We start from the raw sequence: 72,089 nt of genomic DNA on the forward strand, positions 1-72,089 counted from the left end.
CAAGTGAATTGTCCTTTTCCTTTTCATGGAGATAACATTTTGTGTCTTTCTTAATTTTATTTCTTTCTTTTTGCTGGTTGCAATTCATGTAGGATATTTATATTGACACTTGAAAGCCAAATGTTGTCAGCTTCTCTTTTTTCTTCCCCTGTGTATAACAGCCAAAATAATTTGAATTCAATTCAGTGGATGCTACATTTCCCTTTTTTTTAGCCATTTCAGCCTATATTAGAGTTTAAAAGACCTTCAGTAACTCCCCCAGCCTCCATCCAAGGGAAAAAAAATCAATTTTTCAGAATTTCTATAGCTCTTTTTTGGTTTCCATAGCAGTCAAGGGCAAGCTGAGAAGAAGAAGAAAAAAAAAAGATTTATTTCCCACTCTAGTGAAAGCTGAGTCCCAAGATAAAAGAAAAAGCCAAGCATAATGAGAGAAAGGGAAAGCGAAAGAAAGCAAACTCCTATAAGTCTGTACTGAATATGACCTTTGTTCTGAAAATTCAAAGAGCAATAAATTATAAGAGAACATAGGACATCATCTGTGTCATTGAAGCTTTACCTATGGCTTGACTAGGGAGCTGAATGATAATACGCAGATGGAGGGCAATGAATTTATGAAATCATGTGCCAGCTCCCAGGATAGGGCTTGAAATGTGCACTTGCTGTTGGCACTAGGATTGGGGTTTGTTTGCTCTAATGCCAGAACGGTATGCTCACACTCTGCTTTTTGTGCCAAAGTTAGATGTTCAGATTTGAAAGCTAAAATTTATCAAGTTTTAACACTGCTTCTCCAAATCCAAATGATAATGGTATAAAAAGGTCCATTTTTTTACTTCAATTTAAAAGTAGAACTGCCACGTTAAAATAAATTTACTCTCCTCAAAAAATTCAGCAATGATACATTTCCCTGTCAATGAGCACATCTAAAAGATGCTAGAAGCTTTTTCTGTCTACTTCTGTATTTCATTGACTAGTATGGCCTTGTGCCAATTTCCTCTGGCTTTTAGATTTAGATATATATTGCTTTTCTTCATCCTAGACATTAGTGATATCCCTTGATCTTAAGAACTGCTTTAACAAAAATAATAATTGTTTCAAAGAAATTAAGGTGACCACTTTTAGTGAAACAGTCTTTAGCCAATTTTTTAAAAATGTGGTTCCATTATAAGCCACAACCTCACTATTCCATTTTGTCTTGGGAGCACAAAATGATTTTCATTTTATAATACTGAAGCTGTCACACAACCTCTTCTGGATACACCATGTTCATAATACAAAAGGCTATAGAAACTTCCAATATTCTCTATGATGAGAAATGCTTATTAAGTGCTCACGTTACACTCCTGAAGTCCTAAACTCTGTATCAGCAGTTCTCGTTCCCTTGTTGCACCAGAGAATCATCTAAGAAACAATATAAAAAGTACCTTTGCCCTGGCCCCACCCCAGCCAATCAAATCAGAATCTCTGAAAGTAGAGCTTGGACATCAATGATTTTTAAAGCTCCCCAGTTGATTCTAAAGTGCAGTCAGAGTTGGGAACACTCTTCTTTATAAAGGGCTATTCTATGTCTTTGTGGAAGCAAAGCAAGGCTGTGTTGGATAAGGACAACCAAGTAAGAATAATCCTAAATCCATGATCCTAAACGAAAAGAACATACATTATCTTTCTGGTCACTTGCCAATTTTTAGCAAGATGAAAATTAAGGATGTTATAAAGAATCATCAGATTTTTTTGTTTTTACTTCACTTTACATTTCCTCTATGCATATTTTTTTCATAAGAACATTAACATATCAAGAATATGAGTATAGGAGTTCATTGTATGTGGAAAGGGAATGTACGAATGTGAGTGTTGTGGTATAAACTCTGTACCCAGTACATTTGCTATTGAAAAATGGAATGTAAAATACCTTCTCTGCCTGTGGTGCTAACAAGGGCGAATAGGAAACAGCACTTACTTGAGGTCTGCTATAGAAGCATTCACAGAAGAAACTTAGAGCAATAGCAGGGGTGTGGGTCCCCAATACCCATTTGAGGGCGGCACACAGAGATCTAACATGGTCATTTCAGATTCTGAGGGAACGGCCTGATCTTGAGCTGTAGCACTGTTTAGCTGCACAATTAGGGAAATTTAGACCTCTTTTCTGGGATAATCAAAGCTATGACACAAGGGCACTATGACGTGGTAGAAACTTGGTTCTGACTCTATCCTGGCAGCCCAGTATTAGAGGTTAGGTGTAGCACCAACCCCTCCTTTGGTATAATCAGACACTAGGGTCCGATTCTGTGGTCACGATCATGTGAACTGGCAAGCCAGTGGTAGTATTTGCTATTTCAGCGTTCGTGATGGGGAGAAGACCCAGCCTCTCCTCTGATGTTACAGAGCCTGGGATCCTTGAGGTTTGGGGAAGATTGATTGTGTTAAACCCAAGGCCATTGCCAGTTTTGCCCCACGGCTTTGCTAGAGGCCACTTCTTTTCCTGGGAGGCTAACCAGTAGGAGAGCAATCTTGAACAAGCTAACACTTACCATTATTCAATCTACTCCCTCGTCTCATTCAAAGACATCATCACATCCAGTGTGTTAGCAACCCATACCATTTAGTTCCTGGGGGCTGTGAGTGTAAACATCAGCATCCCAGGAGGCACTAGAAGCTGGCTGTGCATCAACCTGAGGGTGCAGACTATACATACATGCAGCTGATAGAGAAGGGTAATTTTTAAGAAAAGCCTATAGACATGCATTGCCTAGTCTAGAAAGTATAACAATGGTGGCCTTCTAGGTGAATCAGTACCTATAACTATGCTTCAAGAGTCCTACAATTCCCAGGAGCCCTAAATCATTCTGGAGGGAAAGCCATCTTGCCCCATTTGCTCAGCCACAGGTACTAATCCAATACTTTCTACATAGTAGGCATTAGATTAAAACGCATGGACTCAATGAAATAATGTTAGTCAATATTTATTGAACACTTAAGAGGAGTCAGGAACCATTCTAAGTGTTTTCATTTAATGGCTCGTTATTCCTTAGAATACTGTGAAAGAGTTATTACTATTAACACATTTTTAGGGAATGAAATTGAGGCATGAAGAGGTAAAATCACTGGCCAAAGATTATGAGGCAGGTAAATGACCAAGCTTGATTTCAAAGTGTGTAGTGTGAATTCAGGTTCTCCACCACTCCTGTCACAGGCATGAGTGAAGTACCTTTTGTGGACAATGAATTGTTGAGGAGCACTAGTGACAGTGAGAAAACTAGTTAATATGTTATTTTGATAGTTAATGTGACTTAGACAAAGATATGTCATTGCAATAGGAAAAAAGTGGACAGATCCAAGTGCTATTTAGGAGGTTGAATCAGCAAGACTGGGTGATTGAGCGCTTGTGGTGGGTAAACAAGAAGGATCATCATTATTCTCAGTTTTCGGTCTTGTTAAATGAGATAGGGAGCACAGGAGATAAAGGAGGTGTGTGTCTGAAAGATCATGAATTTTGTTTTGGACAAGATAAATTTGAGAGGGCTATAATATTTCAACTGGAGTAATCAAGCAGGTTGCTGTGTATATTATTTACATTTCCTCTGATCATCATGATTAGAGATGTTGCTTTGGCTGGAGTTTTGAATTGGGTATTCCAGCGAAGCTATGGAGGCAAATAAATTACAGAAAAAGAAAAATAGAAAAAATGTGTTCAGAGAGTACACTATGCAACTTATCATTTAGAACCCAGGCAATGGAAGGGCGAAATACACTCATCTTGAGAAGAATGGTCTAGAGAAGTATCAAAATGACGTCTATAATTAGGGAATCTCAAATGTAAATGAAATGGAAGAAAGGCAAAATATAAATTTTAATAATACAGAAAAATAAAAAAAGAAAGAGAAACAAAAAATCTTGGTATTTGCCAGGATTATGGTTAGGCATCAATACAAGCTTCCAAGATACCTACACAATTTGTAGTCTGGATATTATAGAAAACAATACTGAAGTGATTTTGAATTTTGTAAGCTGGGAAAGGGAAGTAATTTTGAGCTAATTACTAGGAATCATTCATTTTTACTTCTTTTTTCAGAGAGAATTAATTACCATTGATGATAAGATAAATATGACAAGAAGCATGGAAATACAAATTTTAGCAGCTAAAAATATATCTATGATTTGATAATTTTTATATATTTAAAACTAGGATTAGGAAAAGAAACAGTGTATTTAAATATTTGGAAGTGTGTTAGTAATGTTGGATTACGCAAACCCTTCCACAGGAAATCAGGCATCAAGTTATCTTAACCACCAACCAAAATTAATAGGGTCAGAGTGAGTATTCTTGGATGTTTTACAAACATTGTTTTATTTTAGGAAGACACTTATCTAAATGTTTGCCTAGTCCAGCCTCAAAAAATATTCCCATGCATGCTTGAGTCACTAAATAGCTACTGATTTATTCTTCGTCAATCATTTAATGTTCAGGGTTCATATAACAGTATGTCTCCCCAAATACCATTCTACTTGTGCATTCAGATTGTTAAAATCACTATAAAATTCTCATTAAAAATAGTTACATAGTACATATTATGGGGAACATTAATCACTACAGGCATAAGATCTAGATAAATCTATACGGATATAGATATGGATATGGTATAGATACAGATATAGGATATCTATACATAATCATTGTCCAATTTTTAGTATTTAAAAGACATTGGATTGAGAATCTGAAAACATATGTTCTAATGTCTAGACTAACTTTACGTTCCTCAGTAAAAACAACTCTCTCTTTATTTTCTATTGCTGCATAAACTAAGTCCAGACTTTTTATACTTAAGGTGCTCAACAGTTTTCTCAAATACATATCCCCATGTATAAAGTACGCATCCTTATATAATGTCTTTATTCTATTTTTAATTGTATTTAAAGTTAAATAACTGAATTGGATGATCTATAGAAACTTTCTAGATCTAATTATTATTTTTTATTTCAGTGTGTGTGTCTGTGTGTGCATACACAACGGTATAAGTGTGGTGCTTGTTTTCATACCTACTGGTTTTATTTAGATGATTAGATAAATTCAATAATTATTCACTGAAGTCCCAAAATACATTCGTTTGTTTGTTATAGGAAATACTAAAAAAATAATGAAAATGTCTCCTTATTTCAATGGGATCTACCTCTTTCTTATGGAAGAAACAAGAGAATGGAATCTTGGATAGGATGAGGAAAACTGTGTCCTGCCCTCCGTACTGTGAAACATGAGTTGTATCATCATAGTAAACTCACTTAATCTTTTGGAATCTTAGTGTTCTCTGCAAAACAAAAATGGTATGCCTAGCTCAGGATATTATTAGAGGTTATTTTTCAAATGCCTAGCACAGAAGCCAGCACAAAGCAGTGGCTCAATCCTGTTCACTATCACATTTCAAATGATGGCCATACAGTGATGAATGGGGTTATGTAGATACTTAGCCAGTGCTTCAGAAACTGAAAAAGGGAAACATTTATTTCTGACTAGGATGAAGAAGGTTCTGTCTTGAATTGGTCAGAGTTAGGCAGGCAGAAAAAGGAAGACGGGCCTTTTAGGTAGAGACAGCTGTCTGGCACCATTGTATACAGAAATATGAAAGGCTAGGAAGCAGGGAGACCACGGGAGAGAGCAGGAGATGATATCAGGAAAGGAGAAGTTGTAGTGTTGATCTGTTAGGTAAGAGACACAATGCAGACTTTTAAGCAGAACAGTGACATAATCTGAATGCATTTGAAATTATTTTCACAGTGGCACTGAGACCAATTGGAAGTGTTGAAATAGAAGGCAACTGAAATAATCCAGGCTAGGGAGGATGATAAGCCACGGGGATAGCATTGAGACTAAATAAAAGGTGGTACAGGCAGACATAATTGGAACAGAGAATAAAAAGTAAAGCCTCTTCTTGATCACATTTCCAGCATAAAACTGCATGGTATCCTATTGTAACTACTCTTACCATAGCTCTCCAAGCTCCCTTCTCATCTCGTTCTTTTGCCTTGTATGTCCTACTACAATCCAACCTTAACTCAATCCAGCAATTTTTTTCCAATCCTACATGAAGAATGTAGAATACAAAGGAATATTTTGGTTCAAAGAAACAATTTGGGCTACTAATAAAAGTTTACAATACTCAATATACAGTTGGTGGTTGACTAAAAGGGGAAAAAAATTCTTTTCCAGATCTATATTTCTTCCTCAGATCTATATTTCTAATTTCTTGCCAGGAATCAATATTGACTGTCCTACAGACACTTCAGACTCAACATGCCTAAAAAGAAACTCATTATCTTTTCTCCCAATACATGCTTCTCCTTTTAATTCCTTGCCAACGACATCTCCATCCACCTAACCCAAGTTGAAAGCAATGGAGCCATCTTCAATGTATAATATTCACATGCAATTTAATGCCACCTATTAAGATGGAACCAGAGAAAAGGAAATGACTACAGTTTGCTATTTGGGGAAGTTTGAGTAAGAGGGAAAGAGAAGACAATAATTTTGTAGCTGAGTATTTAGTTCAGATGCTTCCCTGGCTCTCTATGAACAGTAACTTTGATTACTCTTCCCTATTATTACTTCTCGTCTAAAAGTTCCATTGTCCCCAGTCCCATTTAACATTAGAAATTACGCTGCGTGTACTATGTATTCTGTGTTTGTTTTTTTATGCTTTTGCTGTAAGTATAGTGAATATTATGAATTATATGTAGTGTCCTCGAAAGGGAATCACATCTCTAGACCAAACAAGAAAATTCAAGTTAACATAAATGTTTATGATTTCTGTCTAACTTAATCACATTCTCTGATATTTATTTGCTAATTTACCTTTGGGAAAAAATAGACAGGTATATTTTCTTCATTTATTAGGTTATCAAATATGCATGATTGGCTTTGGCATGAATGCAAATAGTAATTTATTTCCCTCATATTATAGGTTTACAGTCAATTAAAATTGTCTTTGAGCTACATATGTGCTAAATGTTTTGCTAGTATTTTTTCTTATCCTAGTTTATTCAGTCTACTATTTATTGAGCATATACTATAAGCCATATTTTAATTTTTTCTGATTTAAACTAGTTTGATCACAACGTAAATAACCTACAATACTTCATTTTAAAATAATTTGAAAAGGCTAGTTTGATGGAAAAAAGCTTCATACTGATAAGCTTAATAATGAAATAGACAATATAGATTCAGTATTGAAAGCCAAACTATATCAAGTTAGGTGTTTGTTTTCAATATATTTGCTTCTCCAACTAGCCAGCTTTATGAGGTTAATGTAAAATAAAGGTAATTTAGTTATATATTCTCGGTAAATGAAATGCAAAATATTTCCGAATTAAACCACATTCTTACCAAGGATAGACGCCCTCAATATAGTTACTTACTATTTTCATGGTTCCAATGAGAACATATATGAAATCTAAGAACAATTAGCTTAATATCTTATCAAATAGTTATAGCAATAATCTAGTTGAGGACTTTAAATGTGACCACATTATATTTAATGCAAGGTGACACCACTTACCATCTTCTTTTGATTTAAAATGACTTCTTTCTTGTAAGTTGCTTTTTAGTAATTAATTAATGTATTGGATTTTCAGTTCTGAGTTTGATGACATACAGATTAATATTTTCCATGTTATACTAGCACAAAACACTTTTGGAGTGAGTCCTTTAATTTCTTACTAAAGTCTTTCTTTTGAATTGATAACGTCAATAACTTAGAAATATTTGCCTTACGAAAGAATGAATAAATGGACAATTTGTAATCTAAGTTGTACTAGTGAAGAGAATTATAAAACTAAAATTTGACGTAATTTCTCTGTTCTATTAGTACTGGCTTTTAGTTCTTCTTTATATGTTCTATTTATGTGTGAACTTTAAAGTCTGTTAGTATTTTACTGTATTTTAATGAATTAAATTCATTCATGGTTAAATACTCTATTATGATTTAAAAGCATTCTGTCTTTGAATGTTTATCTTAGATTTAAAATTCTTGTGGGTAGGAGGGCAAATGATATCTTTGCAGTTCTTGCTGTGTATTTCCTAATTAAAAAAAAAAAAATCTCTACATGTATCTATATAGAAGCTTTAGCTATATAAAATAATAACAATGGCAATAATAATAGTAATAATGTAACTTTCAAATCATTCATCTCTAAAAATGGTAGACTTTAGTGACAGATAAAAATATGATGTTAGCATATTTAATCTAACTGTGTCATCTTGAACACATGCCCAACTGCTGTGATAAGGGAAAAACCCAGGCTTTATGCTATTGCTTGCAATCAGTTATAAGGGATATTCCACGCAGAGCAGGGAGGTATTATATGCACTGTCTTATTTAAAATCTTGCCATTTGGCACCTAAGCCCTGAGGCCGAATTCCAACCAAATTGTAAGTAGGAAGGATGCCAAACTAACAGATGAACAGAAAGTGCCAAAGCCAAGAGTCCATGTTCACATATCAAATGTGTTTACTCAGGGCAGGATTCCCAGTTATAAATCTTCAAAAACATTCAGAAAGACTGTGCCACCACGAAGAGGTTGCCCCGTCTTTAATTCATCTAGAACAAGGATTAACCTTGAATTTATTTTTAGAGACGCAACTTAGCCACAAAGGTCCGTTATCTTTTTAAGCCGAAGGAAGAATAGGGAGTTTTGAATTTATGCAATTAATTGCCCAATCCTTACTCTATTGTTTATCTAGTGGTTTATTATAGCTACAATAATTTAAACACCATTAATTCAAAATTTTGTATTTATTGCATTCATGCTAAACTATTGTTTATCAATGATAAATTGGCATAACATGTAGGATGGATTTTTAAAGGAGATTATTACTGATTTCCTCAATATCCCACAATATTCACCAAAAGCTATGAGTAAGGCTATAAATAATAACCTATGTTTGAACTTTACGAGATAGTAAAAATTAATATTTCACTGGGTGATTTTATCCACAGAAGACTATTGATGAAGAAGCGTGAAGGAATAAGTTGCAAATATTTTATTGCGAGTCTCAATATTACGGTTCTTAAAAGATTTTTTGAAATAAGTAACTAGGAAATGTTTTAGAGGAAACTGTTAGGGAATTACTGTGTTTGCTAAAACAGACCAATATATATTCCTAGTTGAAGTTTGATGGATGTATAATACAACATACTGAGACTGAGTCTGACCCACGAAGGTAGTCAGAACACTTAGATACGGTTGTTCTCCTCACATAATTTAGCAAATGACAGGGGCACAAAGTTCAAAGAAGGCTAAGTGTTTAAAGGCCACAGTTTATAAAGAAAATATGTCCTAAGAGAAAGATCATTCTTTCAGCTGTTTCTAATGCCAGAACACCATGAACTCGCAAAAGGCAAAAGTGCTGTAAAAATAAAGTTTCCTAATGCTTTATATTCCATACGAAAGCCCAATTCTAATCTCTAGATTATTTTACTACATTGCTTCAACATAAGCTACCATTCTTAGGAAAACCTTTATGATTTTATTAAATAAAAAAGCATGCTCTTTATAGGAGTATTAGACAATATAAATGTGCACAAAGAAAAATGGCTAATAAATCACTCCAAATCCAACATCAGGCTTAAAAACACAAATATTTAGTGTATATTTGTATATGCATGTGTGCATTAAAATGAGATCACACAAAATGTTTAGTATTGAAATCTGTTTTTGTTTTAATACTTGAAATATATTTTTAATTTGGTAAAACCATAATTCTTTTTTTTTTTTAATTTTTTGTTTATTACAGTAACATTGGTTTATAACATTGTATAAATTTCCGGTGTACATCATTATACTTCTATTTCTGCATAGATTACATTATGTTCACCACCTTAATACTAATTACAACCCATCACCACACACTTGTGCTGAATTACCCCTTTTGCCCTCCTCCCTCCCCCTTTCCCCTCTGGTAACCACCAATCCAATCTCTGTCTCTACGTGTTTGTTTATTGTTGTTATTATCTCCTACTTAATGAAGGAAATCATATGGTAGACTTTTCTGCCTTTGGAGTCATACTTAAAAAATTATCATTTTCCTTAAACTTGTGTAACATCATCCATCCTCCTTTTTATATAAATATATGTATTTAAAGCCACCTGGAATTTTTTTTCCAATAATGTGTTATGTAAATAGTTTCATTTTCTCTTAATTTCTAACCTGTTATCCTTACACTATTTATGAATTAGCCTTTCTTTCCTGAAATTGAGTTATATATTTATAACATATATTTTTAATGTATAGCAATGTTTGGCTCTATTTCTCTAGCTCTTCCTCTGTTCTATTGATATGACCATTTCTCCCCCAGTACCATGTAATTTTAATTCAGTTGACGATGCGTTTTAATATCTGATAAAGAAAAATCCTCTTTACTCTTGATTTCGTCTATATGCAGTATAAAGTATTAAATTTTTTAATAAATATTTATTTTAAATGAATTGCTCACTTTATTCTTCATTAAATATATTTTGAGTCATCTTAGCCTTTTTTTCTTCCATGTGCATTTGAGATTTATTTTGGGAAGTGTGTTTTTAATTCCCTACATGTTTTTTAAACAAATTTGAATGCTTTGGTTAGAAAATGAATGTGTTGACAGTTCTATTGTAAATCAATATAGGACAAATTTTTCAAATACAGTATATTTTATATTTAGGGTAGAAAGTTAACTCCATATCTGTTGTGCTAGTCAACCTATAGCATTACTAAGCTTCACTGTTTGGACTGTGAAGGATTTAGAATGCCATGTGGATGCCACTGCTCTCATTCTTCCATTGGTTTCCTGTGTGAGCACTACATTGTAATTAAAGACACATTGACTATGAGTTGTTTGTAAATATTAGACTTGCTGCATATCCACATGTATGTGGGTAAAATTCCAGATGCATAAGCATTTAGCTACAAATATCTAAAAATAATTTGCGTTTATCTTAAGATATTGTTTTCCAATCAAGAAAATGTATCATGAGGTAGATTTTTTTTCGCACAGCAAAAGTAATCCTAATCATAATTAATAAGCAATAAACACTTTCCAAAACTTGCTATATCAATCCCAGACTAAGAGATCTTACGAAAGAATTAAATGTCAAGCCAAACAAGTATAAGATTTGTATGGCCAATCCACGCCTTTCAGGCAAGGCTATTGTAATTGAAAGAGAAAATCACCTCCCATTCATGTCTATGTTATGTTGAATTCACATGTAAAATGCCGTCTGCAGATGAGTGGGGCATTTCAAAGAAGATATGTCAGGTTTGGAAAAGCACAGAGAACAAAAAGGAAATGATCAAAGGCAAGTGGTTGTTTTTATAGAGGATGTCACTGGAGTTGCCAGAGGTGTGTTGTGGGGAGAGCTGGACTGCCTTTCCCCATTTCTGATACAAAGGACAGTCTCTCAGTCTTACATGAGGTGTCACATTACCACATCTGCAAAATCTGTCATTTGCATTAGTCTGGATTGTCTAAGATGTAGGCATCAATGGGGAATTAGATGTGCAGGACATTTATTTGGAGAAAAGGGAAAGGAACTGGACAAGTCTGGGAGAACTTTTAGACCAGGATGGAGGTCCAACCTCTTAAGGAAGAGAGGAAAGGAAGTGTCGTGTGGTTCTAACAAAATTCTAACAAGGTTATCAGGCGGTTCTTGAGCCAATGTCACCACTCAGAGGCGTGTTTCCAGGGATGGCCCATCTTATTTCACCCGTCATGCTCAGTCGTTGCCTAGGAGCAGCTGTGGGAAACATAACTTCCATGTGAATGGGTCCTGGCTCTCACAGGGCAGCAAGGAGACTGCGGGTCAGGTATGTAGGAGATTTGATAAGAGCATTGTCATGGCAACCAAGTAATTTGACCCCCTGTGTATGTCCCTCCAACCAAGATGCTGCCACTAAATCTCTTCTCCACAGGATTTCTGATTCTTTACTGAAGGATCGATTAAAAAGCTCAGGAGTCAAGCGAGAGAATAGATACGCGATATTATATGACTGAAGTGCATCCACAGTGTGAATAACATAATATAGTTGGATAAACTTAATATAAAATGTATAAAAAAATATATTCCGAGTAAGGAGGATCTCCTCATCTTTAATGAGTTAATGTGAAACTTAAAAGTAAAAGCTCTTTATGTAATTGATTAGCCGAGTGCCACTAACCACTATGTTGCATTTTAAAGTGCTTCTTTTTAATATATTATAATATTTTGTTCTTTATTGAGGATGGAAAACTATCTCGAAAACATTTCTGGAAACTCTATGTCCAAAGTAGATGAGATGTTTTAACTTCTGATAAAAATGATGTAGTTACATTTTCTTTAAATAAGAATTCAACTTTATAGCTGATGGAAGTAGGAAGCCAAAAGCACTTCTCCTGAAGAAGAATGAATTTTTTTAAAAAAAAGCAATTTGATGGAGAAACTTTTAAGAACTAGAGAGTTGTAACCATGGTGGTCAGGGGACTCTTTAAGCTTCTGGTATAGGGAAACCTGTCTAGTTTTGTTGTCATTCTTCAGCCCTGTGGGAGAAGGGATGAAAGGACGCAGGAACTCTTGGGATACAGCTGATCCAGAGTGCCAGAAAAGACAAATTACAGCTTTGAAGAGCTGGGAAATAGTCACAGAAATGAATCACCCTTGTGAAGGTGGTTACGGCTGATTGCTGCAAGATAAGCAATTCCAGAAAGACTTTGTTGCCAAGAACCCGAAGGTTGAGGACAAAACAACAGGAAGAACTTCTGACTGACAGCTCGATTTCCAGTTGAGTCAGAAAAAACTATTCTAATAAAAGACTATAAGTACGATTAGAGTGAATTACAATTTAATCCTAAATTAAATAAGATTTAAAATTAATGTGCTATATATATATTGTTGCTTCCTTATTGAGCTTTTCTAGGGGGAATCAGTGTCTTTTTATTATTTTGAGTTCACAATTCATTAATGTATTTTAAGTAAAACACAAGGAATAGTGCGTAATACCTTATTAATAACTTAAAATATGATAAGGTCAGATATCTATCTTATTGAAAAGCAATCTCTTGAGAAGTCTCATGCTATTGGTAGGGACATGTTTGCAAACCGGAATATTGAACACATATACTTGGGCACTCAGAGGGGAGTTGCCTCAAGAAAAAGAGAATAATGGAACTTAAATTATTCAATAGAGAAGCAACGACGAGACTGTTGTAACTAACTCGTGTATGAGAACAATGCATTCCAGGGGAGACATACAGGCCAGGATAAATCACGTTACTGTTGTTTATGACCTTCTTTCAATGATTAGCGGGAAAAAAAATGAATCAAAGGGAAAAAGGAACTCATTTACCATTTGTGGTATATTTAGAGAAAAAAAAGCTATGAAAGCTTACACAAGAAAGTTCCTTCCCATTAGTGTTCATAACTGGAACTATTTTTTTAGTGTTATTCAATTTGTAAATTCCACTTCGTTGTATTATAAGAAGATGTTAACGCAAGAGAAATGTGTGAATAATCAAAATGTATAAATAGCATCAATATCATCAATATAAAGAACATTAGGTTCATATTCTTATGTAGAAAATTATAATATTAAACTAAGATAATTATATGTATTTAACTACTTGAATGTTTTTAACGTAGACTTTTATTGCATTTTTTTGGTAATTGAATGCAGTGAGATACTGTGGAAATGGCACGGGTATGGAAGTAACAGCAATGTGGAGTTAAATCTTCTCTTTACTGTGGATTTACTCTCTGGATCCTGTCAAAATTCTGTTTCTCTAACTAAGCTTCTATTTGCCTACCTATGCCTTGGGAATAATGATACCATTATCATAAAAAAGTTGGGGAAAAAATCCACATCAGTTTTTGAAGACATCAGCAGTCATGTAGTAAGTGCCCAACAATCGTTGCCCTCTATATTGCTGAATAAGATGAAGTGCCATTTTATAAGTTTATTTTAGAGTCAAACTCGAGTGAACTTAAGCTACCGACCTTCAGCTTCGTGAAAGAGGTGAAGGGCTCTCATTGCTTACTCTCACTACAAGTTCAGCAGCTTTAGGAAAGTTTGCTTCCATGGACTTTCTAGGTTCCGTACTTTCCAGTGCTGCATAGAAATTTGAAATACCATAGCAAAAAAATGACACCAAACAATAAAGATGTTGTCTCACTAATAGCCATCTAGTCGCAGCACAGCTAGATGGCAGGTCACAGTCCCCGAGTCCTACATTTTCACAATGGACTTTCATTTCATGACCATGATATGTTGACACTATTAAATTTTATCTTTCATTTGCCAAAATTGTATTTTCATGTATCAGCTGGTCCAAAAAATATTTTGAGCTATTTCATAGTGATATCATCCAGCCAACATAGATCGTATGAAGTTAACAATACTGAAAATAGAAAAGATATGAAGAAATAATTAGGTGTACTGAAAAAGCCAAATCTTTGGCCTGTCAGATGGTGTGTGCTTCCATCTTTCAGTCACTTCAAGCAGAAATAATCTTTCCAAAAAGCCAGATGTTGTATCATTTTTACAGACAGATTTAAGAAGGGCTCAGGAAATTTTCTAGATGAAGGATCTGTCTTTGTAACATCACTTTAACCCTTAAATATACAACAGGCTGCTGTTAATGTTGCTAATACTGAAAATAAAATATTTGGTAGGAAAGCATTTTATATGCTGCTGTTAATTCATTCAGCAAATATTTGTGGGATATGTCCTATGTGCTAAACACAGATCTAAGCACTCGATACACTGGTGAACATAATGGACAAGATCTCTGCCCTCATGGAGTTCACATTCTAGAAGAAGAAGACAGAAAATAAACAACACAAATATAACACACACACACACACACACACAATAATATAAGGAACTTAACATACTATGTTAAAAGAATAAATGTCAGAAAATAAAGAGATAAGCAGGGTAAAGATTGTGTTGGGAGTTGCAATTTTAATTAGAATGGTCAGGGCAAGCCTCACTGAGAAGTTGACATTTGAGCAAAGATTTGATGGAAATGAGCTTGAAAAACTCCTTTTTACTTTTCCAAAATGAAAAGATTTAGAAGTCCTTTGAGATAGTCTAAATTGCCTTCCTGTTCCTTTATCCTCACTCATTACACAAGAAGCTAAAATTCTACAAAGACTTTAAGCCGAGTACTATTCTGAATGGCTCAGGTAAGTAGTTTAGTTTTGAAAACTATTAATTCTTCCTCTCTTCTCCTTTTTCTTTTTGTCCAAATTCTAAGCTACTTCCTTATATCTTATTCTTCTGTCTGAGTTCTGAAATGTCTACCTCCAGAGGGTCCATGAATAATCATATGGATTCTTAAAGAGATCTCCTTATACAGCTAAACCCATGGCAGTCACGTGGTTTGACAATGTCAACTCGTCAATGTGCAAGGAATATCAATGATATGAAAGCCTGCATAAGACAATTAATCCATGATCAGTTTTGTATATTTGGCAAGCTAGGGATGATGTTTTAACAAAATATAAGTACTTATTTATGAAATGATGTTATACTTTCATAAGTACCTTTATGATGTGATATTATAGATAATGATTTTGCTGGCCTTGAAGATCAGAAAAATAGAATACATTTTACATAGGAAAATTGAAATTTTTTCTGTTTCTATCATTTTCTAGCAATAATATTGTTGGGAATAAAAATTTCTGGGACTCTGGTTTCTCTGGATCAAGTTAAATGAAACATGTCAGAAAAATGTATACATAAAAATCACCGATTCTTATTTTGTTTTAGTTTTTTGTTTGTTTTTCACTGTGAATACCAAAATGAAAAGTCGAGTGCTGCCTTTACCGTGTAACCAGTAAGAGGTATTATTATGAGATGAATGTTTCAACTTAAAAAGATATTCTTTTTGGGCCAGCCCCAGTGGCCTAGTGGTTAAGTTCGGCGTGCTCTGCTTCAGTGGCCTGGGTTCAGTTCCCAGGCACAGACCTACACCACTCATCAGTGGCCATGCTGTGGCAGTGGCCCACACACAAAATAGAGAAAGATTGGCTTTAGGTGTTAGCTCAGGGTGAATCTTCCTCAGCAAAAAGAGGAAGATTGGCAACAGATGTTAGCTCAGGGCTAATCTTCCTCAGCAGAAAAAAAAGATTTTGTTTTCTAACGTAAGAATCGACATTAGAAGAGATCAGTAATCAACAAGACCCCTTAATGGGTCCTTGTCTTACTCTTTGAAAACCACCTATCTAAATATAAAAACTTTACATAAGAGCTCAATTTTTCTTTGGAGCCAGACTCCACTATTTCTTCTCCTGGGCTGAGTGAGCTATGTTGGAAGGATTTGTCAGACTTGCTTGATTGACTTTGGCCAACTGTGGTATTTTCTTTATGATATCTTATTTATTTTTTTTATTGAGGTAACATTGGTTTATAACATTGTATAAATTTCAGGTGTGGCACTTTCTTCAAAACCATGAAAACTGTTGTGCATGGTGCTCTATGTGAAAATGTGAGAATGTAATTTTACATACCACAATCTCAAGCCTTATTATATAGGCTCTAGCTCATTTCTTCTTCTTTTTTTTAATTTTTTGTTTATTGCAGTAACATTGGTTTATAACATTGTATAAATTTCAGGTGTACATCATCATACTTCTATTTCTGCCTAGATTACATCATGTTCACCACCCAAATACTAATTACAACCTATTACCACACACATGTGCTGAATTATCCCTTTCGCCCTCCTTCTTCCCCCTTTCCCCTCTGGTAGCCACCAATCCAATCTCTGTTTCTATGTGTTTGTTTGTTGTTGTTACTACCTACTATTTAATGAGTGAGATCATACGGTATTTGACTTTCTCCCTCTGACTTATTTCACTTTGCATAATATCCTCAATGTCCATCCATGTTGTCACAAATGGCTGGATTTCATCATTTCTTACGGCTGAGTAGTATTCCATTGTGTATGTATACCACATCTTCTTTACCCATTAGTCCCTTGATGGGCACTTAGGTTGATCAGAATTGAGTTGAAACTATGTCCCACTATTTGTTATGTGTTAATAGTTTCTAACATTATTTCTTCCTAGCTTTGAGACAATGTATTCTGACATATCTTTTGAAAATTGGACATCTGCAATGGAGTGTTACATATGAAAGAATAACATCCATTAAATTTATAGATAAGCAGCTAAAACATTATATCTTGTAATCTTTGTGTATTCCCAATGCTTAATATACTGATGTTACATCCTTTTCATGTCTCTTTACTTACAATGAATACATAACCCAAGAACTTCTCTTCAGTAATCTTCTTTTTTATCTTTTATCTGGACATTTGAACTCTAATGCCTACTGGATCAAATGCTTTCTTTCATCAATAAGATGAAAAGATTTTCCATGTATTATTCTCAATTTAAAAAATAAACCAGTATATTCTGAAGATTAGAGGCAAAAAAGTAGAGATTCCAGAGCATTCAGTGAGCTCTGCATTTTTGTCAGGGATGTATATTGCATATGAGCTTGTATCACATTACACTAAAATTTGACCTTTTGTCTTAAAAAAGGCAGAATGGTACATAAAAACCTTATTCCCAAACTAGTACTGATTGATGTAGATGTCTAAAATTTCAGTGATAACATAGGAGTAAAAGAAATTCAAAATGACCTTTAGAAGTTATTTTTGCTCCTTATGACACCACCAAACACTTAACTTCTATTCCTTTATTTATGGCAGCATGTGTGAAATCATAGCCTGAATATATGCACATTTAAGTGCTCTTTATTGTTGATAATTACACAATAGCTAATTTCAGTGAGTAATTTTTTTAAATGTTAACAGAAATCTCCAAAACAGAATCTAGCATTAGTAGAGATCAAATATCTTCTGAAAAATAATTCTACTCATTTAAGCAAAAATATATATGGTTTCTGGACCTTATATCAGAAAAAGTAAAAGCTTCAGGGTGTGTGTAAGAGGTGAGTTTTTTTTTCGTTTTCGTTTGTTTGTTTTTTGAGATTGAAGGGCCAAGAATAATGGTTTCCATTCTGCTTCCAGAAAAAAAGAGACCCGTACAAGTATTTCAGATTATTGCTCCCTAAAAAAGCACATAAGTCTAGGCTAGCAATGTCTCCCTCTTCTGTCTCTTCCCTTAATGGTCCCACCCACTTTGTATTGTCTTATATTCCATTGTGAATTTTTACTTTTTTGAAGTTATTTTCTCAGTATGATACAAATTCCCTTATTTCTTTCACTAAACTCTGGTCACCTATGCAAAGTTTCTTTCTTGGGCTCATTTCACATCAGGGTTTTTCCTATATTTGTCACAGCAACAAATGGTCTCCCCCCACACATGCACCACCAAGCCGTCTCACTCCTAACAGCCAACATAAACTGAAAAGGAAAAGAAAAATGTTTGCCTTGCTCCCCCTAGGCAGTAAGACTTCACTAATCTCTCATTAATCGGTTTGATGGTTTTATTCCGATGTCTTCCTGCCAACCTACATTTTGCATCAGAATTTCTCTTACATAGTAATTGTCTACAAGGCAAAGAGTTGCCTACATGTTTGTCTTTGAGAGTTGCAATTAAGCAATTAATAGATGTCTTTTGTTGTTAATGAGTTTGTTGCTCCCCCTATGTGATCTCATTTCATATCCAAATATACTTGAGAGGAAGGTTAGAGGTTGGAAAATGATTGTATAATTTACTCATTGTCAACATTTATTTCTAGATCTAGACTAGATGTAGAGGGAGTCCTTCTTGTGTCATTTAACAGCAGTACGTTTTTGTTCAAGGAAACAGTTTCTAATGCATAAGTTTATTCATTATGCTTATCATTATTTTAATATTATATCTAAATTTTCCTCTCTAAAAAGACCCCCGTGTAATACAGATCTTGTAAGCAGTGTGCCCCAGCTTTCTCATTTCTAAGATGGCAAATTGTTAAAAGTAAATGTAATCACTTTTTAAAATATTCTTTCAAGGAATATACAAATGAAATATTCAAGTAATATACAAATGAAAACTGCCATTAATATCTTTTCCTGTAAGTCTGCTTTAATGTTTTTCCTATGTATTTTTCAGTTGCTTGGTTACACACTTTAATTCTCATTTGTTTGCTGAACAAATATTGACTGATATTCTACTATGTTCCAGAGACTCTTCCAATTGCTGAGAATACAGCATTGAAAAATACAGATAAAAATTTCTGTCCATTCTAGTGACAAGACTCAGAAAAATAATTAAAGAAATAAATTGAAGCATGCATATATCAGAATATGATAAGAGAAATAAAGAAAAATAAAGTGGCTATGAGGCTCAGGGAGTGATGAGGCAGTGAAAGCTTTCAATTTTTGATAAGAAGATCAGGAAAGTCCTCACTGGGAAAAGGACCTTAAAGAAAATGTCTGAAATAAGGATGATAACTATGTGACTATCTGAGGGCAAATTATACCTGGAAAATGAAAGAGCAAATGCAAATGTCCTGAGGAAACAGGGTACTTGGCATGTTCGAAGAATAGTAAGAAGACCACCTTGGCTAGAAAGGAATAAGGGAAGACTAATAGGGCATAAGGTCAGAAGGGTGATGGCAGAGTGTCATGTAGGGGCTCTGTGGGATTTGTGCTATGACTCTTTCTGTGTTATCATGGGAAGCTGTGGGAGGTTTGAGCAAGGTTCACTCTTCCTATTGTAAGATCAAGAAACCAAAGAGGAACAGAGAGGAATCAAGAAGACCAGTTAGGAAGCTATCACCCATTCGCCAGGTGAAAAGGGATAAAAGTATTGAGCAAAATGGCAGTTGTGTCAATGAAAAAGGCAAATTCTCAGTGTGTTTTTAAGATAGATATGACAGTATGTGCTGCTGGATTTAATGTTGGTGAGAAAAAAGAGAGGAACTTGAAATATCTACAAGGCTTTAGGTCTGAAAAGATGGAAGAATGGATTTGCCCTGTATCGAGCTGTGGGAGGAGCCATTTGTGTGTGTGTGATATGATGGTGGTATGTGTGTGTGTTGGGGTGGGTAGGTAGAATTTCTTTTAGCGATAAGTTAAATATAAATGTTAGATCAGATTCTATACTCCAGACTACTACCCTCCTTTACCCCATAAAAACTTAATTGTCAGGTTCTTTTACTTCCACATTTATCATCTCTCTAGAACTCATGTCTCCTTCCTGCTGTCACTGACTGACATTATTCTTCAATCCTTCTTGCCTGAGTTGTTAAAGCAGTCTCTGAATCACCTCTCTGCTGCTCATCATCACTCCATCCACTGCCTCTTAGGCACTGAAGTCTGGTTAATACTTTTGAAATGCAGTAGTGATTATGTCACTATTCATCCCAAAGATGCTCAAAGACTTCCCGCCCCTCTCCCCACCCATTTTCTATCCTGGTATTCAAGATATTCCGAAATCTGACCACAAAATTTCATCTTTTAAATTCATTTGACATCCTTGCTCATCACAAATTACTGTTCTATAAAATGAATTGTTTCTTATGACAGGCATGACCAACTTCCTCCTTACCCTTGAACCCATATTCATTTGACCAAACCCATTTTCATTCAAGATATTATTCTAATTCTCTCTGCTTAAAGACATTCTCAGTTCCCACCACCAATGGGGAGTAATCAATCTCTATTCAAACTCTCATGTTAAAAATATTTTCATACTATTTACGTCCATGAATTTGAAATTGTAATCTTCCTTATAAAGTGATTCCTCCAGAGAAGATCTAGAAAAGATAGTGTTTCCAGGTAGAGATGGGCCCTTTCAAAGTGTACCAATTGCTGTGTAACACTATAGCAGACACTCGCCCTTAAGGCCAGTAGAATCATACCAGTGCAACAGATGCCAATAAAACTCTTAAAATATTGAGTGCATTTGTCTTTTAATCAACCTTGCCTCATTTGAATTAAAGAAATGAAATTGTTCATAATATCATCAAGACAAAGAGTACCTTTAAAAATAGGAAAGATATTTTGATCCCATACACTTGTATGTGTACCCATACAATGGTAAATTTCCTATCGGTATTGTTAGGCTTGTATGTCTTGAGACAAATTCTCATGCTTATTGTACAGAGGTACCGTATAACCAATTCTGTTGGTGGCTTATTTTTCTTAGGTAATAGGCTCCACGGTCAAAGGGAAGCACAGACTTAAGTGTTTGCCAGGAATGACATTTTATTACAAGAATTATTTTAAATGTCTATTCTTATCACCAAAGTCTTAGTCTAAAAGGAGTAAAAATCAATAAACCCACTTGGGGATGGTGAAAAGACAAAGTAGATGATATAGTTGGAGCAGCTGAGGAAGATGGAAAGAGATTGTGTCAATTCTGAGAGTAAAAACATATCAAATGTCCTGCAGTTTTAAATGTTACTAGGAGCAAATTGGAACAAGTATATAACCTTTAAATAAGAATCTAAGTTAAACATTCTAACTTAAAAATAATATAGTTTTAGGAACGATTGAGACCAAATTTGTTGGACAGAAATCAAATAATCATGTTTCGAGATAAACTCAGATAATAAGAATGCCATGTAAAGGGCTTGACTAGACAAAAGCAAACCTCACCCATTGCAGACTAGAACTTGTGGATAGAAGGGCCTGTAGACGCCCACAATCCTCATTTTCTAGAGTGCACGTGGAGGTGCAAGCTGGATCCGCAGCATAACTGGAAACATTGCGAGGCTGGACACTTTGCAGGCTTCTCTTCCAGAAGAGAGAACTTTCCCATTTTTCTTTTTTTCTTTCTTTCTTTTTTTTTTTTTTTTTTGCTGAAGAAGATTTGCCCTGAGCTAAAAGCTGTTGCCAATCTTTCCTCTATTTTGTATGTGAGCTGCCATCATAGCATGGCCACTGACCAGTGGTGTAGGTCCATGACCGGGAACCGAAGCCAGGAACCGAAGCCAGGCCACTGAAGTGGAGCACGCTGAACTTAACCACTAGGCCACCGGGGCTGGCCCCCATTTTTCTTTTTATAGGGCAAGTTTGAGAGTGTTCTTAGAAGCAAGACAAAAAACAATATGCAAATAGGCACCAAATAGCCGGAACTAGGATATCAAATCTTTAAACTTGTTACCAAGAATATCGGATGCATAGGACCTTGAAACTGGGGGAATTTGGCCTCAGCTGTAGCTCTTCCAGAATGAGGGAGGAAGAGTCCTCAGTCTCAACTGTCACATTGTTAGGAAAGTGCTTCTGGAGTCATTCTTGGACAGTCTGGCTTGTCTATCTACTAAATGCCTTGATGAAATGTCAGAGTCAAAGTTACTGGCTTTTCTTAATAACCAAGCTTCAAGATGAAGGAGAAAACCCCCAGCGTTATGGAATATTAAATCTACAATGGCCCTTTCAAAAAAATCTATTTCACATCTTTCTAGGCACAAAGAGGTGAAAAGCTTGCCAAGGATCACTCATATCACTGTCAGAACTTTGGCGAGAAGTAAAATCTATTTTTATTTTTTCTGTGTAACTTGAATGAGATCTTAGAGAGAGAGAGAGATGGGAAGAGAGGGAGAGAAGAAAAAAGGAAAGAAAAAGAAAATAACAGAGGTAAGCCATGAAAAGGAGCAGAATTTGCCACCCCTAAAGATTGACATAAAGCTTATCTTGAGCTGGTTGTTCTTAAAAAAACAGCAGACGGGGAGAAGCTCTGAAAGCCGAGTAGCAAGTTACCCTTTTATAAGAGACATTTACATTTATGAGGGAAATCTCCATACGTACCAGAGTCTCTCTCTCTGTACCAAGAAGAGAAGGATAACTAAATTTCTGGGAACTCTTATCAATGGAGAAGGCAAGGACCTAAATCTTCATAGCAACCTTACCCTGTGTCCTCTGCTTTTCCTGATGGCCTCCCATAACTGGCTCCCCCGCCCTCCGATACCTTCGTTTCTCTTTAGCTGGAGATGGTATTTAAGGTGGTGGCTTGAGCCCTTTCAGGAAGTTACTCAGCTTTTCTTGGGTTTTTCCACGCATACAGGAGGTCTACATGTCATTAAACTTCTGTTTGTCTTTCTCCTGTTAATCTGTCTTTTACTACAGGGGGGCCTCAGCCAATAAACTAGAAAGGTACAGAGAAAATTATTTTTTCTCCTCTACACTAACCATATAGGTATTCTATTTCATTGTAAATAAAGGAACAAATAAACAAGAGGATTATTCAAATTATAGAAATTCAGATCTTCATTCTACTATGCCTGAATTTCTCAGAGAGTAGACAAACGTTCAAGAAAAATATGTTCTATCCTCAATCTTTTCCTTATCTCCACTCTTGTTTTTGGTGGGAAGATTGGCCCTGAGCTAACATCTGTTGCCAATCTTCCTCGTTTTGCTTGAGAAAGATTGACCCTGAGCTAACATGTGTGCTAGTCTTCCTCTATTTTGTATGTGGGATACTGCCACAGCATTGCTTGATGAGCTATATGTAGGTTCACACCTGGGATCTGAACCTGTAAACTCCAGGCCACCGATGTAGAGCAGGCGAGCTTAACCACTACACCACCGGACTGGCCTCTCCTTATCACCACTCTTAATTCTTAGCCTTAGCCCAAACTTTTGTATCACTGGGCCAGAATTTCAGAACGTATACTTTGTAGAATATGAGCTTTATGATATGCCAATATTAATAATACCTTCTCTTAAACACCTGTGGAGAATCTGTATGAATTGATGGGCCAATTCTACTTCTATAATAATACATTGACAATCCTCAAAAAATTTGCCTTTTGATTATTTAATTGTGCTACCCCAGATGGTTACTTCAGCAACAGGTCTCCATTGGAATATTCTGATAATTAATGTCAGCAACCATTAGAAACATAATAATTATATTTATATAGAGGTAATAAAATTCTGATATAGTGTGACAAAAACAAATTTATGACAAAAGATCTATTTATCACTTTATTTTAAATTCTTTTTGATTTAGGGGTTGCTAAGATGAAGCTATTTTTCTTTATTTATAACTAAATTTTAGTTGCAAGTTTTGTATTTATGAGAAATGATATTGATCTTAGCAGATATTACTGCACTAAAATATCCAGAATATACTCTAGCTTCAATAGCATATGCTATCTGAAACATGTATGTATTAGCTTTATGAAACATCATTAACTACTTTTCTGAAAATATCATAGTATATAAGTAGACTAACATTCAAAGCTTACTCTTTAACAGCATTTTTTTTCTATAGGTTATTTTGCATAATATTTAAGATGATATTTGTTTAATTCAGTATCACTTGTTCCTCTTAATGTTCTCTGTATATTTTGGCCACATATATAGTTTGATCAAACAGAAACTTTCATAAGTTGAAAATTTTAAAATGTAGATATTGGTACTACCTAAAATTCCATTTGACTTCAAAAGAAATAGATCAATAATGATATGTTATTTGTGTGCCTTTGTTCATCCACTTTGTTCCTGCCATAAAACCCTCTGCATCCACCCTCTCTCTGATATGCATTATTCAAAGCCCAGTGTATTTGCAAATCCTCACTGAAACCCTCAGGACTATTTTCTGGCTATTAGCTCCTATTTTGGGGGGGAAGGGTGGTTATTAAAGCAGTTTATGTTTGTAGAGATAAACATGATTTAGAGGTTAGAGGAAACAGCTAATATCATTAATATTTGATAGCCCTAAAATTTGTTTAATATGACCTATTTCTACCAAAACTATAAGCACATCATGCATATTTATAGCTCTCTGAATTTTAACTTAAAAGGTAACTATAGCTATATATCTGCAAATATAATATAATATCATTCATACGTATAACTGAGGGTCCAATCCACTTGACATGGTGTTGTCAATACAGATTAGAATACATTAACTCATCCACTGTGCCAGATAATCATATACAGAGGGTAATAGTTAATTTGATCATGCAATTGTTTTTTAAACAACAACATACTCTTATGTTCAATTACAAAACTCAAATAATGAAAATGTGTTTTTACTCCATAAAAATTATTAGTTTGTGGGGCCAGCCTGGTGCTGTACCAGTTAAGTTCACATGCTCTGCTTTGGCAGCCCGGGGTTCATGGGTTCAGATCCTGGGAGTCGACCTGTGCACCATTTATCAAGCCATGCTGTGGTGACATCCCATATAAAGTAGATGAAGACAGGCATAGATATTAGCCAAGGGTCAATCTTCCTCAGCAAAAAAGAGGAGGATTGACAGCAGATGTTATCTCAGGGATAATCTTCCTCCAAAAATAAAAAATAAAAATTTTAGTTTGCATTCTGAGATGATTTGATTCATTCAGATTTTTTTCTCTAATCATATATTCTTTGTTGCTACCACATTTGTTTACAGCTGAAGTTCAATTTGGATTTGGAGAGTAGAGTGCAATATTCAAGAATAAATATAAGGATCATTGGGGTAGTCTAATTTAGAAATGACCGGTGGGATTCTTTAGTACATAAATGGTAACTCAAGCCTTCAGAGTAGATGATCACCTAGACTAAGGATTCTCAAATCTGTTTACATGTAAGAATCATTTCAGGTACTTTATACAAGTATAGATGCCCTCTATAATAGATACATGATGTACTTGGCCTTTGAGGGACCATACATAAGTATGATATAAAAAGATCATAAGTTATTCTAATGTAGATAGTAAGGTTGAGAACCAGTGACTTGGACGAAGTTATATACGGTAATTGAAGTATAGGGGAAGAAGAAATATTCCTCTACTCTTCTAGGTTCTTCTGGGTGGTCTAAGAATTAAATTGATGTGAGACAGGCTAACAGGAGAAAATCAAACAAATTTAATAACATATTTACATGTTAATTCATGTTACAGGAAAACTGAGTAATGCACTAAAATGGCAGAAACCACCTTAAATACCATCTTCAGCTAAAGATAAACGAGGATGTTGGGGGTAGTGGTTTGGAATTTCAAAGGGGAGGAAGGCAATTCACTTGGAGATGAAAAAGCAAATATTGGTAAACAAATGTTTACCATGCCTTGCTAAGACAATGAGACCTGGAGAGGACTTTGACTAAATGATCCTTGCTAGGTTCCTTCCTATCTATCACACTTTGTTCATATTATACTATAGATATATATGGTATTAGCTCCTTCCCGGAACAGGCCTTCTATCTTAAATTCTTTTAGGCAGCTGGGGGGAAATTCAAAGTTTCTTTGTGAGTCTTTTGTTCTTAAAAATAATCAAGCCAGGGCCGGCCCGGTTAGTGTAGTGGTTAAGTTTGCACCCTCCACTTCGGCAACCGGCATTCGTGGGTTTGGATCCCAGGCGCGGACCTTCACGCCGCTTATCAGGCCATGCTGTGGCAGCATCCCATATACAAAATGGAGGAAGATGGGCACAGATATTAGCTCGAGGCTAATCTTCTTCAGCAAAAAGAGGAGGACTGGCAAAAGATGTTAGCTCAGAGCAAGTCTTCCTCACAAAATAATAATAATAATAATAATCAAGCCAAAGAGACGCATTTTGGGGTAGCAAATTCTGCTATTTTACAGAAGCTGTGACTCAGAGTGAGATCCCTTAAGAAGAGCATCTAGAGGAGAAAATGAAGAGGGCTTAGAAATGTGCCTGAGCATTTAAAACATGGGTGGAGGTGAATGAGCAAGCACTGAAGACTAAGAGGTTCCCAGTGAGGCAGGATGAAATCCTTGAGAACAGCATTCAGGAACCAAAAGAGGACAGTGTTTCCCATTTTCAGCAATGCTGGCTGTTGCTGAGAACCCCATTAAAGTGAGGGCCAATGTAGAACTTACAGATGGCTTTGGGATCTATACGTATTGTTGGGAGCAGAAAATAGGTTGCAAAGGATGTAAAAGATGATTGAATAGCAAATGTGGCCAACAATGGAGAAGGTTGGTTGTAAAGAGGAGGAAGGAGATTCGTGGCAGTCAGCTGAGGAGGTGGAGTTCAATCTTAAGAAAGATGATTTCTGTTTTTAAGATGGAAAAGACAAGCATATATAAATGTTGAAGTAAGAGATCTAATGGATTATAGACAAAAAAGAGGAAAGGTAAACATGATCCTGTAAGGTTCCTAAGAATGCTGAGAGGCATGTGGTTGTGGTGGATATAGGTGGAGCCAGAGAAATATTTGTTTTGATCTGATTGTTATTTGTTGCCATTTAGTGTTCCATTTATTGAACATCTAACATATGATAGATTGTGTGTAGACTATGGGACAAATAAAAGGAAAAATGAGACGTTGTCTTATGCCTGTCTTCCAGTGGGATATAATATCCTAAGAAAGACAGATACCTGAACAAGTTGTTGTGATATGATAGAGATTATAATAGACACCAAGGGAATGGAAGGCTTTAGTTCTAGTAGGTGCCCAAGATGGCCATATAGAATAAGTGTCTTAAAGTCTAGATTAATGGAGAAAGAAATAGAATAAAGGCATTCATCAAAGAGAACAAAAATATTAATAATCATTTTTTAGTATCAGGTCACTGCCAACAGGGAACTAGGAACTTTACATAAGCATTCAGTTCTTTGGACACCAGAAGATAGCTATTATTCCCAAGTTATAGACAGAGGAAGCTTGGGCTCGGAGAACGTAATTGTTAAAGGATAGAGTTTTTAAAGGTAAAGGCTGATTATCATACATATATAAAATAATTACAAGATGATTTTATTTCACTCATTAATGAGGGAATCAGTAAGATGTTACAACTGGTTCAAAGAGAATTCAAAGTTTTATATACACACATAGGTAAAGAAGGCTGAAGTAAATGTATTCATAGATGCTAAGTTGCAGTTTTTTGTTTTGTTTTATTTTAGCTAAATTGCCTTTTTTTTTTTCATGAGGAAAGTTATCCCTGAGCTAATATCTGTTGCCAATCCTCCTCTTTTGCTGATGAGTATTGGCCCTGAGCTAACTTCCGTGCCCATCTTCCTCTACTCTATATGGGACACCACCACAGCACGGCTTGATAAGCGATGTGTAGGTCCGTGCCTGGGATCCGAACCCGCGAGCCCTGGGCCGTCAAAGCAGAGAACGTGAACTTAACCACCACACCACCGGCCCAGCCCTGCTAAGTTGCCTTTTTTGGTGGCAGATTGATTGCCCCTCCACCAGATAGAATTTGTGTATCTGCGCTATGAACACAGAGCATAGAGCTCCCCCCCACCCCAGCAGAATCAGATTAGTGGAAGACTGTGCTAGAAAATGACTGGTTTTCCGTTGGAGACCTCCAGTAATATTTTGGCTCATTTAGAAATCTGTCATGATTTTTTTCCCCAAAAGTGAATTGATCAGGCCTCAGGAGTTGAATGTGTCTACTGAAATTGTAAAATCCGTAAATTCATACTCGGATTTGAACTGATCCACTCTCTTATGCACTGAGAAGTAAAGGATTTAGTTTCTCCCTTAAAATTAATATAATATATTTGGAGAGTAGTTAGTTGGTTTTTAATACACAATCTTTTAGCCATAGAAATTTTGGCACCAGCTAAACGAATAGGTCTGAACTAGGATCAATGCCGCCACCTTATCTCATTAGCATGTTGCTCTAACAGCGCTAATTGACCTACTTTCCATTAGCTCAGCTATACAAGCATTTCCATAAAACTTTCTATTATAAATGTTCGAGTGAATTAAGATATTGAGCACCAGGATTGTAGATATTGTGAAAGATAAATGAATTCCTATATCTGCGTTATACATTTCCTATATGGTCTCCAGTGCTTGCAAATAATTATAATAAAAAGTGTTTAGAACAGCGGTTGCTTACTATAGCACTTAGAGAAAAAAAATAGGAGATATCTCAAGTACATAAATGCAAAAAAAAAACAAAACAAAGTCTGTTGCCACAGTTATCTACTGGATTTTGAGGAAAAGAATTTCTCTTTGAATATGATGAGTACCAAAAAGCCGACGGGTGAGAATGAGGTCAGTTGGATATGGTTTTTTATTTAAAGTGAGTTGGAAAACATATCTTACTATCAGTGTACTGCACTGAAATTCAAGCATATAAAACAAACAAAATACTACTCTTGATAAACCAGCCCATGCACTGTTTAACGCCAAGTGCATTCTCGTGCAACAGAATGGAATCACTTGCTTTTAAAAAATGTATAATATTGTCTCTTAAAGGCAAATGCTGTGTCATTCACATGAATTATAAATGAAGTACCCAAGTTAAGGACTAAAAAAGAAAAATCTCGAAATCGCACTCACAAATAGAACCCTTTCACGTAATTCTTAAGTCTACAGACCAGGGGGCCATCTACTATTAGTATAATGCACTACAGCCTGTACAGCTAAGTTATATTCCAATGAACAAATACAGGATTTAACATTTGCCGTCTCAGTGATTGCAGCTAGTCTTAAAATATGTTAATTTTCTCCATGCTTGGCTTATTTTCAAGTGCTTGATCCTTTTCGTTCACCAGGTGAATTACCTTTAAGTACTTATTCACATCTGAGATTAAATACGGATTGTATGACAAAGATCATCTGCGTCGTATCATTTCAGCCTGCTTTTCTTTTTTGACCTGTTCCATTAATAACACAGTCCTTGTGGCACCAAAGGATATTCTATGTATATTTTTATGTTAATTAAAACAAAGGTTTACTTTTAATGTTTTGACATGCAGTGTTACAAAAGGAATCAAAGTCATGGGCAAATGTCTTGTGACTTGTCTTGATTATTTTATTTATTTTAAATAGTTAGCATAACACTTTTTTTTATGAAGACTGTAATTTCAAAGCATCGCTCTGAAAACCAAAATAGGGCAGTTAGCATTGCTCTGTCAAGCTTTTTCTCAACTCATTGTGTTCTTTGAAGAATTATTTTTTGCATCAGTCTCAGTTTGGAATCTTCTAATTAATAACCCAGCTTTAAATTTACAAGGGAGTCTTGTTTAAAATAGTTGAAATTTATTGAGCATCTTTGTGCAGCACATGGCTTAGTACTTTACATAAGCAATTCCATTTAATCTTGACCATGACACTATGACGTAGTGTTAACACGAACACTGAAGAGAAAGACACTGAAGCTTCAAGACTTAAGGATGTTTCCCAAAGTCATATTATTATGAAGTTGCAGAGCCGAGTCTCCTCTCATATCTACTTGACAACAAAACATGGATTTTTTATATTAAATGAAATATAATGGTATATGAGCAATTTACATCTATTTTCTGGGGTCTTAGGAAACTTCAATTTTAGTTTTCTTTCTTTTCTATGGTGGATAGCATGTGGACTCACGTTCATATGGACTCAACTGAAATCCATGGTTTCTGTTCAGTAATGCAAGATACAACATCATGTCCTCAGATTCTTCTATGTTTGTGGTAGGAAGATGGGATCCACCTTTCAGCTACGACCATTTTTTCTACATACAATGCTGTCAGCCTTGAGACCTTTGGTGCATGCTTCTTCTCATCTAAAGCCTATAACCACGGAGACTTCCTTATAAGTCACAACATCTCTATGCTTGGGTAAAATAAATTTGGAATATACATCAGGTACATCTTGAAAGTTAAATGTATGAAAAGAACAGGCTTTGGGCAAATTTATGAAAAAAGGGATTTATTTTAGCCATGTTGGGGAGACGGGGAGAGGGTTGAGAACTGGTGTTTTGTGATTATAAGTAAATAATCTTCGGGTCTTTATTAGGTCTTTATTAATGATTTGGGTGCAACTATCTTCTTTCTTTTCTTTGCTTCTCTTAGATGCATAGGAGAACATGTTTTGATTCTCTCAATAACACATCTGGAGGAAAAGATAGAAGGGAAAGAAAAGAAAAATGAGGAAAGGAGAGGAGAGAAAAAGAAAAGAAAGGAGAGAGGGAGAGGGAGAAGGGAAGAAAGGAACAACACAGTTTTATGGGAGGAAGAAGCCTTGAAAAGTAAATTTTAATAGTTAGAGAAACACAATAGGAGAAAGGATTGTATTTTTTATGTAATAATTAAGATCTTTTTATTAAAGTGAGATGACATTTCCATCTGAGGGGACATTTTCCTTCTCCCAGAGTTTCTGCCTGGCTTTTCTTTCCATTTGTCCCAAGCTAAAAATGAGTGGATAGCTAAAGCAGCATACAGCTGAGGACAAAGACACCAAACCCCAAATGTCACCTTGTCCCTGGTGTCAGACACACTAATTCCATCCAGAGTTGCAGAGGAAGTAGATAATGGCAAAGGATCAAAGATATTTTGAGTCTGAAGAAGAAGAAAGTGGAGGGAACTGTGGCTCAGAATATTGTTGATAATCCTAGGCACGGTTCTGGGGGCTGGAGAAGCCTCTAGGGAAACTCTTGCTTTAACGTTAGGATGTGATTCTAAGCATAAGGAATTAACACCCACTTGTTGAGTATGCTGAGCTGTAGAACCTGGAGAATGTGTTTGACATTTCTAGGGCAAAAGAGAAAGCCAAGGAGTGATAGTAGACAATGAAAAAAATAAAGAGAAAATACCAGTCTGGACTTCTGTAAAATATATATCAAGAATCATGGGTTGCAGTTCAGCCACAGCTGGCTTCCCATGCACCACCCCAAGCAGCTCCAAGAGGCTTCTCAGGGGACAAAGAGATGTCCCTCAATGGCTGTGTGGAACACAACCACCGGCGCTGCCTACAGCAGAGGCTGCTGAAGGGAGGCAGCCTTGTTCCCCACAGAGAGAGCCAGTATTGCAGAATCACAGGTGAGAGGTGTCTGCAACAGACATACAGGAACCACCTGAGAGACAGGACCTGGCATGCCTGCCGCTTTGCTGTCTAGCAAACATCTGAGAGAGGGAAGGACCCTGGAGAAGCAGAAGAATGTCAGGGAGAAATCTGTGGACAGTGAGTAAGATAAAGATACTTGAAGTTGACTGAATATTTACCTTACTGAAATTGTTTTAAAATGAGAGTGACTAGGATACCCTAAAATAGCGACATTACGTTTTCCTCTACCAAACAGAAATGGGCTCAAAAACAAAGTTAGGTTCCTTTAGGGAAACAGAATTTTAGGTTTGACACTTTAGGATTCTGACTATGCTATTTGTCTCTCTTACATTTATACCTAGTCACTTCTTTTTGACTCACCTCAGCAACCCAAAACATAGTACTTTCGGTGTGAGAATGCCAAAGTAATCTTATTCTTTGACTTATTCTTAAAGAAAACCAAGATCTATCTAAGTAAAAGTACCTGTAGGTATAAGAGGACTAAGGAATTTTAAAGTGTGCCAGGCTTTTGATTTTATTTTATGATTCTTAAATATACCTTTCTCTGTCAACACTCAGTCAACAAGCACATTCAGATCCTGGCGCGAGGGCAGAGTATATGCAAGCATGCTATGGAATAACAACAACTAAAAAGGGAGCAATGTTAATATGGCGCAATTCATGATAATAGAGCAACACTGTCTCCATAGTATCCTGCTATATTCAATGCAATGAACTACTAACAAGTGGCTTTGGCATTAGACAGACTATAACAACCATACAGAAATACGTCAAAAGCCTAGGTTTGTCATGTCATTATCAGGATTACTTAAAATGTATAATCAAAATGTAGAATGACAAGTGATTAGAGCATCAAACCAGGAGCAGGAGAGAGAGCTACATATGTTAACTGTCCCCACAATAACTAGTTCTCTGATTTTGTTCCTCTATAATGTTTTTTCTGGCACTGTACAGAGTTTCTATATCACAAAAAGGGATGTGCACTTTTGTAGACCATTTTTGAGAAAGTCATGTGTATAGCCACATTTGGGTGAGCAATCTGAAAGATGCTAACTCATCACATATACTTCAAATTTTAATCCCGCATCTCTTTGGCGACCATATCAGAGTTCATCATTAAGATTAAGGTATTTTATCTTTATGCAAGTCAAGTCCCTAAAAATGCAAATATGTCTAAAACTAGCAATGTGTTAACTTTCATTTATTCACAGTGAAATACGAAAATAGACAAAAATATAACAAATATAGATGAGTTCTGGAAGAGAAGTAATTAATACAGGGAAGCTTTTGGAGGAGCCGACATTCATATTGAGTCTTGGAGTGTGTGGGTAGTGTCTGATGAAGTGAATATGGGTTTGAAATTGAATCAACAAAGAATAAGAGGAGAGAACACGCAAATGTATTGGGACGAGTTGAACTTTGGTTTTAACTTAGTCATAGATCCTCAAAATCCAACAGAATATTGGTAAAACATGGAAGGCTTTAAGTTCTAGGTTAAGGTCTGTGCACTTCTGGTAAAACGGGAAGAACTGAAGCGTGTCTAGCAGAGGGATGATAGAATAAGTACTATGTACCATAGTAAAGGATGAAGTAAATAAGAGAGCTAGAAATCAGGAAAACATAGCAGGATCATGAGGAAGTGGTAAAATAGAGCAGGTAAGTTTTCATGAGATGAACAGGTAGAGGGGATTCTAGAAAGTGTGGTGCTATTCCAAGCAGAGCAGCTTACAGCACTATAGAGAGTTTCCCAAGGGACCCTAGGCTGTGTGTGGAGAGGGTACCCTGGAGGAAATAGGCAGAAAGTCTGATGGCGGAGAGGCACTGTAGATAAACTTGACAGTTTTTATACTCTTTCCTGGGACCCCTGGACAACGGTCTTTTTCATGCAGGCTTGTATGAAGAGGTGGCAGTGACCGTGTTGGGAGTTTGTAACAGACTTCCATTTTGCAGAGTAAAAAGAAAGGACAACAGCAACAAAACACCTCCTGCGACTTCTCTTTCTAATGTTGCCTCTTTTGTGCTTGGTAAGCTTGAATTTTCGATTTTCTCACTTAAAGTTAGATCAGCATTTCCCAGAGGCCCACTACTGTTCCACCAGGTGCTAATAAGTGTTATAAAATCAAACAAAACAATAACTACAATGATAGCACCTCCATGGTCAATAAAGCTGTGAGAATTGTGGGTTAAAAACTAAATAGTTTCCATTACTGCAGGACTTTCAATGCCTTTAATAAACTACTTTGCATTTTAAGGTCTAACAGAGAATATACCAGGCAGCATTTCTCAAAATTATGTGATCATAAATGTAATTTTGTTTTGTTTTTAAGTATAATATTGCACGGGGCTAGAAATTCTCCGAACATTTTCTGAAACACAACATTGAAGGTTTACTGCCATTCTCATCATCCTTATAGGAAGATGTTTACATTTGTGAGAAGCACTGTGCTTATCTACTATGAAATTCAGAATATGCCACATGATCCACCCAACTATATAATACTTTGTTGTAAGTAAAACATGTTGTCATCTAAGATTATCATTTTGATATAGGCATAAAAGCATATATTGAACTTAATCTAAGTTCAATTAGCCTTGTTACTCGAGGCACAGGCTTGTCTCGATTATCTACATTCCCTTAGTAATTGTTTATAAAAACATTGAAGATCATTTTTCACCCACAGATATTTGTACTAGTGAAAGTATACTTAACATTTAATTACTGATTGTAATTACTGAACGTAATCTTAAATTATTCCTTTTCAAAAGCCAAAATATAGGAATAACATGTCTAAGATAGAGAAACAGCAGCAACAAAAAGATTTATCCTCTAATATAAAATTTTAAATAGAGGTGTCTTTATTTTGGAATAATCTCAATTGTATTTCCAAGTCAAGGAATATGAAATTGCATTTAAATAAATGCTTCTTTACACAGCTGTCAGCAAGGACTTATGCTTCATTTAAGAACTCATTCTGCTCTGACATTTGCTGAAATTTAAAGATGTGCCTAGACATTTATTGTATGATTACAAGCTTCTCTAAAAAAGATGATAAAATTCTAAAAGCAAAAACAAAACCATTTAACTGATTTCAGATGGATTATATCAGACGAAAATAGTAGGTTAATAACTTACTATATTTTCTACTGTTAATAGAAAATTAATTTTTCTATCTAAACTTTGGTTTCATTCTCTTTTTACTAAATCTGTGGCTGCATTCTGATGTCTCCTGTAGGATATTTTTTGTCTTTGTAAGAACTGTTTACCATTCATAGAAGAAAAGGGTTCATTCAAATTTTATTTTTTGTGAGGAAGATCAGCCCTGAGCTAACATCCGATGCCAATCCTCCTCTTTTTGCTGAGAAAGATGGGCCCTGGGCTAACATCCGTGCCCATCTTCCTCCACTTTATATGGGACACTGCCACAGCATGGCTTGCCAAGCAGTGTGTTGGTCCGCGCCCGGGATCCAAATCTGCAAATCCCGGGCCACCAAAGCAGAGCGCGTACACTTAATAGCTGTGCCACTGGGCCAGCCCTGTTAAAATCTTTAATAGGAAAAATCTCAGTGCACAAAATATCCAACAATGGAAATATAGAATATCATAAAACTTGTTTAAATATTCTCTTCAATACAAAGCATAAGTACACAATAAAAATGAAACGGAAAATAATAAAAATTAAAAAAATAAATGCTTCTCTCTCTTTTTTTTCTCTCTCTCTTTCTCTCTGCCTCTATTTGCTATCATAATTCTCTTTTATCATCTCCTTTCTCTTCTCTCCTCTCTTCTCCAAGGTCAAAACACATATACATTTCCAAGTTAAATGCAGGGCTCTAATTAGTGCCTTATCTCATTACAAAGTCAAAAAGTTTCCAATTAATTCAAATTTAATAAACTTGACAGATTCTATTCAGAGAAAGAACTACCTCAAATTACCACCATGTTTTTCATTAAATTTAGGTAATTATCTGTATTCTGCAAAATAAAATTTGTGTGTTTTTTAAGGCCATAACACTAGCCAGCACTGGAATAATCTTAATACTATAATATTACTATAATATTAATTTACAACCACAATGCCATAATCACTTAGCTATAATGTAATAAGAGAACTCAAATTGCTATTTTCAGTTGTTTCTTAACATTGTCATTTTCCAGCTTTTTTAGTCAGTTCCCACCTTAATGATATCATTTGCATACATTTACGAGTTCCCAATCAAATGACAATTGAATAATATTGAAGCTAAAGGAATAAATCATTTACAACAGGAAAAACGGCCATCATAGTATATTGGAACTGTATTAAAACGTGAAAGGGGCTAACTCAATCACCTCGTTTTATTGAAAACAAAATTGAATCCCCTGGGTCTGGCCTGTGGCGCAAGGGGGTAAGTGCATGGGCTCCACTTCCTTGTCCCAAGGTTCACAGGTTTGGATCCCAGGCGTGCACCGATGCACCACTTGTCAAGCCATGCTGTGGCAGCATCCCATATAAAGTAGAGGAATATGGGCATGGATGTTAGCTCAGGGCCAATCATCCTCAGCAAAAAGAAGAGGATTGGCAACGGATGTTAGCTCAGGGCTGATCTTCCTCAAAAAAAAAAAAAAAAAAAATTCGAATCCCCAGAGAGTCTGTGTGTCTTGAAACAGTTCACACTGCCGGTCAAAAGAAGAGTCAGGATTAACACCGTCCCCCATTCTAAAGTTTGTTTTACTTGTACCATGCTGTCTACATGCTATTCATTCATTCAGCAAGTATTTATTGAGACTCTAATATGTAGCAGGCACTATTTCTAACTTTGGGAATGGAGTCAGGAAAAAAATAAAATAAAAATAAAAAAAGCAAATTCTGCATTTAAGATTACATTCTTATTAGAGCAAGAGTCAAACAGTAACAGACCCAAAAATAAGATAATGTTTAGAGTGGTACGTCATGAACACATACCCACACGGACACACTCACAAGAGGGAGCTATGATACAGAGCTTCTGGTTATTGACATTGTCTCTGTGAAGAAGCAAGAGCTTCTTGAGATGTGAATTATGAAAAGATGTCAGATCTGGGGGATAGGGTCACAGCACAAGTAAATCTAAGTGCAAAATGCACAAGGTGGTAATGAGCTAGGTGTCTTTGTTTGGGAGAAAGAGAGAGTTGTCAAGTGTGGTGTAGTGAGTTAGGGGGAGACAGGAGACAGATCATACAGGAGTGTAGGCACCTCGTTAGAAGTTTGCTTTTTATGGTAAGTGACTTAGAATAGGCTGTCAAGCCTCTATGGTATTAAGCAAAATACTAAGAACAAAGCGAAGAAATAAAATGATGTGATTTTTCACTTCTAGAAAACTATTGACTGGGACCTGAGAGTGGGTATTAGGTAGAATAATGTTGGGTCAGGGAGAAAAGTAAGAGCCTATTGTAAACAAAGACAGAAGTTTGAACTGGCAGCAATGGAGAAGGATAGCAATGTATGGAGTTAAGATGGATCTTGGAAGTGAAGCCAGCAGAAATCAAGAGAGTAACAGAAAAAGAGAAATGATGAGATCCTTCTAGATTTTTGGCTTGAGAAACTGAGTACACGGTAGCATTTTTAATAGCATTGGCGGGAGATATCCAAATAGAGTCAAAGCAGAAATCAAGACTTTTAAATTTTATTTGTTAATTTCTTGTTTGTTCTTGACAATATTAAAATAATTGTATACATGCACAATAATATGTTTTCTGTCAAATTACACAAAAATTGCCTGCATTAACAAACTGATTATTGTTTTAGGTTAATATTGTTCTATGATTCATGTTAGTTTGTGAAGAGAATATGCATTATTCATGACGAATACCATTGTGAAATACTGTTATTTTTTCAACAAACTTCTCAACATTTTTCTCTAACTTTGTCTAGGAATTATTAGATGGTTACTTACTTCTGTGTACATATGTGTATTAGTTTGTAGAATTCAACTTAATGTATTCAGAGGTGATGTGTGTTACTTAAAAATCAGTTTAGCGAAGAGTTAATGATATGGTCCTAGATTTTTTAAAGAAAGTTAGCATATATTTCTTAATATTCCCGTCTATCCTAAAAGCTTAAGCTCTGAGGAAATGAGTGCTATACTCAAAAAACAACAAGATCAATGTTGATAGTTCTTATAAAGGAAAATACCACAGACCATTTACCAACAACATAGATAAACACACGCATCGATAGCCCAAAGGAGGCAATCCCTTAATTCACTTTTATTAAAGATAACAGAGAATTCATAGCTATAATAGGAACTTTGTTCTTATGCAGTGTATCCTGATCATTATTTTTTTAGAAAAATAAACTAAGACATAGAGATCCCAAGACCATATACATTCTTAGTAGCAGAGCTAACTCAGAAACCCAAGTTTCTTGAATTTCAAGTCAATGGAGTCTCACAATTCTAAAAATAAAATAAAATGAATATTAAATATATTCTTAGAACAATAGTTAATAGGGATTTTATATATGACACCAAGGCTTGTGTTACAAGGTATCCAAAAATCCTGGAAATTGTATGTAAAATTTTATGTACATCTTTTGAAGAGAATTCACATAATTCATCTTGTTGTCAAACGTACCCATTACCCCAAGTAAGTTAACATGATTATCTGTAGACAAAAAAAAGATGCTAGAGCACCTGTGAATGTACATAACTCATATTTTGGTAATATAAATGGGTAACCTTCTTTGAATACTTACTATTGTCTAAGAAAATTTGAAAGATAATTGCATGTATGTGTGCATACATATATGCGCATGTATACTATAAATGTATATATCTATATATTACATACCTATTCACATATATATGTAAATATATGTGTGTGTACATATATATAAGACACACACACACACAAACAGAAATATTAAGGCACATTAAAACCCTGTACACTGTTCTTCACTCCATTCTTAAGGAAGAGGCACTCAGACAAGAGCCATATTGCTAGGAACTTTTCTCAGAATCTTCTTTCGGGATGTTTCACACCATTTTCCTGAAAACATTGTTAAGCTTGCTCTGTTTTATGGAGTAAACAATTGCAGCACATATCTAATCTTCAATAATCTTATGTTCAAGATCTGTGGATGCACTTTATTGACTACTTTAATACAATTTAGGAACTAGATAGGTGGTTGAGGAAAAAACATGAACAAACTAAGATTTATTAATTTTACAAAAGAAATGAATGTAAAATTTACTTGAGACTAATCAGATTCAAATGAATCAAATGGTATAAAAATAGGTTCCTGTCATAGTTCTGGCATTAGTGTTTAAGGAGGAGGGTGTGTTTAGTAAAGGAGAGATGGCAGATGAGAACTATCTTACATAAGAATAAAGTTCTTTTGCTCAGTAAGACAATATGTCTTGGATAAATGAGTTATATACAAGTTAATAAAGTTAATAGAAAACATTTTTTCAAACCCAATTAGAACTCTTCAGTATCTGGTAAATATATTAATTGTATAACCTATACTCTAAGTACTTAAATTTAAGTGAAGTTAAGCAGGGTATTGTTTTATCAACAAAAAATTATCAGTATTTACCAAGAATGTACCTACTGCATATATAATAATATCTTAAACCATGGGATAAATTCATTCCTTTCCTCAACAATTTTTTCAGCACCTGCTGTGTCGAAGCATTGCTCTAGCACCACAGATGATAAACAATTACCTTGTCTAAAATTGGGGAGATCAGAGCTTTACAATGAAGAAATAAAGATGAATTTATTAAAAAGGAGAGAATTTAAAATGACGTGAAAGATAGCTCAAATTTAGAAACGTGAAGGAAGATGGTGAATAACCCCGAGATTTGGGGAACAGCATGAGAAAATTTGAAAAATGAGAATGTGGTTTCTCAGGTTTATCTAAGCCATCTTTCAGACTGTAATGGAAATTAATAGTTGGGGAATAAAATGATATGAATTCCTGTTGATTATTAAAGGATTAGCAGCCATGCAGAGGATTTTGGACTTGACATGGCAGTCCAGGAAAATTTCTGAACAATGGCTAATATGAGATGTGTGTGTGACAGCATTTAGAGAAGTAAGTTTGGAGCATGTAAGTCAGCAAGTGGTGAATGGCTACTGCATGAATGAACAAGACATCATTTCTTCATTCAAATGCCAAGACCCTAGCAAGTAGTAAAAATGCAGAGTCAAATGCCAATGTGACTTTTTAATTTTCTGTCTGCTTCTATTGTTAACTTTTTAAGAAAAATTAATTTAAAAATAAACCATATGGCATATTTCCAACTTATTTAGAGAATCTAACTATCAGAAGGAATGAAAGAAAGTCAAGATAAGTTAGGCTATGCCGCAGAATCAAACATGCTCAAAATCTCGATGGCCTATTACAATAAATATTTATATCTCGCTCATCATACATCCATTGTATTTTAGCTGAGAACTTTAAGCCCTGTGTTCTGCTGTTACCCAAGCTAGTGGAGCAGCCATCATTTTTCAAGTTGACAGTTGCTTTAACAGAGAGAAAGAGAATATTGACAATTAAATATATGTCACATCTCCTCAAAACTCAAAGAATGTAACTACTTACATGGCGCCACCCATACACAAGGGAGTGGGGAAGTGTAGTCCTGCTATGTGTCCAGTAAACAGGGAACTGGAGACATTTCCCAGGTTTCTACAATGAGATAGAGTAAGACTCCTTGAAAGAAATGTGACAGGTGGGAGTATTTTCTGATTTTCAAGGGGCAGAGATATATAAAATATTGAGTTTGATGTCTGAGGAATTTAGCAACTCTTCTAAAGCAACAAAGGGAACATGGCTTGATATTGTTATTAATACAGGAATTGGAGAGTTATAAAGTAGCCGGGATGAATATTTGGTTGTCATTGGATGTAATTTATAGATGAAATTACACAATGAGAATTTACTAAGGGCATGAAAATTCAGAGAGGCCAGCAGAAGGGCAAGGACAGATTGTCACTAACCACTGTTGTGGGAATGAGAAAGAGGAAAGAGAATAGACAGAAGAAAATGGGCAATGCATTCAAGTGTACTGTAAGTGCAAAGAAGAGTTTCAAGAAGTAGGTGACAAAGACTGTCAAATACTGAAAATGAAGTTGTCCAAAGGAGAAAACGTCATTGGGATTCAAACAATTATAATAATAACTAACACACAGTCAATACTTACTCTGTACCAGATTCTATATTAAGAGATTTATATATATTATCTCGTTTTAACACCCTTTATGACAGATAAGGCACAATGAATGAAGGAAAAAACCCAAGGTCACCAGTAAATTACAGAGATCAGGATTTGAACCAGGCATTCTGGCTGGAAAATCCTGGTCTACTCTTAATCAATGATTTATATTCTACAGTTGGCTGCTAGTCATTTTTTTCCCCCAAATAAAGCAAAGGGATAAAATCTGGATTACAAACAAGTAATAATGGTAAATGAGGCATGAAAACAACAAGTACAGTCTATTTGCTTGAAGAGTTTAAAGATGAAAGGACACAGAGAGATTTTATATCATTGAATGGAATGCATGGTAAGAAAAGGCTAAGGTTTTTTGACTTAGCTTGTTTTTAAAAAGAAGACACCTAAACACAATTAGCAGCAAAGAAGAGAGAAAAGTTAATTAAACTTTGTAGTATATCCACTATTTATAATGTATTTCATTAAGCATTTAATGCATTTCCTATTTAATTCGCTGAAAAGTTAGACATCTTCCTCAACTTGCAGAATAATTAAGAGACATCCTCACAATTTACATCCAGATTCCTTTGGCTTCAGAGCATGTATTGCTTTTACTATGTCATATTAGAGGATACAGAGAGAAAAACAAGTAGAGAGAGTGAACACATTTAGGTGTATAATAGAGGGGGAAAGAAGTAGATAGAAACACTAGAATTTAACACAATGGAAGAAACTCACCAAGAAGATGGGGCTAAGTGATATGCTGAAATGGCAGTGCTTATGTATGAGGATGCAAAGTAAATTAGTAGCAGTAATAAAACAATGTCTACATACTTCAAAACCATTGTCATGTAGTTATGTTTTTCCAAAGTACAGAGGGAAACCTCAATGTGAGCTGCATAAAATTACTATCAAGAAATGGCGGGAGATGTTTCTGCTGTGCTTAAGTCTGTCACATGTCACATGATGACATGATAATTCACGTGGTGATAAGATAATTTACTGACATTTTTTTCTACAATGTGGGCAGCAGTATTACTATCTTTAGCTATGGTCCAACAAGAAAAAAAAGTCTTGCCAGGAATCAGCTTCGTAATTAAATTATCAAATCAGATGTGGATTTTTATTTTATATATTTTTTCCTTAAGATTTTTAAAATTCATATTCTTTTTTGTTATAGTTGTTAGTACCAAGAACACCAATTTAATGTTTGGATTTTTTGCAGATGTTGTTTTGGTTGACAACCCACCATAGGAACTAGGGCATAGATGTTTCTAGCCTATTTAGACAATGAATATTCTGAAGTAGGCTTGCATACGGTGGAGAGACAGAAATGAAGGAAATGAGGGAGAACATATATTTGCACAATGCAAGACCCCGGCAAACTCTTTTCTCTTTCTTCCCTCTTTAAACACTTGAACAAGACAGTTCCCTTTACAACTTGTATGAGAAAGAGTATCATCAAGCAAGTCACCGTGTTACTACAATCTTTACCCTGAGCAGTTAATTCTTGTGTGTGTGTGCGCGCGCGTGTGTGTGTGGAGACACGTGTGTTTAATTTTTTTAAGAATGTGGTATTTAACTTAGCACTTTAGAGTAGAGCCAACCCTCTTTCCAATGTCAATAAATACCCCAATTTTATTGCTCCTAGGTATGAAAGTCATAACCTCTTGTGATTTAAGGGGTATCTGTGATCACTTTGATCCTTAAATTTCATACACAACAAAATGCCAGATTATAGGAAGAAGGGCAGGAAGTTATCTATATCTGACTACATTGGACTGTGGATTCCTATGGCTGAGGTACAAAGTGTTTTCATTAATCAAGGGAAAGTGATTTAGTACACCAAATTTTTAGAATTTTATGATATAGAACAAAGATGAAAAATATAACTTTCTAGGCAACTTCCTTGCTGCTTTCTGATGTTTATATATTTAGGTACTTTATTTCATCATATTTTAGTTATTCTTGATGTTTTTAAAGTTTATTAAATCAATGCAACCACATCCCTTCTCTGTTTCTATTTCCACAGACAAAAATACTTTAGAAATAAAACAGAAATCTTCATTTTAACTTTCCAACCTTAACAGATTTAAACTCTGTAAACAGTTTGCTGTGAAATACAGTTTGAAAATCAGTCAACAAAAGCCGAGTCTTCAGAGAGGCAAATAAAGAACTCCAGGCATTTCTAATGTATACTGCCTTTAGTTTTCATCTAAAAAACTCAGTTTAGCTCAAGGTAATAAAAATACGTGTTCTTACTTCCAAATTAAATAAATCTGACTGTTCATTGATGTTTATATATGTAAAAATGTGAATGTTTAAGGTTAACGTAAAACTGAAACGGATCATTGTGAAAAAATAAAGATCAGATGATGTTAAACTGTGTCAATGGAGACTGCCTTAGTGAAGAGTATTTTGTGCATGTTAAGAATTAAGTTCTTGAATAGTGATCACACTGTATCCTATTTCTTGGTTATGGCTTGGGATATCTGTGCTTAATATGAAAGTAAAAAAATATCAAGGAAAGGAAATATTGCTTCGTTCCTTTTTGGCTTCCATTTCCTAAATAATTTTTAACCTCTAATTGGCAGGCGATACACGTAAATGAAATGCATTCCAAGAATTTCCGTTTAATCTCTTAAGGCACTAATGCTTTCTTATATTTAACATGTGTGAGTTGGATAATGTCATCTTTAGTGCTGTTCTAATTTTGATTTGTATGGCTGTTTAGGGTTTTGTTTCTTTGATGTGAGAGAAAATCTGCCAAAATCATATTGCATGTCGAATGTCTCTCATTGATCAATTATCTGAGATCAACCTAATTATCTATCTTATCTGACTCAATAGGCCACTAACAGATCTCCCCACTCTCTCTGCTCCCTGAGATCTATTCTCAACACTAAAGCCCAAAAGATGATTTTAAAACATAAATCCATTCATGTCATTCCCCTCCCCAAATCTCAATGGATTTTCCATTGCTCTTAGGATAGAAGACTTCATGTCATTTCATACTCTCCTTGAACTTGCCCTTCAGCCAGACTGGCTTTCTTCTTTTTGATTCTTTTAAGTTGTCACACACCTTCTACTTTAGGATCCATTATATTACATAATTTAATGTCATTTTTTCAGAGATTTCATCCTTGATCCCCAAGACTAGATTTGGGCTCCCTGCTACATGTTCTCAACACATCCTGTATTTTCCTCAAACAATCAGAGTTGTTAAATATATATTTAGTTGGGTGACTGTTTGAGTAATTCTTTTGCTATAACTAGGCTGTAAGCTCAATGAGAGTATTGACCTTGTTTTATGCTCATCCTTTTATTTCCAGTGCCGAGCAAATTTACGGACTAACAATAAGGAATCTGTCATAAATTAATGAATCTCACCTATGTGCACATCATTAAACTTTATGTTCTATATTTCTATATGGATTTGTGAAAAATGTATCTTTTGGGGCTTGAACTTCTATAGCTTTCTGTTAAAAAATACATCTTTCTTGAATTTTGCTCTTATATGTTATTCCTCTTTTATATGGTCTTTCTTAAAAGCTAAGTGATTCCCAAAGGAACGGAGAATGTCAGAAAATGCTTAGACTTTTAGGAAAGGTCTATCAGGTAATTTTATAAAAATTATGACATGTTGAGAAGAAGAAGCTCTAACTGGGTGGGGGGGCATTAGGAGCATGGGTTATAAATATATATACACGGGATAATTCAGCCGTAAGTTACATTTGCAATGAGATTTAATAATTGTTTTTTAAGAAATCTATAATAAATATATTTTAGACACATGGAAATATGACAACCCCAGAGTTCATTACTAAAATGTAGTTTTTACCATCACACTGCATGCTCTTTTAAATAATTTTCTTTTCTGCCTTGGCTGGACTTGGACCCTTTACAGAGGTGGACATTGTTGATGTCACTTTAGAAAATCAGTGCTATCATTATGTGCCAGAGCACAGTTCATCCCCAGTTCTCAGATGAGAAGTCTGAGAAGAGACAAGGGTCAAAACCAAGTGGCTCTTACTTCTCGAACAAGTCATCTACATGTTTGGTGTCTGGAACCCTGCCTGATGCCCTAAAACCTCATGTGGACTCAAATAAGGAGTCGAACTTGGAAGTAACTGTGTCATAAAAAATGTTTCTTCTTATGCTGTCCACTAAGTGCTTACATAGCATCTTCTAGACTAACACACTCTAAAGGTAGCAAGCTCATAGTTGCAGACTCCTCTAGACACCTGGGCTACTTCGACCTTAAAACACTGATGTACCTACATGTTCTTCCATGAAGAATAAAGGGAGATGTCAAGGATCCTCTGCCACTTCTATCCTTGATCTTGTATATAAACTTTGCATTTTTTGTTTGGCTAGAAAATCTAACATAAAGGAGTCTGAGTTGTGAATTATGCTGATCTGCAAGCAATTCTCATTTTGCTGTTATTCAACCAATTACATCATGCCATATCTAGGTAGGTGCTTTGAAATATAGAAAGGAACACATCAAGCGCTGAGCTTTGTCCTTTACATGTGGGGGAAAGTAACCATATTAAGCAGAAGGGGCTTAAGATATTCTTCACCCCATTGTCGAAAACACACCTCTCTAGTCCCCCCTCAGCCCTTTTAGGCGTGGCTGTAAAAAAGTCTTCCATACCAGAAAATTTGAGGAACCTGTGGTTTAACTGTCTCCCCAATTAGAATTCTCTCAATACAGACATCATATTTGATTTACTGGAATGATACTGCTTCTTGACATTTTAAATTATTCAAGTCTCAAACTAATTTAGTGTCGAGTTAAAGTGCATGGTGTCTAACATATATAGCAATTAGATGAGGCAAATCATATCAGCAGAGTTTCAAAAGCCAAGAGTGCAGGGAAGGATGGTAGATTAGGAAAATAGAATCAAAAAGATGTCTGGATGCAAAGGTTCCTTGCTTTGGGGATTTTACAGGCTAAGTAATTTCTCAGGAACATTTTTAGCAATACTACTACTAATACTACTTCTACTGGTAATAATAATGTTACCAATAATTATTTTGCTAGCGGAGGACAAAAATATGAAAAAAGAAGAAATTGCCATCGAATATGATTTCATAAATACGAACATTTTAACCTACAAGGATTACAAAATCACCATTGCAAATAAAGAGAGTTCTTTAAATTGAAGCATGTTCTAGATGTTTTCCTTTACTTTTTGATCCCGACGGACTAGAGAAAACTGCAGCCAGAATTAACATTTGCCTGCATAGACTTTCAGGAACCAAGGCTCCAAGTAATGGTCTTCGAAGCTTCTTGATTGCACTCAGTCTCATTTAATCAGCGATTTAACATGCTCCCCAATACATGTATATTTTGTAATGATAAATTATACATATATATACTGCTATACTAACATATTATGCAAATTATATTGCATAGAGGAAAATAGAAATGTTAAAAAGATGAACTGAAATGAATAAGTTGAAGTTCTGATATATTTTCGTGCACACCAGTGGAAAATTTCAGCCTCCCCTGTTGTGCTCAACCCAATTCAGAAACCTGTCTGTACAATGACTCTGCTCTTACCTTTGTGAAGAAGTATTGTGCTTCTTAAAGGATGCTCATGGAAGGAGACTCAGTAGAGTTGAAATTCCCCCGTGAGGCTGTAAGAACCACATCAACCTGTCTCTAATAATCTATTTTTGTGTTTCCACCTCTCTTTTAGTCAGGCTCCTAAATAAATCCTTCTAGTGTATCTCCTTCAGTTTTCTTTATTAAGGTGAATGACGTGTGTTCAGATTAATCTTGTAGAGGTTTAACTTTTACTTGTTCTACATGTTCCATATCCCATGGAAGCACAATTCTATCTGTGGCTTTGTCTGAGATGGAGAAAAAGACATGTTTTAAAATAAATTCACTTGTTTAAATTTTGTTTTAATGGAGAGGAGTCTTGTTGAATGGTAGTAATCTTGGACTAGTCAGATGTTAGGAAGTAGTAAAGACTTGGCAAGCACCAGTTCAAAAGCATAGCCATCTCATAGGTTGTGTGCTCTATTTGTTAGGCCAGGGAGGCTAGCCTGTTGTGAAAATGAAGACAGTTTGAGGAGATTTTATATTCTCTTAATGACTGACCAATTTATCCTTGAGAATATGTGAAATCTCAGCATCCCAGGGCTACAGGAAAATGTTCTTTGTCTCATCTTTTATCAACAGTCGTACCTTGAAACCAGTCCTAGGCCCTACCTACCCTAAAAGTTGTGTTAACAATTGTCTTCCCAAAGTTAATATCTGTAACCCAGAATTTTCCTCTGAATTAAAACTCTTTGATTCACTATTTCCCAAGCAATGTCAAACTTGGCATGCTCCAAACTAAACATGTGTCCTCTCAAGAATATATCTTCTCTTATATTACAAATGTTATTCATGACATGGATAAATATCTCTGGAAAGCATACTTCCTTCTTCATCCTTACTGCCACTCTCATAGTTCAGGACTGTGTTTTCATTTCGCTTGTCCAATTCAATATCTTCTTGATTGGACCTTTTACCTCCAGTCTTGCCCTCTAACTCATCCTACATTCTGCTCCTAAAACTAGAATCTTAACATGTCACTACCCTTCTGGAAATTTCTCAGTGACTCTTATAGGCAACATAGAATCAAGTCTGGTTCCATAGGGTGACATACAGTGCAGCACTGTTCTGAACTGAGTCCACATTGTCAATTCCTATCCCATGACTTTTGCATCTGTTTTTAGTTTTTGGCTATCAGACTACTATTTTCAGTTTTCCAAATTAGCCAAACTTCCTCACGCTGCCATGGCTTTGAACATGTTACCTCTGCTTGGGTTGGCTTTCCAATCAATCATTGTTTACTAAATTGTCTCCTAACACTGGCATCCTTGTCAAGATGCTGCTCAAATATCACATTCTTGGGAATTACTTTAATCCCTCTAGGTTTGATGAGGTGTTTTGATTTGGGAACCTGCATTGCTACAGTTAATTACTTGAGTTATGCAAAGGCAGAGCTTATGCTTTCTTCACTTTTGTGACCTCGGCACTCAGCCCAGGTCTAAGTCTAGAGCAGGTATTTGAATATTCATTGAATAAATATGGCCATCTCTGCTCTTCCCCACCTACGGGGAATCCAGCTGGAGAGCTACATAAGCACTGTTGACACACTTCTTATTCTACCACACAAGCAGCGTGGTTTCTTTGATGTCTGTGTTTTGAGCAGCAACTCAAACTTTGGAGTGTATAAGAATTACCTAGAGAGCTTGTTAACACAGTTAGCTTGTACTCATCCCCAGAGGTTTCGGTTCATTAGGTCAAGGTGGGGCCCTGAAGGCCTAACATGCTCACAGGTGCTTCTGCTAATGGTAGTAACAGGGTAACTCTGAACACCACTGATGTAGAATACAGTTGAGAGGGAAGAGAGAGTTCATTTTCCCCCGCCTTTGGGAAACAGTCAGGCAGGATACCTGAAGTCCTTTGGTGCAATTATGTTACTTTTTATCATCTTTAAAATTCCAGAATTAGATTTGTTTATTCCAATAGTCTTATGGGTATACAGTGATATTAGCAACAGAGTTAGGTGATGAGGATATGATAACAGAAACCGCTATCTGCGTACTCCTTTCTGCATCTTCCCTTTGCCTATTCCTTTTAAACACATTGCAATTTTTTTCCCTCTGTTGTCCCTGTTATTGTTAGATGTTTATTGAATCTATAGATTAATGTGTATGTGGTCTATATTGTCTCTGATTGTACTACTACTTCTACAATTTTAAATGTGAGCAAATTTTAAAGTATATATATATATATATATATACACTTTATATATATATATATATATATATTGGTGAGGAAGATTTGCCCTGAGCTAACATCTGTGCCAGTCTTCCTCTATTTTGTATATGGGTCGCTGCCTCAGCATGGCTGATGAGCAGTGTAGGTCTGTGCCCAGGAGCCAAACCTGTGAACCTAGGCTTCCAAAGTGGAGCACACTGAACTTAACCATTACACCACAGGGCTGTACCTAAAGTATATTTTTAAAAATATATTTTCTTCTAGATCTCATATGATGTCACTACAAACTAGTAGGTTTAACAAGTTAGATATTTTTATGTTCATTTCATAAATGAGAAAACTGAGATCCATAGAGATAAAGATGTTAACTATGGTTCTGTGGTTAGAAAGTCCCCAAGTTGGTACTAATATTAGTAGACTACACCAGTCATCTGACATAATAGGTATTCATGGACATTTATGTAGATTGAAGTGGCCACAGGACATTCTGACACTGCCACCTTTAGTGTACATATTTGTAGTTGTGAAGAACAAAATTTTTATAGCTAGACTTCTCTAACTCAGGTTTTAGCTCAACAAATTACTACTACCTGTATGTCATTTAGGGAGTGAGTTAACATCTCATAATTAGCTCATGATTATCATCTCATAATTATCATTTCTAAGTTAGAAACAAGGGTGGTTGTGAATAGTAAATGAGTTACTATATAGATATTGGATCCTGGAATATTGCTTTAGTGTAGAAGAGAGATTAGTCAAAAATGGGTAATTATGAGTAGGTAGGAGGCCAATTAATTGTAGCTGTGAACTGATGCCACTGATTAGATAGAATGTTGAGAAAATTTGACATGATACAGATACCATGACAAGATACCCAATAGAATTCTTACAATATTGCTAAAACTAACATCATAATTTGAAAAACAGGTCTAATTACATATGAAAAAAATTAGTTAATTTCTGGAAAAGTAAAATTGAGTTTAAGAAATATGAAGAACCATTCTTTTAAAATATATCTTAATAGCAGTTATTTTAAAATATAAAAGCTTCACAAATTTCCATTCTGCTGAAATACAGTCCACGTTCTTGGTTTTTTAAGTGTAAAGGGATATGCCATCTACACGTATGTAGGGGTGTGTGTGTGAGTGTGCTGTATACATATTATATATATACACATTATATATATAACTTACTGTCACAATAAAGGATCTATTAAGATAAAATTGGATGTTTCCCCTCTTACCACCTTTTGTTTGTTTGTTGTTTATTTGTTTAGGTCTCTCTTTTTTGACAGCCAAATTTTTTTTGATGTCATGATCTACCAACTTATGTGCCATGAAATTAGCACGGGATTATGCTACACAGCGTAAGAATAACAAAAGGTCTGATCAGGAGGGAAAAAATGATCCAGTGGCCATTATTTTGCATTACTGGTCACATTTTTTTTACTCCGAATTCAGAAGGGAAATACCTGTCTTTTATGAAAGAGTTTGATTCTAACTAAATTTGCTTCACCATATTTTTAACTTGTACATCCACTTTCACAGACACCCTCAAATCCTTATAAACAATTTCTGATAGAGTTAGAGGTTTCAGTCGTCTGAGAAGATGCAATGCAGTGAGATTCTGCATCTGAATTGGTAACAGTTCGTTCTTTTTATATTGCAAAGCGTATTCTTACAGAAACGAAATTTATGCCATCATTTTCTATGTAGGTTTCATGGCATCTGATCCACAGTGACAGAAAAAAATGATTCCAGAATATCTGCAGTATATTTTGCTGAATGCTAACAGCAGGTTCAGATGGGTTTCATTTCTGACCTTGTGAAATGCTTTCTTGCTTATGCAACACTTTATACATCAAATACATAAACTGCTACGAGGGTTTCAGCTGCGGAAGGATAAATTTCCGAAAACAAATGTTGTTCAGGTCAGTTTCACCAATGCCATTTTTCTTCTATTATTCCATGGTATGAGAAGTGCATGATATATTTTATTGAATTTTAAATGTGACACAGAGAAGGCATAATGCTGATCTGTTTCATGTGAATGCTTCTATTATGTCAACACAGGGCACAATAGGAAATGGTTAATGCACACCATGATTCTGAATACTTTCTCAATCAAGAATCCCCAGGGAATTAGTATACCTTTTTCTTAACATGAAGTACCAAATAGCAAGGTTTATGCTTTATGTATCAACTCTTCTCCTTTAAACCTCGTATGTTCTTTTTGCGATTGAAATATATTAGTATGGTAATTGAAAGTACTAGTATCATTGCAGTTTTTTCTCACAATAGAAGCCATTATTTTCTGTTAAACCTAAGTATACAAATAATTATTGGTATTTAGCCACTATTATAAATGGCAGCTAAATGATATACATATCTTATTAACACCTACTGCTTTGTGCAACAAATTACCTTATTATGTGTTCAACTTGTCTGTCTCCATTAATATTAAGATTTAAAAAATACTTGTTTTACTGACAGGTAACCAATGACATTTTAGAGATATCACTCTAACACCATATTTATATTTTTATTACAGGGCTATATACATCGCTTATAACTGCTTGCTTACGTATCTGTTTCTTTCATTAGACTTTGAGTTCCCTCAGTCCAGCGATAATATTTTATTGATATCTATATTTTTAACATTAATACAATATGTGGTATCTAATAAGTAATAAAATTTAAACATATATGTCAAAAATGGCAAACATAAATACATAAGGGGAAATATGTTGATATAATTTCATATAATATTATTAAAAAGAATACCATTAAGTATGCTGATTCAGTTGGAGAATTGAAAGATAAGAAAAATTTTCTTCATCATAATGACAAAATTTAGTCCTCAGAAAACTCAGTTTTCTAGATCAAGTATATAATTGAAGTTTCTAGGTTACCATTGAGATTGGTACACATTAATTATGATGGAGTCTGCAAACTGTATTTTATTTGTGCAACAACTACCACTAGATATCCAAATGAATGCAAAAACTGCTCTCTCTTTATGAGAAGGAATAGCTATAATATAACTGGGTAAAATGCAGAAACATTTTTGTCTAGAAAGAATAACTTCTATGATGAATTGGCTCTCAAATATAAAATAAAACATACTAATATTCATACTTGCTTTTCCTTGGGAGAGTTTTTCAAGTAATACATAAAAATGAATTGTAGTACATTACAAGCCATGTACTGTCCCTGAGAATTAACTTTGTAAGATATGGCTATGGAACAGAATACACTTCACTGGCCCCAAATGCAACTTGACTCTTAATTCTTACATTGCTGTATGAGATTCTATAATAATTAATCTCTGACAACTGAAGTCATAAAGGTGTTAGTTAAAAATGTTAGTTAAAAATAGAACTCCCTAGTTAAATCAAGAGGGTCTCAGAGAAAGTCATCTGTCGATGAGGTCAAGTCGGTTTGTGGTCTGGTACTAAGTGTTGTGCATGCAGGACAAAATTTAATTTTTCCTCCAGACCATAAGTTGATTGATCTTAGAGGAGTGATTGAAGTAACTCACAAAAAGAATAAGGTCCAGCTCAAATGTCAATGCTTCCTCTTTCAGTGGCAAAAAATAACTCACAAGAGGGCTAGGATATGCACATTGATTAATCAGCGTGTTTTCTGTCTCTTAGAAACTCTATCATATTAAGCCCAAATTATAATTTTAATGATTCTTATTGGACTCAGAACAAGAAAATTAATTGAAGTAATCTTAGTGGAAAATGCCATAAGGGAGAGCTTGTCTGATATAACTGTCAAATGGAATATGCATTCTCAGGTCCAAGCATCATTTCTCCTCAGGAGTGTCTTTGGAAAAAGTTGACTTTTTAAAAACATCTTCAGAGTTTTCTTTTGTTCAGGCTTGTATGGTGTATTACTTATTAGTAAACACAGTTTTCTCCAGATATAGTAACATTAACAGAATTATACTGGTGTCTTCCAAACTGTGTTCCTTGGAACAGTCTTTGGGGAAATGATAATTATGGCAAGAAAAAATGATTTATGATCAAAAGATTTGGAAAATTATTGCAATCTGTACAGTTCCCTTAGAGAATCACAATGCAAAGGAGCATATTAAACGTTCTGTCCTTCATTTAAAAAAAATAATACATAACCTTAAACATTGTTTAATGAAGTATTTCCAAACATTTCTTCTATAAAGTGTAGGACAGTTGTTCCCAGGACACATGATAATAACCAAAAATACAATGTTTTCTAGAAAAGTGTTCTTGTAAGATATGGAAGTTTAAATTTTGCTTTTGTATTTATTAAAATATCCATATTCTGGGGCCAGCCTGGTGGCCTATGGGTTAACTTTGTGCTCTCAGCTTCAGTGGCCCAGGGTTCGCGGGTTCAGATCCTGGGCACGGACCAACGAACTGCTTGTCAAGCCATGCTGTAGCGGCGTCCCATATAAAGTAGAGGAAGATGGACATGGATGTTAGCCCAGGGCCAATCTTCCTCAGCAAAAAGAGGAGGATTAGCATCGGATGTTAGCTCACGGCTAATCTTCCTGGCAAAAAAATAAATAATAAAAAATAAAATAAAATATCCATATTCTGATCTTCCTAATTTTGATCTAGCAAAAGCATGTTTTATTTTTTGTTATTTGTTAATAACAGCTTTATTAAAGTATAACCAACAGACTATAAACTGCATATATTTAGTTTACAATTTGATAATTTTTGACATTTGTTCACATCCATGAAATCGTTATCACAATAAGATAATGAAAATATTCATCACCTCAAAAAATGTCCATGTGCCCCTTTGTAATCTCTCCATTCTGACCCAGGCAAACACTGGTCAGATTTCTGTCACTATGCATTTGATTGACTTTTAAAAATTTTATATAAATTTAATCATACATAGTTTTTGTTTGTTTGCTTTTTGGTTTTGGTTTTTTGTGTGAAGAGGAAAGTCTGGCTTATTTTACTCAGCATAATTATTTTGAGATTTATCCATGCTCTTTATTCGTTTTTATTGCTAAGTCGTATTCCATTGTATGGATAGATATACCACAGTGTGTATATTCATTCATCTGTTCACAGATATTTTTTTGGTTGTTTTGTTTGGTTTTGCCTGTCACATATAAATTTCTGTGAACGTTTGTTTACAAGTCTTTGTTTAGACATCTGCTTTCATTTCTCTTGGATTAATGCCTAGAAGTGGAATGTCTGAATCCTATTGTAGAAGTATGTTTCACTTTTTAAGAAACTATCAAAATGCTTTAGAAAATGTTTTTACCAATTTACTTTCTCAATGGCAGTGTATAAGATTTTCTGTTTCTTCACATTCTCACCAACACATTCTAGGACACAACATTTTGATTTTAGTTATTCTGATATGTGTGTAGTTATAGCTAATCATAACTTTAATTTACATTTCCTTAAAGACCGATGATGCTGTTTGTCTTTGTATGTGGTTTTTTGTCATTTGCATATCTAATTTTGTGAAGTGTCTACTCAAATCTTGTGGCCATTTTTTTTTGTCCATAAGTTGGGTTTTTTGTTTTTTTTATTAGATTTTATGATTTCTTTAGATATTTGTGTTCAAGTCCTTTTTTAGATTTATGCTTTGCAAATGTTTTCTCCAAATCTATGATTTGTTTTTCCATTCTTTTTGGAATGTCTTTTGAAGAGAAGTTGTTTTTAATTTTGATGAAGTCCAAGTTATCAATTTGTTTTTTTATAGATTATTCTGTTGGTGTTGTCCCTGAGATACGAGCATATGAAGGGGAGGAAGACTATCCTCTACCCACTCTGGTCCTTTCTGGCTAGGCTACAAATTACATTGACGTGAGACCGAATAGCAGGAGAAAATCAAACAAAGCTTTATAGCATGTATACATGGGAAAGACCTAGAAAAACTGGGTAACTTGACAAATGGTGGAGGTTCTCATCTTTAAATAGCATGTTCAGGTAAAGACAAAGGAGGATGTTAGGGGTGGGGGGAGTCAGCTATCAGAGATTACCAGAAAAGCACAGTAAACAAGAGTATGCAGATTTAAATCCTCAACTTCTGCATTGCTAAGAGTTTCTAGAGATAAAGTCATTCCCCCTTCTTCCTGGCACAGAGAGGGAGATACCTGAAGATTTCCCTTAGGAATGTAAATGTCTCTTACAAAGGGTACCTTCTACTTTTACTTGGTTTTCAGAGTTTTGATAAGAATGGGTTTAGCAAGGACTCTCCCAATCTATCCATACCCAGAGTTATCTATGGTGATGGCCTGTTCTGGGGATAGGCCTTCTATCTTAAATTCTTTTACGAGTTAGTGGTTGGGGGGAGATCAAAGTTTCTTTCAGAGAAAATAATCAAGGTAAAAAGGCATATTTTGAGGTAGCCAATTCTGATCTCCCACACATATATACATATATGACCCAGGTCACAAAAGTTTTCTACTATATTTCTTCTAGAAATATTATACTTTTAGCTTTTACCTTTAGATGTATAATCTGTTTTGAGTTAATTTTTGTATCTGATGCAAGATATGCAACAATATTCTTCTTTTTTAATATGAATATTCAAATGTTCCAGCAGCAATTTTTTAAAACAACTAGCCATTTCTCACTGAATTGCCTTGGCACTTTTGTTGAAAATAAGTTGTCCTTTTATATGTGACTCTACTTCTGGACTATTTCTGGACTCTATTCCATTACGGAGATTTATTTGGCTTTCCTTCATAAATATCACATTGTCTTGATTACTGTAGCTTTATGATAACACTTGAAACAGATAGTGTTCATCTTCCAAAAGTGTTCTTGTTCAAAGTTGTTTGCTACTTGTGGTCCTTTCTATTTCCATATAAATTTTAGAATCATTTTGTAAATTTCTACCAAAACAAGCCTGCTAGAATTTTGATTGGAGTTAAATCTATATATCAATTTGAGAAAACTGATATCTTACAAATATTGAATCTTCTTACACATAAATATACTATATCTCTCCATTTATTTAGGATTTCAATTTCTCACAACAATGTTTGTAGCTTTTACTGTAAAGATCATTCACATTTTTGTGATATCTTTCCCTAAGTGTTTTGCCTTTTTGATCCTGTAGTTAATGATATTGTGATTTTTGTTTTGATTTTCGATTGTTCCCAGGTAGTGTATACAAATGCGATTGATTTTGTTGTGTTGATCTGATGTCCTGCAGACTTGATAAGCTTGCTTGTTAGTTTCTGTAGCACTCTATTATTTTTTCTACATGGAAAATCATGTCATTTTCAAATAAAGATAATTCTACTTCTTTTTTTCTAATATGAGTGCTTTTATTTCTTTTTCTTGCCTTATCTTACTAGCTACAAATGTCTGGCACAATGTTAAATGAAAGCAGTGAGTGCAGACATCCACGTCTTGCCCGTGACTTTAATGGGAAAGCATTCAGTCTTTTACCATGTTGGGTTATTGATATTCATCTTTATTACTCTTATCCCAAATGTACACTTGAAGTGTTCTGGATCAGAGACGGATGTGCTAATTAGCTCATCCTAGCTCTGCCATAATAAAGTACCGCATCTAGGTGGCATAAAACAACAGAACTTTATTCTCTCACAGGTTTGGGTGCTACAACTTTGAAATCAAGATATCAGCAGGTTTGTTCTCTCTCTGAAAGCTCTAGGGAAGAGTCAGTTTCAGGCTTTTCTCTTAGCTTCTGGTGTTGCTAGCACTCCTTGGCATTCCTTGGCTTATATACACATCACTGAAAATCTATGCCTCCTTAGTCACACAGTGTATCAGTGTGTATCTCCATCTGTGTCACTCTCTTCTTTTAGAGATACCAGTCATATTGGATTAGAGACCAACGTGATAACCTCATCTTAACTTGGTTACATCTGCAAAGAACATATTTCCAAACAGGGTTACATTTACAGGTACTCAGAGTTAGGAGGCCAATATATCTTTTTGGAAGACACAGTTCAACCTATAACAACCGACTTCTGCAGATGCTTAATTTAATTCATTTTACATGCAATGTTCTACTATAACTTTGAGATTAGCTCTATTTCCATGTTTGGTTGTCCATCATGGTGCTCATCTATTTACTGACAGCATTAATGATAGACAACTGACACCCCAAATAGATAAGCCAATAAGTACTAACAGTGTATTTGTAGGAAATATAAAATATGTATTTTGTTTGACTTACACTGTGACTTTTTTAAGTTTTAACTTTTTGTTAAGGTTTGATAATTCATAAATTTCACATAAAAAACTAGATGTCATGTTAAACTCGAAATATGGGTGACTGGGCAATAGAGGTTTTTCATTACCTCATTGCATCCATCAATTGAAAGTTGTAATGACTGGCACATTCAGTCAGTAATCTGGTCTGCAACTGACTATTTTTCCTATTCACGCATATTGATTATTAAACCAAATCCACTTCATTTCCCCATATTATCTGCCTCAGCATCATAAGCCTATGTTCTTTACCATAAACTACACTAACACCTTGAGCTATTTGAACATCAGAATAACTTCATAAAACCAGTATAATAAATCCACAAGAAGACAAGTCTCTGGATTAGGAAGGTCATGTTATATTAACCGTCGTAGAGAACTTACTCTATATCATAGGGCCTGAAATTTGTTTGTTTAGTGGTGGTATCTTCATTTATTCATAAATAAAGCATTGAGTGGTGGTGTCTCATAATTTAATGCCTTATAATTAACAAGCCCTACCTAGATGAGTACAGAACAGTTGCAAATATAACAATACAGATGCTGATTTATATTCTATTCCAATAGTTGCTTTCCTAAATAAAATGTACTTTTAGCCAATTCTAAACAGTTATCAGTATGTAGTAAATTATTTGAATCCAAATGGTTAAATTTACTCATTAGTTTATTCTTAGTGTTTGTCCAGGTACGTTCATTTTATTTCATTTTCATAGAATTTAGCTATCACATGGAAAAAGTTGACATTAGATATGATGGACAAAAATGTTTATGACAAACATAATAGTGACCATTCATAATTTCTTGGAAATCCCTGCAGTTTTTACATCAGCAGAATTATTGTATTTACTTTAATTTTCATTTACTTCCTGTACACAGGTTAGTGTTTTTAGTGGGATACAGAATTTGCAGTGATAGAATGATGCAGGGAAAATGAACTAACAAACAAAGAGAATGGGCTTTGGAATCAGACAGACCTAGTGCTAGTATGTTACCTTAATAAAATTATTTTACATTTCAGCTTCAGTTTTATCTTCTCTATAAAGGAAATAACATTATATGCTTTATATTATTATTATAGTATTCCATTTGATTCTATTCCAACTAACAGGATCTTGCTGTCCTAGTGATTTTTCTCTTTCTTCTGTACTTTCATCCCATTGTTCTACACCAACTCTTTACTTAAAGCATATAAAACATTTTTCTCTCTCATCTAAGAAAATAAAAATTCATCCAATCCGTCTAGATACTATGTTAAAGGCTTCTCTCCAGTCGAAGTCATCCTATTTGAAACAAAGCAAATAAACAAAAAAGTCAGTCATTATCAGTCCATTTGGGCTGCTGTAACAAAATAGCACACATTGGGTAGCTTATAAACAATATAAATTTATTTCTCACAGTTCTTCAGTCTGGAAGTTCAAGATCAGGTGCCAGGATGGCTGGGTAAGGGCCCTCTTCCAGGTCGCAAACTTCTCCTTGTATCCTCTTCTGGCAGAAGGGGCAAGGGATCTCTCTGGAGTCTCTTCTATGAAGACACTAATCCCATTGAAGAATGAGGGCTCTGCCCTTATGACCTAATCACATCTGAAAGGCCCCACCTGCTAATAGCATACAATGAGCATTAGATTTTCAACATATGATTTTTAGGGGGACACAAACATTCACATCACAGCATTCTGCCCCTGGCCTTCCAAAATTCATGTCTTTCTCCCATGAAAAATATATTCATGCCATCCCAATAGCCCCAAGATCAACTCAAAAGTCTAATTTCAAAGTTTCATCTATCATCTAAATCAGATATGGGGGAGATGATTCATCCTAAGGCAAATTGCTTTCCAGTAGTAAACCTCTGAAATCAACCAAGTTTCGTGCTTCCAAAATACAATGGTGGGACAGGCATAGGATAAACACTCCAGCTCCAAAAGGGAGAAATAGGAAAGAAGATAACAGGTCCTGAGCAAGTTCAAAGCTTAAGGCCCACTGAAGGGGAGTTCTTGCCTTCTAGGCACACCAGGGGGTCTCCACTCCCATAGGTTTGCTGGGCACAGCCCACTTAGCAGCTCTTACAAGTTGGAATTACGTACCTGCAGCAATCCCAGGATGGAATTGCACACTGGTGGCTCTACCGGTCTAAGGTCAAGGGATTGGCCTTGTCCCCATATCTCCACCGGACATTGCCCTAGTAAGGGTTCACTGAAGTGGCCTCACGCTCAAGGCAGCCTTCTGCCCGGGTCTAATGCCTGCAGCCCTCAGCAGCTGGATCCCTAGAAATCTAGGTGGAGGTAGCCATACCTGTGTGGCTCTGCTGTGCAAAGGACAGGATTTATCTGACTTGTTGAAACCGAGGTGATGCTACCCCTTGTTTTCCCAGCTTTATTGAAATATAATTCACATATAACATTGTATAAGTTTAAGGTGTACAATGTGTTGATTTGATATACTTATATACTGCAAAATGATTACCATCATAGCCTTAGCTAACATCTGCATCATGTCACATGAATACCATTTCTTTTTTCTGGTGAGAGAATATAAGGTTTACTCTCTTAGCAACTTTCAAATATACAATACCATATTATTAACTATAATCACCATGCTACATTAGATCCCTGGAACATACTCAACTTACCAGCTGGAAGTTTTTACTCTTTGATCAACATCTCTGCCCTTCCACTCACCATTAGCTCCCGGTAATCACCATTCTAGTTTCTGCTTATGTAAGTTCAGTTTTTATAGGTTCTACTTGGAAGTTATATCATACAGTACATTTCTTTCTCTGTCTGACACTTCACTTTGCTTAATGCCCTCAAAGTCCATCCATGTTGTTGCAAATGCCCTGCTTTCTCATGGCCGAATAATATTCCATGGTACAGTCATGCATCACTTAACAACAGGAAGATGTTCTGAAAAATGCATAGTTAGGCATCTTCATCATTGTGGGAACATTATAGAGTGTACTTAGACAAAGCTAGGTGGTACAGCCTACTACACACCTAGGCTATATGGTACTAATCTTATGGGACCACCCTTGTATATGTGGTTTGTTGTTGAGCAAAATGTCATTATATGTATATATAATGGTTGTTTGACAACAATTGGTTGACAATGAGTGGATAAAGGTTTTTTCTATATCTTGGCTATTGTGAATAATGCTGTAGGTAACATGGGAGTGCGGATATTTTTTTAATATCCTGTTTCCAGTTTCCCTTGATATATATCCAGAACTACCATACTCTGGGTCATATGGTAGTTCCATTTGTAATTTTTTGAAGAACCTCCATGCTGTTTTCCAGAGTGGCTGCACCAATTAACATTTGCACCAATAGTGCAAAAGGACTCCCTTTTCCCCACATTCTCCACAACACTTACATCTTGTATTTTTTTGTGGTAGCCATTCTAACAGGTGTGAAGTGATATCTCAGTGTGGTTCTGATTTGCATTTCCTTGATGATTAGTGATGTTGAGCATCTTTTTATGCACCTGTTGGTCATTTGTATGTTTTCTTTGGGAAAATGTCTATTCAGTTCCTCTTCCCATGTTTTAAGCAGATTATTTTTTTTTTTTTGCTATTGAATTGTATGAGTTCTTTATATATTTTGAATAGTAACTGCTTATCAGATATATATTTGCAAATATTTTCTCCCATTCCATAGGTTACCTTTTCACTTCATTAATTCTTTCTTATGCTGTGCAGAAGCTTTTGAAACTGGGGAGGCAGCCCTGATGATCTCTGAATCACCTTTGGGGTTCTTCTTCCCTTGTCTTGAAGAATAGCACATGTTCACAGCCAAATAGCTCTAGAGTCTCATCCTGCAAAATCTACGAAATAAGACAATCTTCCAGTCTCCTTCTTCAGTTCAATCTGGCTGTTTTGCTGCTAAAATGGCTGATTAAATCCATGGTTCACTCCCAAACTAATCTCTTTATCCAATGGTCGCTTGGCCACACTCTTAGAGCTCTCTTTCTAACATGCTTTCTCATGAGCTTTCAAGAGCAGTCAAGCCACTTTCAAGAACAGTCAAGCCACACTTTCAACACTTGGCTTAGGTATTTCCTCAGCCAAATATCCGATTTCATCATTCACAAGTGCTACCTTCCACAAAATACTAGGACATGAGCACAGTTCAGCAAGTTCTTTGCCGCTTTATAACAAGGATGCCCTTTCCTCCAGTGTCCAATAACGTGTTCCTCATTTCCATCCGAAACCTCATCAGAATGGTCTTAACTGCCCATATTTCTATCAACATTCTGTTCACAACCACTTGGGTATTCTCTAAGAAGACTAAAGCTCTCTCTACAGCGCTCCTCTTTTCCTTCCGGGCCCTCACCAGAATTGCCTTTAAAGTCACGGCAATGGCAATGCAGACTTTCTCTTGCATACCCTTCCAAACTCTTCCAACATCAACTCATTACCCAGTTCCAAAGTTGCTTCCACAGTTTTCGGTATTTGCTACAGCAGCACCCACACTTCCTGGGACTAATTTTCTGTCTTGGTCCATCTGGGCTGCTCTAACAAAATACCACAGACTTGTAGTTTATAAATGAATATATTACGATTTCCTTTCAACTCCCAAACATGTTTCTCATTTTCTTCTGTCATTCTTTATTAATTATTTACTTAATTATATAAGACAAAAATCTGAAAAACAGTGATAGAAATCTTCCAGCTCACACCTTCCTGTGTTATTTACTTAATCTTGTGTGTTTTACCTCTAAATATGACTCAAATATATCTTCCTCTCTTCTTTTCCATTGTATTCATTTAACCCGTATCTTTTTTTTTTTTTTTCCTGTGCTATGGCTATAGTCTAACTGATTTTCCTGTCTTCATTTCTTATTCCTTCAAATTCAAATTGTTACCAAAGAGAAATTTTTAGACTACAAACCTTGTCTTGTTATTCCCCTGCATAAAACATTTTCTAGTCTTTTGTTTTCAGTAACAGTGGGGTTCAAGGAGGGATTCATGTGCTCTGCCCGTTACTCATGTCAATCTATTGTGGGAGATAAAATAGTAGATTTTAGTAGATCAGAGATAAAATAATAGAATTTATCTCTATATTTATTTTCCTTCTTTTAGTTTTTATGTATTGAATGCATAGTATGTTAGAAATGTAACCTCAACTTTCTACGTTTTTGGATATAAAAACAAAAACGTTTTGACAGCCCCCCAGCTCTGGATTAAGTCCATATTCTGAGTTTTCTATAATCTGTTGCATCCCTTCTGTACCTTATTTTCCTGGGCATTCTGAAATAAACTGGCATTTTCATTCTGAATGCCTCTTCTGTCAAATAGAAATAGTATATGTTGGGTTAATTACAAAACTGCACATCTGTTCTTAAAAAGATAGCTTTTCTAGGGTGTTTAGTTTTTCTTTCCACAAAAGGAAAAACACAATTAGCATTCACAGAGAAAAAAGGGAGTTTCTTCTATTTCCCTTGGAGTTTTTCTCTTGACTTTCAAGAATATCATTCTATTAATGAAGAACTCTCCTTTCTATGTATTAACCAAAAAAAAAAAAAAAGTTGCCTTTGTAGAGAAATATTAGCTCTAATAAGGGACATGATTAGAGAAAAGAGAATAAACATTAAGGAGGCAATATACAATAAATTTAATTTCAAAGTTGCCTGTTAAATATCATCTAATGTAAATGACAAATACTGTGTTTTCATAGGTAAATTTCGGGTAATGATAACATTTGTCTTAGACTGAACTGAGTTTATTTAGATCCTATCTTCAAGTCACAACGGGCTTCTCTTTTAACACTCTCCAAATATATCCTGATATCAATTTTCTTTTTTTCAAATCTTTCTTCTTATCACTAGCAAATCATTCTTGGAAGAACTAGACATCCCAACAGATTTGTCAACCAGTGAAATGGAGAATTTAGGCTCTGCCTGATGAATATCTCAGCTCACATCCCCGCTGAGCATACAAATATCGCTGCCTGTGAAAGAAGGACTCACTGCGTGTCACTGTAAAGCCACACATTTTTAATACCAAATATTTTGAAATTTAAAAACATAGGACTTGTGCTATTATGTATGAGTTTTTTTGGAATAAATAGTTAATTATTAAATAATGAATTTGATCATTTAGAAAACTTTAGATAGCTAACAAGATCTCACTATTTTATAGTTTTTTGTTTTTATGTCTCTTTTGTGATATGTTATATAGACAATTAAAATAAGCATATTACTGATTGCCAGGTTTACGTGACTAAGGGAGATCAACATCTTTCTTCTAGAATTAGCATAATAAAGGATCATGACAATTTTGATATTACATTGATACATGCACTATTAAATTAAGTATTTTCATTTCATCTGCATTTCTCTTTAAAGGCTATTATTCACAACTAAAAATTATTTGCTGAAGTGATTGTGTAATAATGTTAATATTTATAATTTTTAGTACTTGAGGTAATGTTAAGTCACTTTTTGATTAAGAATCTCTAAAGGACTCAATATACAAACTAGTAAGTAAGTCAAGGGTATTAATATCATCATTGGCAACATTCACTATTGTATTGAAAGTCAATGCTTTGGTTGTAGCATTCTAGTTCAATGACTATCATATCAGTAATTAACATGAAGTCTTTTAAATAGTCTAGGCAAACTATCATATTATATTAAATTAAAATAATAATGAGACTTTTATAAACATTATTCAAATTGATTACATTTTGAGTATTTCTGTATTGCTATTAATTCTTTTGTAAAATAAGTATTTAGATTAAAAAAGAAATATGATTTAATGATTTACCTCTGAATCAGTAGGATTAATATACAATTGATTCTACATAATGTTATATGTTTATATTTTTATAGTTAGATAAAGAAGATTAAAGAACCATGACCTTTTCCTCAGGCAGTAGTAAACAATGAAAGAACTCACATCTGATGAAAATGATAAAGTCCCCTTCTGCAGCATATGCACAAGCAGATGGATAATTTTTTGATCCCAGTAAAAACATGAAAAATGTCCAGAAAAAATATTAGTAACATTTGTAGTAAAACAGGGATTAGATTTCAAATCCAACTGGTACATTTACAAAACAACTGAGAGAATAAGAAGTAACTGAGGGAATGGGGGCTACTTGTAACTCTTTAAAAAAATCAATAATTTGGGAAGACAATTATAATTTTTGATCATAAAGATCACATCTTTATATTATGTAAATAATAAAAGAAGAAATCAAATACATGATTTCTCTTCTTTGAGGTCATTTTTTTCCCCAGTAGAAGAGTTTTCATATATAGGATTCTATTGTCTTTGAATGATCGGTAAAAAAATCTGAATATTGCTTAAATGTTACATAAGAGGAGAAATTTAATGGAGTATACTCATACCGCCTTTCTGTGTCCTTCTCTTACACTGACACAAGGATGGAAAATTTGACTAAAAAATGACTTCTGCTAACGTTACTAGTGTATTTCTCTACATAATGGCACAAAGTTTTCCTATATTTTCAGCTTTAAAATTCATTATCTCCATCACTTCATCTCTCCACTGAAAAGCGAGAGTCAGTTTGACGGAAATATTTTGAAATTGTAATAGATTTTAAGAACTGGGGAAACTTCCGTGGAGAACATTGAGAGCTGTTTTATATACTTATGCCATCCTCTTTGAACCACGTGATTTTAAAAGATTACTTCATTTTTGTTTAGTATTCAATGGAATTTTACTTTTATAGATTGTAGAAACTCAGTGAGAACAAAAAGGAAAGTTACTGGCTGTGCTTTTCTTCGAAATAGAAAATAGAATCAATAAAGTGTTCTCTGCTAAGGAAAGAACATACAATTCTGGAGATGAAGAACAGTGGACCACGACACTCCGTAATGCCTTGTTATCATTTCGATGGCATCTTACACCCATAGCAAGAGAACTGCCAGTATATCGTGTCTAGCATCATTAGACACTATTCATGCAGCACATACATATCCATAATCAAACCAGATAATCCATTCACTCCTTTTGTTAACTTTTAAATAAAATATTGAACATCTACAAATGAATACTTTAAAAGAGCGTAATGAATAAAGAACAGTAAACTGACTATTGCTTTACCCACTGACCAGCTGAATCTCTATAGGTTGCTCTCTGATTTCATTTCCCTCCCTCTTCTACTGAGTAAACAGTAAGCTGAATTTTGTTTCAATAATTTCTTTGTTTTTCTCTATAAGTTTACAGAATTGTATCTGGAATCCATATTTTTTTGTTGTTTTTGAAATTTATATAAGTAAATTGATATAGTATATTTTTATTGACTTTTTCCACTGAGATCATTATAGTTGATGTACGTAGCTGCAATTCATTCATTTTTACTACTTTATAGTATTGCATTATATGACTCTGCCACATTAAAAAAAAATACATTCCATGATAGGGACATATGAATGATTTTCATCCAACTCCCTCCCATTCTTTTTCTACCTTGGTGGACTTGTGTGAGTCTCTCTGGAGTAAATGCTAAGAGTAAATTTTCTAAATAATACCATTTTTTTTCCAAAGTACAAGTAGAGATTTCACATCCATCAGTAGTATATAATTAGACATTATCCACATCTTTGCTAACTTTTGATGTCACTGTCTTTGTTTGTAATGGGTGTTAAGTTGAGCTCTCGAGTTACTAATGAAGCTTAGCTTTTATTATATTTTTATGGACTAGTTATTTCCTCTTCTCTGAAGTGCCTGCTCAATAATTCTTGTCATTTTGAAAATCAGTTTGCTGGTTTTTTGCTTAAGGATGTAGAGCAATTTTCTAGTTTTTCCTTCTTGTATTTAATGCCTACTGATCCATTATAAGTTATTTGAGTTGACAATATCACTATGATATGTCACTTGTGTTCACTGTCCTAACAGTGAATTTTACTAAGCAAATCTTTAAATTTAAATTAGAATTTATCTATGCATTTCTGTGCATTTGGGAACTTTTTTGATATACATGAATATTTTACCTATAACGAAAGCATAAAGATATTCCCCTTGTTTGTTTTCTACAAGTTTTGCTTTTAGAGTGCATTATTTAATCCACCTAGAATTGTAGACTTACTTTCTGGTGTATAATAAAAGGACTCTTTTTATTTTTTTCCTATATGTTTAGCCAACTATCCAAGCACTATTTATTGAAAAGTTCATCTTGTTTTGTTAATGCCACCTCTGTCATATATCAGGTATCCACATATGCTTGAATTTTTTTCTGAACTCTCTGTTCTCTGTTTGACTAGTCTACTTGCCTTTGTAATGTCAGTGCTGCACTGAAATAACTCTTGCAGTGTTAAAATTACCTTTGTTATGTGGAGGAAGTTAGTCCTACTTATTCTTCTTGTTCGAGTGTGTTTTGACTGTATTTGAATCTTTTCATATTCATACATATTTCAGAAGTGGCTTGTCAAATTCTTAAAATAATTTGGAATTTCCTTGAAGCCGATAATGAATTTTGGGGAAAGATGAGATCTTTACAATACTCAATATTTGCTTTTCAAGGATAGGAAAATAGAAAACCTTATGTATAGGAGTATGCAAATTTAATGCTGTCATTTTCCTTCCTGTTAGTTGAACATTTTATCATGACTAAGTCCTTTTTGGGTTTTTTTTTTTTTGTGGTGAGGAAGATTAGTCCTCACCTAACATCTGTTGCCAATCCTACTCTTTTTGCTAAGGAAGATTGGCCCTGGGCTAACATCCGTGTCCATCTTCCTCCACTTTATATGTGGGACGCTGCCACAGCATGGCCTGATAAGCCATACCTAGGTCTGCGCCCAGGATCTGAACCCACGAACCCTGGGCTGCTGAAGCTGAGCTCATGAACATAACCACTAAGCCACCAGGCCGGCCCAAGTCTTTTTTTTTAATCTCAAGGAATGCTTTCTTCTTTTGCTCTAAAATCAACTTTTTTATGGTGTTAATACAGCAACACATCAGTTATTTTTCATCAATATTTGCTCTATTGTTTACCTTTTTACAGTCTTACATTTTAAGCAAGTCTCTTCTAAACAGTTTTCAACTACATTTTTAATCTAATATGACAATTTTTTCCGTTTAACTAAAGAATTACTTCTACTTATTTTATCATCAATAACATACAATATTTCATGTTGGATTAAACAAAAAATATCACAACTAATATTGTGCATTGGGGCATGTTTGTTGCTATAAATTCTCATGGGAAGTCTTCTTTATCTTTTCTCTTCATTTTCCTACTAGTGTCCTAGGAGCAGAAGGAGTTGTTTTAATTCTAATTCAATGTTGTTCCGAAACTACAGACTTTTCAGTCCCAGGTCTGTTGTGTGTGTGTGTGTGTGTGTGTGTGTGTGTGTTGTTGTCTGTTTGCTTGTTTGTTTCTTATTAGGTGTCTCCCCATGAGAAAGCTCTGGGTTTTGTCCTCAGAGATTGACCCTCAAAAGCTCACACATAATAAAATGCAGATTCACTGGGACCGGCAAATACCTCCTAGATTCCTGCGTGGCTCATCCTCCTGTCTCAATATTTCATACCCTGGTACCAGCACCTGGGTGCATTTAATATTTTATTCTAATATTCTCCCCAGTGTTTGAATTGCTTTCTTTGGCAATCTAGTCTGCCATATTGCTGAAAAGGAAGTCAATATTTTCATATAATTGTGCATATTTATAGTACATAGGGACAATAGAGCAACCATTGTAATTTTCATTTTAAAATCGTAAAAATTAATTCCCATTTGTAACTTTTACATTTAAAAATCAAATACTTGAAGAATATTTGAATAAAATATATTTTCCCCATAATTTATTTTTCCTATTCAGTTGCATTTCATTTAATATTAAATGTTTTAATGATAAAAATTGCTGAAAGTATTTTCCTAATTTTAAAAATAACTAAGTGTATGTCTCCAGATCTCACAAATAAAATCATTGATTTTGCTTATGGTATACTAACAGCAGTATTGCTTTGATGAAATTACTTGTATAATATACTTAATTCCTCATCTTATCCAATTTACTCCAAATTTTTTGTAATTATTTTCAGCATTAATTTCAAACTATTGCTATTTCTCAACTTACTATTTTAAAATAATTTTTACATTTAATTAAAAATATTTTGGATTAGTCTTATCCTGCCATTGAAGCAGGTTTTTTACAGCCAAAATTGAAGGGACGTGTCAAATCACAATTTTGTTCCTAGCACCCAAGAGATACCAACTTCCAACAAAGAGGCAAACACATTTTTTCTTCCATATTGCTAAATATTCACTGTATTTCTAATGATCACGCCTTTCAGAATTGAACTCATTTAATGTTCATGTAGATTAAAATCACATTCATAACTATCTTCTTTTTCTCTTCAATACTTTTTCCATCAAGAGGTCAGCATGTACTGACTTTCAATTACCATGAGGCAGGACCCCTTAAAGTCTTAAAATTGAAATCCCAAAGATCTTTTCATATGACTTATAATAATCAATATTTACTATTTTAGAAATAAAAAGAAAAATTTTAATTAATTTTTAAATTAATAATTGTGTCATTGTTTTACCTTTTTCTTCAAATCTCTAATATCTGGCTTAATAGAAGGCAGATGGATTATCATATCTGCTTCTACATTCAATCTGTTATGATATACTGTTTAGTTGAAGTATATGAAAACAAATCTCCCTCATTCAGATATGTAGTTCAGAAAAGTGACATTTTAATATTTTTTTCAGATAATTGTGATACTAAACTAAACCTTTTGATACTAAACTAAAACTCAACAATTGAAAACTCTTTTACCTATGCATGATTTCATAACATTATGCCTTGGTCATTTCAGAAATATTAGTTCACTGAGATATGCAGATCTTCGAAGTATTGAAAAATTTTATTATTAAAGAATCAGATTTGCTAATATTACCAATAATCTCATCAGAAAATTCTTTAAGAATTAGAAAGCTGTCAAACTCATGGGGATAGATACAAGTTACCCAAAATTTTAATTTTTGTTTGAAATATTAAGTCTGCAACAAATACTATCAGTTGTTTTCTTTGAAGTATCAGGAGCCTTCTGTTCACATTCAAGGAAATATCCACCAACAGGCAAATATAAGTAGCCATAGTTTGCCTTACCGCTATGTCAGGTAAAAATGGTATTCTATGAAAAAAAAAGCAGTTAGCTTAGCTCTCAGCTCACAACTCAACCAACCACACATATACTTTTCCTGGAGATGACCATCACATTTCAGACCACAGCAGAAGCGCTCCCTGTGTATTTCCTATTTCTTCACAAAGAATACGAAAATGATATGTACTCAAGGGTAAATATTTATTTATATATTTTTTCTTTATCGAGGAGAAACTGAACTTTTTTCCTTCCTCCCTCCATCTCTCCTTTCATTCCTCCCTTCCTTCCTCTTATTCTCTCTCTTTCTTTCCTTTTTTCCTATAAGTGTATAGGGTTGAGGAATATAATAAGTCTTAATACAGTTGGGAGCCACTTCCTTGATTTATGCTAAGGAAGCAGCATTTATACTTACCACAGTTTTTCACCATCGATGCCACTGTCAACACAGTGAAAACAGTAAATATAACGTTTAATAACTATGAAAATAGTTTTGACCTCACACATCTCCTGATAGGGTCTCAGGGATATCTAGGGACCTTACAGCAAGAAGTACAGCCTTAATGCAATTTTCTATGTCACATTTTCATTACCCTAGGTTTTATGCAAGTATATCATATGGAAAAACAACATAAAATATGACATAACTTAGATAGACATTTTTTGAATAATATAATACATAACATAATTATGGCTCTCAGTTATGATGTGCTTTCCAACATTGTGAAAACACATGGAAAGAGACTGGCCTAGTTATTGCTCTGTGAGCCCTTTATGCCAGGGCTACTAAATCATTGTCATTTAAGAACATAATTAGCACATCTCATTAGCTAATGAAGATAATTACCATTAAAATTCTTTGCCAATTTATGGTTTCCCCTTTATCACAATTTAACAACAGTGTCGTTTCAGGGTAGTAACAAAATTGGCTTACAAATGACCCTAATACTAATGAACGAGCAGCACCTTGTATCAAGGAGCAAAGGATTATTTATTCATTGCACTCCTAATTATATTACATAGTGGAGTTGTATTGCTGATGACTTTCCAATGTGATTCAGTCAAAATGTTCTGTTTTATCATTATTATGCTGGAAGTACAAGTCAAACTGCACAGAGTATGACTTTTTTTTTTAGCAATCCTTAGTTATGCAATAGAGTTAATTTCCACGTTCCAAGTGTTAAAGGATGAATTATAGTGATCAATGCGTAAACACTATAAAAACATTTCAGAAGTAAAATATCTTTACTTTTAAATTCAAAGTGCTGTATTTGTTCAACTCATTTTGTTTTTCTATAAATTTGTTTTTCCTGTTTTTAATGTGAAAAACATATTTAAAAATATCTGAAATTCTTAAAAATGTTCTACTGATTATTAACCTTCTCAAAAGGATAGTACAGAAGGAAAAAATCTTTTGGGGTTGTAAAATAAATCCATTTACATTTAAGTAAGTAAATCAGAAAGTTGAATTAGAAATTCACTGATTCCTAATATCACTTTGAGGGTCGTTTTTTTTTAGTTTTCGATTGTTGTGAACAACTTAACACAAACTTAGTGGGTTAAAATATCTATTTGTTATATCAAATTTTCTGTGAATTTTGGGTCCAGACCTGGGTTAGCTGGCTCTCATAAAGCTGAACAATGAGTTGATGGGGGCTGTGATCCCATCAGAGGCTCAGGATCTTCGTCTAAGAACAATCTTTGTTGGCAGAATTGAGTTCCGTGCAGTTGTGGAACTGAAATCCCCATCTTCTTGCTGGCTGTCAGCCAGGCTTATCTCTCAGCTTCTAGAGGTAGTCCTCAAGTCCTAACCAAAGATGGTAACTTGCTTCTGCAACACTAGCAGGAGAAACAGCCTGCTCTACAGGAGCCTTATATAACCCAACAATCAGGGACTGACTATCCTGTCATATTCATAGGTCCCGCCCACACTCAAGTCAAGAGGATTATACAGCAGGGGATGGGAATCTGCTACCCTTTGACCTCCAACTATTTAAGACCTTCTGACATGCAAATTGTATGCACCTCTTCCAGGATTCTCAAGAGTTTTATTCCATTAAAACATCAGCTCGAAGTCCAAAATCTAAATCAGGTCCAGGTGTAGATGAGAGGCTTGGATGTAATCTATTAAGCAGAGCTCCTGGGGCACATTCCTCTCCATCTGTGGACCTGGAAAATAAAGACAAGTTATCATCTCCCAAAACTCCCTATTTACAATGGCAGGACAGGCACTGGACCACAGTTATAAACATTTTGATTCCAAAAAAAGGAAAAATGGAAAGGAAGCAGGAATAAGTGGTCCATAACAGTTCTGAAATGGGTTTTTCTTCATCAGGTGTCAAGGCCTGAAAAAAGCTGTTGTGGGCACTTGGCTTCACCCTTTGGGCTTTTGGTTGAGAAAACTCTGTGAGGCACACCCTTAATTTCTTGAAAGGTACTTAGTGTGAATAAATCCTCTGACCTTTTTTTTTTTTTTAATTTTTATTTATTTATTTATTTTCCCCCAAAGCCCCAGTAGATAGCTGTATGTCATAGCTGCACATCCTTCTAGTTGCTGTACATGGGACACCGCCTCAGCATGGCGGGAGAAGCAGTGCATTGGTGTGCGCCCCTGATCGGAACCCGGGCCGCCAGCAGCAGAGCACGGCGCACTTAACCCCTAGGCCACGAGGGCAGCCCTCCTCTGACCTTTTGATCTTTCTAAGGTTTTAGCTACGGGTTGTACAGTTACACCCTCTGTCTTTTCTCTATGCCACACTTTTGGCAGCCACTTATAGCTTAGCATTTTTTGCCATCTGAATAAGCCAATAACTTTTTTGAACCATCCAATTCTGCTTCTTTGTGTTTAACAGTTCTTCCCTCAATTTATGCCTCTCCTCTCACATTTTACTACAATCAGCAAGAAGAAACCAGTCTGCACTTTTGGCATTTAGCTCTATGTCCAAGTTCATCATTTGCAAGGTTAATGATTCTCACATAACTGTGGGACATAGTTTTTCTAATCTTCTGTCACTGTCTAAGGGAAATCGCCCTTCTTGTTTTCAGTAACATGCTCCTCGCTTCTTTCCGAACCCTCCTTGGTGGCATCTTCCAAATCCAGATTTCAAACTCATAGTCTGTTCAAGATAATTTCGGCTTTCTCTCTCATGCTCCTTAAAATTCTTCCGGTTTCCACCAACTTCCTGGTTTCAAAGCCACTG

Source organism: Diceros bicornis, chromosome 20 (genome assembly GCF_020826845.1).
Source record: "Diceros bicornis minor isolate mBicDic1 chromosome 20, mDicBic1.mat.cur, whole genome shotgun sequence".
Taxonomy (NCBI): Eukaryota; Metazoa; Chordata; class Mammalia; order Perissodactyla; family Rhinocerotidae; genus Diceros; species Diceros bicornis.